Here is a 72089-nt window from a genome sequence, read left to right on the forward strand (position 1 = left end):
ATCAGCTGCCACCTCTCATACTTTTAACGCACAAACTTACCCCTTGGTCATTCCACAAATCTTGTATTTTATTGTTATTGTTCTTTGTATTTATATGCGTGGATGTATGATTATGTTTGTTAGTATGTATTATATAATATCTCTGAGGTCCGCTCCCCATCTTTCTCTATGTCCCTCTTCCCCTAATTTTGTTTTATTGAAAGATATGCTTGAATGGATAATTGAATAATTATGAATAAGGAATTACGATTACTGAACAATGGAACATACATTACTATATGATTATTTGAATTGTATTGGATACTTCAAAATTAATTCTAAGACAAAATAAACGTCCTATTATTATACACATAAAACGCATCCAAGCTTTTGTGTTCTTCTTCTTTTTTTTTTTTTTGCTTCCTCCGTTTCTATCACTATATTCATCGCCAAAATCACACGACTTTAGCAGGTGAGATTGGATCATCTTGAGGTCTGTTCTAATCTTCTGCGCCGAGAGAAATATACGCTGGAAGATCCATTAGTAACGGCATTATGTAGTGATATCATATTGCCAACTACTCAATACCTCGCAGCGTTGTTTTTGTCGTTTGCCAGATTAGATTTAGAGCTGTTGTACACATTAAAACTTACAAAAAACGGTCCACTGAAAATCTATATCAGTAAAGGAATATAGGGGATATTTTTTTAATGCCCCCGAGTTGGCAATGTAGTTCTCATAATACCAAATTTTAAGAAATAAAGCTGACATGCATGAATGTATATATATATATATATATATATATGTATATATATATATATATATATATATATATATATATATATATATATACACTCAGCAAAAATAAGTTCCCCCCTAACATTTTTGGATATATCTCAAAAAGTATTTTACGGATGTTCATAATTCGAACGGGAATGGATAGGGAATTTCATTACTCATAACATGAATGGCATATCATTGCCACCAGATATCATTATTGGTGTAAAAAATCGCATTTTATGTCAAAATGCATGGGAAAAAAAGTTGCACTTTAGGCCATAGAGAGCATATTGTATACATTTCCTATGTAAGTTATCAAATGATCTTTTTAAATTGTGTAATTCTCAGGAATTTCTTCAGGTACAATGTGCTTCCCTATTAAACAGATGTTATGCATACTTTTTGAACAATAGGCCTTCTCAATATGAAAATATTGGTAGAAGCCATGTGATTTGTAATTCCAATTCAGGTTGATCACATTAATGTGCCTGTGGGCATTTTGCATCATGCCCTCAAGTTGTAGATCAGTTTGCTGAGGGAAATGGCATCGAACGTATGGAGTGGCCTGCAAGATCCCCTGACTGTAATCCAGTAGAGAATCTTTGGGATATCATTAAGTGGAAAGCGAGCAAGAAGTTGAAAGATGACACTTCACTGCAAGAATTTCAGCGCATCTTGCAGAGAGCATAGACCAACATTGAGCGGCGCCAAGTACAAACTTTAGTTAACAGTTTGAGGAGGAGATGGCGGCTGGTCATTGCGGGTGGTGGACATATCAATTATCAAATACTTCACTATATGCTCATGAAAAGAAAGAGATGGAGAAATATGCAATAACCCATGCTTAAATGTTCAGAATCATGAGTGATTGTTTGATTATTTGTGTAAAAGTCATTGCAAATCACTAAAGTGCAACTTTTGTTTCCATGCGTTTTGACATAAAATGCATTTTTTCACACCAATAATGATATCTGGTGGCAATGATTTTCCACTCATGTTATGAGTAATAAAATTCTTTATCCATTTCCGTTTGAATTATGAAAATCGGTTGAATACTTTTTGAGATATATCCACAAATGCTAGGGGGGAACTTACTTTTTTTGCTGAGTGTATATATATATATATATATATATATATATATATATATATATATATATCACTAACGTTAAAGTAACCCATCAAAACACTGGTTTCAGAGGGCAGATCAATGGTTCACTGTCACAAAAATGTACAAAATAACTACACATGTATAATCATTTGAAGTTATAAAAAGACGAATGGAAGCTCGTGCTTATAGATCAAGAGAACAGAAAATGGGAAGTGTATACGAATGAAGAAACTCTAGCGCACCAGCATGACTACATAGCAAAATGTTCATGGGACTCCTCCGTGGAGACTTGATATACATAAACATCGCAATGAGACATCCTAATCTTCAAGGCAAAAGCTGTTATGGTATGTCTTGTATTGTTATTTTGCAAATAGAATAATGGCGCCGTCTCTAACAAGACTATAGACATTTATAGCAAAGGTTGCTAGAGCTGACGTAACCAGGGTGGTGACGGGGAGGTACCACTTCCCTTGTGCAACGTTGGGCATCAGTAACTGTTGTAACATTATATATCTATACATACATTTATCTTTCCTGTCGGCCATCTGTCCGTCTATCTATGGCTATACATCTTTATGGCTTATCGTGTCCGATCGGACAGGCAGGCATATACGTTAGCCACAATCTTCTTCCAACTCGGATACATACACACATGACTTCTAAGTAATGTGGACCTCCACCGTCAGCAGGTGAGATACATCACTTGCTTGTCCTCAATTCTGCCAGCAAGTCTGTCGTTACCATTTGTGATCTGCTTGCGTGTGTTTTGAATGAATTTTTCAGCCTCTGGCACCAAGAGAGTTAAAGGGATGGTATAGTATTGGTGGAGATGAGGATTGTGCTTTTAATTTTTGGCGACATATCAAGAAACCACTTGCAAAATAGTACAGAGTATAATATTCTATGAGGAATTCATAGTTTATTTGATGAAAATCGGTTTTGGAATGGCTGAGATATCCAAAAACAAAGTAAAACAAAGCGATCGTAATAGAAGGTGGGCCAGTCATTTCAAAACCCGTTTCATTAAATAAACGTTGAATTCCTCTTGGAATTGCATCCTCTTTCACATTTCATATGCGGTTTCTCAATATCTCATCAAAAAATTTTAAAAAGCTTAAGTTAAAGGACAAGTTCACCTTCATAGACATGTGGGTTGAGTGAATGCAGCAATATTAGTCGAACACATCAGTGAGAGTTTGAGCAAAATCGGACAATCTGTTAAAAAGTTATGAATTTTTGAAGTTTCTGCTCAGTCACGGCTGGATGAAAAGACTACTATAGCTTGTGATGTCACATGAGTACAACGATATAAAGAAAGAATAAAGAAAATTCAACATATTTCCATTTTTCTCGCATAACAAAAGAATACTCGACTTCTCTCTTTCAGAAGGCAGGGGGAATAATAATACCCTTAACATACGTCAGTAGCAAGTCGAAGAAATGTGCATTTTATACAAAAAGTAAAGTTTTGTGAAATTCTCTTTTTATTTTCCTTATATAGTTGTACGCATGTGACATCATACACTGTAGTAGTCTTCTCTTCCAGCAGTGACTGCGCAGATACTTAGAATATTCGTAACTTTTGAACGGATTGTACAATTTTCCTCAAACTTTCACTGATGTGTTCTACTAATATTGCTGCATTCTCTCAATCCTTATGTATATGGAGGTGGACTTGTCCTTTAAGTCTCAACCAAAACTATACAATAACTCTAAGGCGTCGAGGACGCATTATATTTTTGTAAATCCATCAGCCTTTTATCTAATCTTTAATCTCATAATTAAACATTAATTATTTTATTTAATCTCATCATTCGGTTCGGAAATATATACCGGAACGAAAAGCAGTAGAGGGAAGCTTGTCTTAGTTTTTTTTTTTTCTTGTTACATCATTCACTGTTTGTGCTCTACACATGACAATATGTCTGCACTATAAACGTATATTCTGTTCGTGACGGAAATAACTTCTCATCTGCATTGTATAAAGAATCGAGAATAGCATGATATGGGGTTACGAGCCTGGTATATAAGTCATGACTTGATTAGCAGTAATAACTGATTTGAGTTCAAAATAATAATACAAAAAAAAAACATCATTCGGTTTCGGCAGCAAAATGTGACCTGCATGCAAAGTGAAAACCACTGGTCAAGCTGTGAAGAAAGGCAATACTGGATAAGACATGATAATATACATGTATCAAATTTAATGATAAACGAATACCGACGATTATTTTGCCGTTCAAGTTTCGTCCTCTGTGACACCAGTAACAACATGCCGTTTTGTTTTCATCGCTACCAGCGTACGAGAAACCAATGGACGACAACGAATTAAAAATATATATATATATACTCACAACAACAACAAAAGATTTCTCGCTTTTCTTTAATGAAGGATTTCCTACTGCGGCTTTCACGCAGTAATCTCAACCCGCGATGACAAAGCATAGCTCACGCACCCTCTGCTCGTCCCGATCAGGTAAGACACAATCATTATCCCCGAGGACCGAGGGCGAGAATTGACTCGATCGCCTGCTGAAGTCATCACAGGATAATTATAACGCCGACACTCGACGAGCAACGTCCCTGTTACAGCTCATCATTAATATGAATCCAGGGAAAAGGCGAGGGACTTGATGTCGACCTAATTACGTTTCGATACTGCCGAGGATGTGGGTCTTTTCCGCACATCTCTAATTAAAAGCCGGAGGTAATTGTCATTCGGGGAACATAAAGCACAAGGTCTTTGAGATTCATTAGCAATGTGTCCGACCATGTGCATCTCATTTTATCACATGTACACAGCGTGAGATGAATTTGTTTCGCGCGACGTCAATTTTATTGTATGGGCCATTTAAATTTTTCGAACTTGTCTTACAGTTTGGTCAAAGTCATTGTTCCATTCTAAGATAAAAATTCCAAAACTTTGTTCTGTTTCATGGCTGATGAAGTGGGGGTAGGAGTCTTCAAATTCACACCTCTTGAGATTGGTTGAAATATTTAGTTTATGCCCATAATGCATAAATTTACTTTCTTCTTTTTTTGGTGAATAAAGACCCTTCTCTGGAAAGAACTTTTCTTAGGCATGTACTGAAACTTCGGGTTCAAAGGAATAGCCCTACATGTGTGTTACTTAGTAATGAATTATGCAACAGCAGTGCTTCCCTGAATAAACAAAATTAGTATTTCCTTCTCATTGCCACTGTCACGCAAATACTAGTATCCGTTGTAAAGCGGGAAGAGTCTGCACTGCATAAATACACACGTCATATTGTATGTCATGAAATACATAAGATACATATACATACAGTGTATTCATGTATGTATGTATGTATGTATGTGCATGTATGTATGTGCATGTCATGTACAATGCATTTACAGACAAAAAAAATGTACTCCAATACGAGACAATTGGGTATATAAGAATATCAGTGTCACATTCAGTAGCTATTAATGTTTTAGAAGAGAAACACTGTGTGTTACAGACATGTTTCTCTCTCTCTCGCTCTTTTTTTTTTTTGGGGGGGGGGGACTAGTTTCATGGACACAGAAAAATAGATTGGCAAAAAAGCAAGAGATCGTTCATGTATAATGTGCACACGTGGTACATTGATATCATCATCATCATCATCATCATCACCTTCACTCAGAAATTAGAGTTATCTTCTCCTCCTTTCCTTCCCCAATCATCACGATTGTCATCATTATTGTGACTACTGATCCATAAACCCTACAGTGGGCAATACTCATCAACTATCAGATATCTACGTCCACTGTCACAGATGCAAAGAAGGAGAGGGAGGAGGAGGAGAAGAAGAAGAAAGAGTGGAGGAGGAGGAGGAGAAGGAGGAGGAGGAGGAGGAGAAGGGGAGGAGAAGAAGGAGGAGGAGAGGAGGAGGAGGGGAGGAGAAAAGGAGGGGGAGGGGGTGGAGGAGGAGGAGTAGAAGGAGATGGAGGAGGGGAGGAGGAGGAGGTGGAGGAGGGGAAGCACGAGAAGTAGCAGAAGACAAGGAAGGAGAAAAGGAGGAGAAGAAGAAAAGGAGGGGAGGAGGAGGAGGAGGAGGAGAAGAAGGAGGAGGAGAAGGGGAGGAGAAAAGGAGGAGGAGGAGGAGGAGGAGGAGAAGGAGGAGAAGGAGGAGGAGGAGAAGCAGGAGAAATAGCAGAAGAAAAGAGAGGAGAAAAGGAGGAGAAGAAGAAAAGGAGGGGAGGAGGAGGAGGAGGAGAAGGAGGAGGAGGAGGGGAGGAGGAGGAGAAAAGGAGGGGGAGGAGGTGGAGGAGGAGGAGAAAAGGAGAGGGAGGAGGTGGAGGAGGAGGAGGTGGAGGAGGAGGAGGAGGAGAAGGGGAGGAGGAGAAGCAGGAGAAGTAGCAGAAGAAAAGGGAGGAGAAAAGGAGGGGAGGAGGAGAAGGAGGAGGTGGATAGACAATGGAGGAGGAAGAGAAACAGGAGGAGAAGAAAAAGAGAGGAAGGAGAAGAAGAAGAAGAAAAGAGAGGGAAGGAGGAGGAGGAAATATATCAGACTAGAAATGTCGCTTTGGCGACTGGTATGCCTCCGCCATAATGCATGATTTTCCCAATAGGTCTAGATAGTACATGTGGACACTGTGTGATTACATTTTCACAAAATTGGCAAAATATTTGAATGACAAGTTCATCACAAATGTGTTGAATGTTCACCTTCCTTGACGTAGGTTTAATTGGATGAATAGGAGAGCATGTATCTAGGGATTTAAGGACTTTAACTTGACTTTGACCCATTCATACATTTAGGCATTGAGTAATTTTCAAGGTACAGGTGTGGAGAAAAAGTGCAATTTCTGAATTGAATAGTAAATTGTTACCATTTTCATCTGGCCTTGACCCTAAAATTCATAAGATAATTACTTTCAGGTAGAACATGCATAATATGTACTAAGTTTCAAGGTAACTTGAGCCACTTCCGAGATATGGAGGAAAAAGTTAGTTCAGCACTTTCACTTGATCTTTGACCTTTTGACCTTTGAGGCAAAAAGAGAAAAAAAAAAAAAACTTTCCAGAGAATTTCTATTACATGTAGGTTACACACGCATACACCAAGTGTAAAAAAACAAGGAAAAGTAGAAATTACGCGGTGCGTAACATATGTCCCCGCCGGAAGTAGCATTTTGTAACAAAATGTGCAATATAGGTAAAAAATCAAGGTCAAAGGTCAAAGAAGTCAAAGGTCAAAATTCTGTGTAGAAGTTTTGAAGCCCTCACCTAGTGCCATCACATAAAGCAAATGGAATCGAAATTGGGTTAGAAATGGCGAAGGAGTAGCATTTTGTAGCCAATGTACAATATAGGTCAAAAATCAAGGTCAAAGGTCAAAGAAGACAAAGGTCAAAATTCTGTGTAGAAGTTTTGAAGCCCTCACCTAGTGCTATCACATAAAGCAAACGGAATCGAAATCGGGTTAGAAATGGCGCAGGAGTAGCATTCTGTAGCAAAATGCACAATATAGGTCAAAAATCAAGGTCAAAGGTCAAAGAAGTCAAAGGTCAAAATTCTGTGTAGAAGTTTTGAAGCCCTCAACTAGTGCCATCATATAAAGCAAACGGAATCGAAATCGGGTTAAAAATGGCGAAGGAGTAGCATTTTGTAGCAAAATGTACAATATAGGTCAAAAATCAAGGTCAAAGGTCAAAGAAGTCAAAGGTCAAAATTCTGTGTAGAAGTTTTGAAGCCCTCACCTAGTGCCATCACATAAAGCAAACGGAATCGAAATCGGGTTAGAAATGGCGAAGGAGTAGCATTTTGTAGCAAAATGTACAATATAGGTCAAAAAATCAAGGTCAAAGGTCAAAGAAGTCAAAGGTCAAAATTCTGTGTAGAAGTTTTGAAGCCCTCACCTAGTGCCATCACATAAAGCAAACGGAATCGAAATCGGGTTAGAAATGGCGAAGGAGTAGCATTTTGTAGCAAAATGTACAATATAGGTCAAAGGTCAAGGTCAAAGGTCACGACTGAAATTCTGTGTAGAAGTTTCAAAGCTCCCATGTAGTGCTATCATATAAAGCAAACAGAATCAAAATTGGCTCATAAATGACAGAGAAGTAGCAAATTGAAGATTTTGATCACACACGGACGCACACACGGACACACGGACACACACACGTACGGAGCCCGTTTCATAGTCCCCTGCTCGAACTCGTTCGGCGGGGACAACAACCCTGCTGGCATTGCATAAATATGAGGGTAATAGTAAAATTTTGAAGTCTTGCACTTGACCTTTGACCCCTGACCTTTGACCCCATGAACCCTACATTCTCTAGATAATCACTTCCAGTCAGTACGTGTATACTTGTATACTATGTTCCATGAAGATACCTTGAACAATTTTCCAAGGTACGGAGAAAAAAAAGAAGTTTTGATATTTTTACTTGACCTTTTGACCTTTGACCTTTGACCTCATGACCCAAACTTTCACCAGAGAATCTTAATTGGGTAATACATGTATACACTAAGTTTCAAGAAAATCTCTTCAGGCATTCAATAGATATGGTGGAAATAGTGAAATTTTATGTATTTGACCCTGACCTTTTGACCTTTGACCTTTGACCTCATGACCCAAACTTTCACCAGAGAATCTTAATTGGGTAAAACATGTATACACTAAGTTTCAAGAAAATATCTTCAGGCATTCAATAGATATGGTGGAAATAGTGAAATTTTATGTATTTGACCTTGACCTTTTGACCTTTGACCTTGAGCATGTGCACCCAAAAGTTGATAGGCACAACTTCACCCCCTAATACACATACATGCCAAGTTTCATTAGGATACCTCAACAGGTTTCGATAGTTACCTTGTCCACAAAATTCATTACGGACGGACGGAAGGACGGACGGACGGAAGGACGGACGGACGGACGGACGGAAGGACGGACGGACGGACGGACGGACGGACGGACGGACAACCCGAAAACATAATGCCTCCGGCACCACTTCGTGGCGGAGGCATAAAAAGGTAGAAGAAACAGAAAGCTGATGAAGAAGAAAATTTGTGACAAACATTGATTCTTGCAACTGCAATGAGACTTTGAGAATTATATTCACATGTGAAGTTCCACATACCACTATCGTCCATTGTCAACACACTTCCAGTACACCTACAAATGTAAAATCACCAGAATGATGTGAATAAATGGGAATAATCTTCATCTCAACGAATCAAACAAATAAAGGAGACATAAACATACACAATCATCAATCACTTTGATACTAGTATAAGAATTTAATATATTCTATTCAATTTAATGTTTATTTTCCACTTATGAGGTGAAACACCCTCATCAGCAAAAGGCTGGTCATCAGAGGGTTCCAGACTGTCAAGTGAAAAAAATACAAAAACATTATAAATACAGCTCACACAGAGCAGATGAAAAAGAAAACTTGAGATAGAAAAGACAAAGATTACATTTGCTGATTGTACACTGTATCTTCATCAAATTGCACTGTAATTGTTCTCATTCAACATCAGTCCAACCCGACGCAGGACTGTTATCAGGCATTCACATCACGTAAGCTCATCTTGGGGCTCTAGTTTATTTTTTCTCTTCTTTCACTTCAAACTTCTGTAATTTCATGCATAGTAAATATTTCCATAACCTGGGCCCTGTTTCATAAAGCTGTTTGTAAAGTTAGGCATGGCTAAACGAACGACTTAAATATGGCAAGCCAAGTGAGTTTAATAATCATTATTAATTTCAATAGCTACGGTTGAAATTTGGAGATAATGATTGTTTCATGTTAACACACATTTTAGCTGAAAGTGTACTTTTGCCCCAATGTAGATGAAATACTGACATACAGTCGTACTTTGTTAAAATAAGAAAAAAAAATGGGCACACATGTTGGCACTTCATATTCCAGTCGTTCGTAAAGTCATGGCAATGATGCGAAACTTAAAGAACAGTGTTATGAAACAGGGCCCTGGGTCATCACAGGGCAAGCTATAAATAGTATGCAGTGATAAAGGGAAATCACATTTTGATCAAAGAGGAATCTTAGAAATTTCACTGCACAAACTCAAAGAGTCTAAGATGACTTGGGAGTGGAAACAAACTATCATTTATGGGATCGTATAGTTTTGGTTGAGACTTAACTTCAGGTTTTTATCATTTTTTGGTGAGATAATGAGAAACCTGTTATGAAATATGAAAGAGCATGTAATTCCAAAGAGGGATTTAATGTTTATTTGATGAAAATTGGTTTCGAAATGGCCGAGATATCCAAAACAGAGTGATCCTAATAAAGTGTGGGACCCACACTTTATTACGATCGTTTTGTTTTACTTTGTTTTTGGATGTTTCAGCTATTCCAAACCCGATTTTTATCAAATAAACTTTGAATTCCTCTTAAAATGGTATGCTCTGTACTATTTCATAAGTGTTTTCTTGGTATCTCGCAAAAAAGTTAAAGCCCAATTTTCATCTCACCAATACTGTACCATCCCTTTAACCTGTTGAGGACAGGCTGATTTTGGTGCTACACAAATTTCCCATAGACACCTGCCTGAGTATGCTCGGGACTAGTCTTCAGTGAGTTACGTTGACCACCACGCATTCTTGTTTGACTTTTGATTTCTACCCATGTGATGAATGATAGCGGGACAGAAACGCCTTCAAAATCAGATCAGAACGATCAGTAATAGCATCGATACTATGAAGTAATCATGAACAGAATGTGCTTAATGAGTTTTCCCTAGTTTGAAGAAAACGTAATGATCACTTCATAGCAGTTGTTACAGTTTCGGTCTTTGTTATAGTTAACAATCTTTTTTCTTTTTTTTTTTGGTCTACACACTGTAAGTAGTGAGTCAGTCCACTTCGATGAAAAATGAAATTCAAAGACTCTTTCCCCATGTTTCCTCTCTCCAAGTAGATGCAGTTTCCATATCTCATTTCAGTGGGTTTGGTTTAAGTACATTGTATATATATATCTATGACCAAAGTTATGGGGAATATGTAACATCTGAACGTGACATAACATGAGCGGAAATATTATATTCCCCTTAGAGTTTTGACAGTTTATCAAATGACTCACAGTTGTTCAAATGCTTTGTGGTTATAAAGACTAAATGTGACCCGTCTTGTCAAAAGTAACCACAAGTCGGATTCTTCGAATTTTCTGTTGACAAGATACAGTTGTATTTAGTTAGTCCAGTCTCTAAGCTGTAATTCGATGTATAATCCATTCAGACACGATTTACATCCAGAGATATTACAAATCAAATGTAGCGAACATGGAAATTTTGTGACAACAAAATACTGAGAAAACCGCTATTAAAGTTCGCTCTCGGTTTCTTTTTTGTTAAGTCCAGGCAATCATAGATTTCCCCTCCCCCTCCTCCAAGAAGGAGTTCCGTTTTCTTGGGATGTGCGGTTTTTACCGTAAATTCGTGCCAAACTTCAGTGATGTGGTAGCCCCGCTGACGGACCTTCTAAAGAAGGGGGTCAAATTCGACTGGTCAGGAGCCTGTGAGACAGCATTCAACAGACTGAAAGCGGTGCTGATGTCAGATCCAGTGCTGGAGGCGCCAAACTTCGAGACACCTTTTCAGCTCGCCGTGGATGCCAGCTATGTAGGGGTTGGAGCTGTACTCCTACAAAAGGACAAAGCTGGTCTCCTGAAACCTGTCAGCTACTTCTCCAAGAAGTTCAACAGACATCAGCGGAGATACTTCACCATAAAAAAGGTGTGCATGCATGGGTCTGGTGTTAGCAGTTCAACATTTCGAGGTGTACCTGAGCAACTCGCCTGAAGTAACTGTATATACAGACCACAACCCATTGACTTTCCAGGAGAGATTTCGCAGTAAGAACCAGAGACTCTTTGGATGGAGGCTGTTTCTGCAGCCATATGGACTGAAAGTGACTCACATCAAAGGAAAGGACAACGTAATCGCTGATGCGCTTTCCAGAGCATAAATGATATGAACACAAACTTCTGTATGAGCAAAAAAAAAATGAACGTTGATAACTGTGACAAACATTGTGACAATGACCATCAAAATAATTTGATGTTGGATGTCAAATGTTCATACACTGTTCAAACTTCCAAAAGACTGGAATGTGTTGGTGTATGATACACATGTTTGTTCGTTTGTTTGTTTGTTTTGCATACCAGGTGTACAATTTGTGATATACGTCAACATTATTATTATGTGAGGCTATGCATGCAGTCATAGAGATGAACATAATGTATAGTCATGTTGTGTAGACAAATTTTAGATTACAAAGAAGTAAATATTTATGGTTTGTGATTTCACATTGGGTCAAATCTATGTCATGAATATGCATGTTGGTAAAAAGTGGGTGTGGCCTGTTCGGCCCACATTGGAAGCCAAGATGGCTCGAGGTTGGGACCATGCCGAGAGAAGAATAAAGTGTTCATTACTTTAAAGAAGTATAAAATTCAGGACTTTCAGTCCACTAGTTATGTTGAGAGTGGAATAAAACACATTTTAGTAAAAAAAACGACATTTTCAGGCCTTTAAAAGTGGCGATTTTCAGTATCAAAAGTGTTACACGTCGTCTGCTTGTGTACCACACCGGAGATCGCCATTTTGACGACCAAAACCAGGCTTCCCCACGAAGACGTGACGTCTGTGCGGAGAACTGCAAAATGAAGTGCCCGGATGTGCGCTACTGAATTTTCATGCAACGCATATGTGCATGCAATACTACGTGCAAAAGTAGTGATCGTGCAGGCAGTCCTCAACATGGTGTACTGCCAAGCGTTCGGCTGCCAAAATGCCTCCGGAAAAGGCCTACAGAAGTCTTTCCACACTATCCTCAACAAAGAGAAGAAACCTGAGTTATTCAGCAAGTGGGCTGCGGCCATCAAAGTAGAAAAGTTCTTGGATCCTAACTACAAATGTAGCAGAAATGATGTGATCTGCAGCGATCACTTCGTGGAGGGAGATTGGGCAGTCGACATGCGAGCAAAATTGATGGGCTCGAAGGAAAGAATCCGACTGAAAGAGCATGCTGTACCTTCACTTTTCTTGCACACATCAAAATCATCGGCTAGACAATCAAGCGTTACACGCATTTCGACTCTGGAATCGAAAAGAGTGAGTAAATTATAATATTTTGCATGATTTGATAACATTTACTATACCTGTCCTAGTAGTGGCGAAACCACGTTGTGTTGTTTAGATGTATAGTCTTCCATGCGCAGACCCTAATCGATCTACATGTATGTATACGCGTACGTTTGCGATATCGATCGTCATGCACGATTTTGGAAGCAAAACATTGACAGTATCATGGCATGCATCACAGCTCTAGCTCAGTAGTGATTAGTGATGGTGATTTGTTTCGGTGTCAAAATGTGTGACATGTTGTTGCCCCACCAGGATTTCCCTCATTCCATAATAGTGTAAACCAAAAACCCTTGTGGATTGTGTGGTTACTGAGTACTGTGTGAGGAGTGATTGTATCCAGTGCACAGGCTGTAATATGTGTCTTTATAACACCGCTCAGAAGCCTCGGATGAGACTTTTTCATGCCATGTTGATCACCCCAGTAGGGTTTGGATCTGTCCCTCTGTGATGACCTGAACATTACTGCAAGTAGTGACAATACTGTTAGCGATCCCAGTGTTGGAAACTTCTTCAACCCACTGACATTTTTGGATGATGGTATAAAAGTTGGAAATCTTCTAAATCTTGAATCTGGGGTAAACCTAACACCATTCCTTTCCTCCAGCCCAAAATGTGTGTACCGCAGCCAGCAAGTTACAATTCTAAAGAGAGGCCCAAAATCAGAGAAAATTCAAACCTAAACAAGCCCCTGCTGTTAAGATTGTTCTTTCATCAGAAGTAGTTCAGCAACGAGTTTCCCAAATTAAGATTTCTAAATCTTTGGGCACCTGGATTATAAGCAAGAGAGATACATTTAACAATACCGCCAAAGTACATCAAAGTAAGAGCAAGGTTGTTTCGTCTCCTCATTCTTTAACAGTAGCCATCATGAATTGCTGAAGCGTTAGAGGAAAAGTCGCAGTCTTTGAAACTTTCATCCATACTGAAATACCAGACATCACACTTGGTACGGAGTCTTGGCTTGAACAGGACATACTAGTCCGTGAGCCAGAGGGGGCCACTGTGCATCCCTCCCCCCCCCCCCCCCACCCTCTGCTGTTGGTACCATTTTGTTTGTTAGGACCTCTAGTGTACCTGCTAGGTACAAGAATCATATCATATCGATCGGCACATTTCACATCCTTTGTGCTTACTTCAAAATGATGGGTAAGAAGACGGAAGGATCTGGACTGCAAGATATCCTGATTGAATCCGGTATGATGTATTCTGGTTCATTGAAAGGAGTAATGACAGGGAAGAACTATGAAAGGAGTTTGCAGTGTCACAAGACAATGTTGGAGTGCTTGGAAAGGCTCCTTCTGGAAGAGTTCCTATCAGCTGCTGGAAAAGACTCACGGCTCTCAGACATCCCAGAGACATCAAAGAGGAAATTTCAAGCACTCTTACAATCATAAACAAGTGTGAAGCTTGGGGAAGTCCTGGGGGATGCACATCTCACCACATTGCTAGCATCTTCAAATGCAAATCCACGCGCTGCATCATGCACCAATACATCACAGAAACAAACGAATTCAAAAGTTCCATCACAGGCCAACACTACCCCATCACCACCCACATTCACTGCAAATCGGAATGGACAATCTATCTAGTAGCCTGCAAAAAAATGCCAAAAACAATACGTTGGTAAAACCGAAACCTCACTCTACACAAGATTCTCTAACACCTGGTCAGAAATAAAAAACTTCCACACTCCCCAATGAAAAAACACTCACATACACTGTGCACTACAACCTGCCAGACCACACCATTAATGATCTCACTATTAGTGGCATCGAAGTCATCCACAACAGACAAAGGCCCACGATTCTCAAACGTGAATCATTTTGGATGAAAAAACTCAAAACCCTCCAACCCAATGGCCTCAATGTAGAGGAATAGCCACCCTACAAAGCCCTGTTAAGGGAGTAAGCGGAGTATTCTCATTCCCCCCTCTTCCCCATTCCCCTCTCTTCCCCCCCCCCCCCCCCCCCCATCCTCTACACGTGCCCACGACCGTGCGCACTTGTCCGGAGCACCCACAGCTCGTCCCCTTCTAAACATGGCCAGCATCCCTCTGTGTCCGCCTAGCCTCCCACCCGCCTTGCTCCACTCACTTGCCACCAGTTGACCATTGGCCTGTCTTTCCTCCCCCGCGCTCGGTTAGGCCAAAAAAAAAAAATTGTTGCATTGGCGTAACCCGCCCGACCCTAAAAATTCCACCGACCGTATGTTTTTTTTTTTTTTTATTGGGTTGGCTATCGATATCAAGTATCTTGTTGATTGCGATCGCGATCGCAAAAACCCGGAAAAACCCAGAAGTGTTTCATACAGAACCCGCGGCAGCTGCACGCCGCGCTATGTTGTACGCAAAAGCTATTTATAAAGCTAGCTCAACACTACGTGTGTGAGTGTGTACGAAACGAATGTACACTACTGTTTATTAAATACATGTCTGTATGTGTGTACGAGGCATGCCGGCAGAGGCGATCGTGAGGGAGCCGGAGCTAGCTAGCTAGCTAGAGCTGCATACATGTCCGCCTTGCTCGATCAGCCCAGCATGGCCGCGTATTCCGTAAAGTTTACCGGCATGTTGGGGCCCAAGAAAATCTTCAGTGTACTACGAAAATGTGACACCGATGACAGGATTGGCGATGTTATTCAGAGAATAGCCGACTTAGATTGTGACACTGATGCAGCTCCAGTAATACTTTCCTCCGTCCAAGCTTCAAGCAGTGATGGGGGAGGGTCCTGGGGGGCGTTTCATCAACGAGTTCGTCGGAGGTTTTCACCGACAAATTTGCTATCAGCCAATCAGACGCAAAGATTTACACTGACAACTGTTAAAAGCTAATGAAATCCTTGTGTCTGATTGGCTGATAGCAAATTTGTCGGTGAAAATTCCGACGAACTCGTTGATGAAACGCCCCCCAGGTCGGACGTTTTGCCGGGGGAAAGGGTATTAATTCTGGGGGGCATTTCATCAACGAGTTCGTCGGAGGTTTTCACCGACAAATTTGCTATCAGCCAATCAGACACAAGGATTTACACTGACAACTGTTAAAAGCTAATGAAATCCTTGCGTCTGATTGGCTGATAGCAAATTTGTCGGTGAAAACTCCGACGAACTCGTTGATGAAACGCCCCCCTGAACGACTTCGGGTATCACTTCGTCGTGGGGTACTTCATGCCCTGCGATTCGGCGTCTGCGTCTGAGGTGCCTAAGAGTAAGAAAGCCTTTGAAATCCTAATTTTTGTGCAGATTTGCAGCCGCTTGCAATCAAGTGCTACTGTCTGAAATATTGGAAAACACAACCGCATTTCTAATAAACGATTCTGAAATGATAAACCCTAGGAATTCTTTTATTGTATTACCTGTTGAATGGTTATGCATGTGTGTAGGTCTGTCTGTGTGTTTGTATATGAAAGAGTAAATACATGTATGTACTCTGCATGTTTGTGTGAATGCGTGTGTAAGAGAGAGTATGGTGTGTCATGGGTGTATGCAAGGGGGGGTCGGGAGGGTCGTACGACCCCCCCCCCCCCACCAAATTTTCAAAAGGTCCACTTTTTGTAAAAGACATTTTTGTTTTTTGAGGGCTTTTTACTCTATATAGGCCTACAACAGGGAAAAAAAGTGACCGGTGTTCCAGCAAATTGTCAAAAACCTCATAAATTTCGTAACTTTAGTTTTAATATGCCATAATTTACCTTATTTCTAAGCTGCACTGCCATGCCGAAAAAGTCACTTTTGTATGCACCAAATGGCCCCATTTTAAGATACAAAATTCAAAAACTCCCTACCGTGGGAGGGGGGACACCCCCCTCCCACACCCTCCCCCCGCTCGGTCGCTCCGCTCCCTCGCAAAGGCAAAGGTCCAAAAATTTTGATTACGACCCCCCCAGAAAAAATCCTGGATACACCCCTGTGTGTGTGTGTGTGTGTGTGTGTGTGTGTGTGTGTGTGTGTGTGTGTGTGTTGTGCATGTGTAGGCCTACTTGTCCTGTGATGCCCCCAGTATTTGATTGGCCTTTTCAATATTTGAAAACTTGCAAATATCATTTTCAAACTGAAAAAAAAAGAAGAAACAATCCAGACCTATTAAATCATATATGATTGATTCACAGAAAGAATGATTTAATACATTTTATATAGAGTCTAGTACAATAGTCATCCTTGCCTACAATAAAAGTCGAATCTGTTAAGGACTGCAGAAATAGCTTAGATTTAAAGATAATTTGTCTTTAAAACAAAATATAAGAAGAGAAGAACTTGATATAAAGACCTTTGACTTGGGTGATTATTGGACTTTATGCTAATTTTTTTGTTTTTTTTTTTGGGGGGGGGAGGGGTGGTCGCCGACAAAAAGGGGGTACTCAAACTGGGGGCGATTGGGGCGGGATGTATTTAAAAAAAAAAAAAAAAAATCCCTACCTACCTACCCTATTTTTCAATGACCCGTTACTCCAATGCAACAATTTTTTTTTTTTTTTTGGCCTTAGATAAACCCTGGTTTACATGAAAGCTCAAGCATCTGTGTAGTAGGAAAGAGGAAGCTTACATCAAAGCCAAGCAGTCTAAGAAACAACAAGATTGGTAGAATTTCACACAGATACGGAAGATGGTCAACAAATCAGTTTGATCTGCACACATGCAATACATTCAGGAATTGACTGCTACAACACGCATTTCCCATAGACACTGGCCCGAGTATACTCGGGACTCGTCCTCAACGGGTTAAGAGACAATGTGATGTCTGCCAGTGATAACAGCAGCGAATGGTCTCAAGACACAGAGGAAGATGCTGGATGTACAGCAGCATATTGGGCTGTATGTGTACCTTGTCAACAGACTGTATCGAGAGTTACTGCTGTCAGTGAGAACAAATAATCTACAAGGATATATTGAGATCCTGCCAAATGTGATTGATGTCTTTTTCGCATTGAATCGTACCAATTACATGCGCGGTTGGGAACCCCCTTCCTCGACAGACTTAGAAATATGGATCCTGAAAAGCGTGAGATTCTTGAGGCTGGAGCAATGTCAATCCCGCGTATGCAGAAATCCTTTTCAAGGATACCTGCTGCCTAGACACTGGAGCAAACTGTAAACCGCGATGCAGCTTCTCCCACAAGGGGAATTCCATCGTTTACTAATTCCCACAGAGCTTTCAGGAGACGGGCTATCACTCTTACTTAACGAAGTATGGCTGTCGTGGAGCTGCGAGAAATGGTTAATGTTCAAGCCGGAGAGGCATCCATCAATCAACTCAGGAAAAAAGAAGAATTGTACGGGACGATGCCCACATTGCAGCAATCTTAAACAGGAGAAAACGCAGAAAGAGCACGCCATCTTCGACGCTGCAATGAGGGACATCAGAGACGTTCACTGGCGGCACCCGTCTTTCTCAGGCAAGCGGGTGCTAGTCGTCGTGGAGCCCAGTGGAGCAGAGCAGCAGTCTTACGGAGCGGACTACGACCATGTGAAAGCCACCGTCGGGGAATCAGCCAGGACACTGCGAGGGAGCACCATCGATGAGGAATAAACCTTCATCCACCAGGACACGGACAGACGCATCGGATGCATCATCTTCATGAAGTGCGACACCTGCGACCACTGCACAGAGCAACCGCCTTCTCTGAACGCCAACGACCTACCCATCTTCAGGGGATTTCCTTCGCCATCGCCGTCTCCAGCAACATCAGGACACTTCGTCACCTTCGCGGAAGCTCTTCAAGTACCCAGGGTACCATCATGCCAGCACATGCCCCTGTTCCAGGAGAAGGGGCTTGGTCGGTGCATCTGGGACGGATTATTACTCAATGAGGAAAAGTGTGCTTCGATGATAATCGCGCCAATGTGGAAAAGATGTCAACTTAATAACATCCAAATCAAGATTAATGATTCTCCTGTGAATCAAACTGAAACATGCAAGTATTTAGGTGTGACCCTGAACGAAACGTTAACGTGGAACAATCACACAGTGTATGTCCGAGGTATATTATCCTCTGCTATTTACTGCCTGAAAAGAATAAGACCATTTATCTCACAAGACACTGCCTTGTTATTATACAAAGGCTTAATTTAGCCGCACCTGGATTACTGCTCCATTATTTGGATGAACGCAGGAAAGACTTAAACTAAAATAACTGTACTACAGAAAAGAGCCCTTCGTACTGTCTTACTGGTAGACAATCATTTCAGGAGTAAATCCCTTTACAACCTCACTGAAGTTGAACCAGTTGAAATGCGCAGGAAGAAAGAAGTTGCCCTATCTATTTTTAAGCTCCTGCATGATATGTTGCTATTGTTTCTATGTGATAAAATAACAGTGAAACAGAATGCAGTCATTACTTAAGAAATTCACGCAATATCCTCAAACTGAAAAACCTAGGACAAATTTTGCGAAACATGGATGTATTTATACTAGCATAAGTATTTTCAATGATCTCCCCGAAAATATTAGAATATTAGACGGTCTGACTTCCTTTAGAAATCCTCTTGATTCAGTCATAGATTTTCATACATGTACTCAGAGTATCTGTTTCCTGTCTTGCATTGCATGCAGATTTCAGTTTTACTGGAAAGACATCAGCAACATATGATGTGCAAAAAAGAATGGATTTCTGCAACTGAGGCTATCTACTCTGGAGATGAGATGACAGAGCAGCAATCACTTCAGTGCTGCCGACGGAAGCAACAAAAGACAAACTGCGAAATTGCATCATATCTGAGGTCAAAAGAGATACAGATGAACTTTGTAGGCTAAGCTCAAACTCTGCTTTCAGGATGTCAAAAGTTGATGCTCTGCAAAGGTTTAGTTTGCGAGATCAGCAAATCGAGTTGGAAGAAAAAGCGGCACTCTTCAAAATCTGTGCTGGAGGCTGCATCTGTGAGTGGCCGAATGGAAAAGAATGTGACCAAGACAAAGGACGGCATACTTCCAAACATGATGTTGGCTGCTGGGATTGTTCTCAACAGTCAAAAATCAACGAATGAACACTCACCAGACCATTAACAGTTTGCTTCTCAAAAGCTCAGGTGCCAGGAAAAATGTAATATCCAGGCTCAAGTAAAGAGGCCTCACATTGTCGTATCCAACAACTTTGGAAAGGCAATCTCAGTGTGGGGAAGACTTTGACAGCAGTGTCAAAGGTTGGGCAAAGGCAGTGCAAGACAGCAACATGATAGAGAGAAGATTCATAGAGGAAGGAGATTTGGAAGGCATGAGCTCATACAATGCTGCAAGGACTGACAAGAGTTATCAGCTGGCATTGGATAATGTCAATGTGATTGTACATGCCCGGCGGCCAACAAAGACAAACTTTGGACGCGTTTACCATTTTTCGTTGGGCGTGCAGTCTCGAGATCATCGGTCTAATATGCTATTGTTTCAGGGAGACAAAATTGCTTTATTAGCTACAATAACATTATCTCAGTATTTATACTACCTGATTCATTTAGGATTCTCTGTCTCCTATATGCTTTTCCTTTGATTTGGTTGCCTAGGAAGAAGCAAAATCAAGCAAAATCCAGCTTGACTTTTCAATCCCAACCTGCTTCAGAAGATTCTCATCAACCACAACTGAAAGTAATAATTAGATTTGACCTATCTGGTTCCTCTACTAACAGGTTTCCATTCTGGTTTTTGATGAAATCTGTAAATATTTGGGAAATTGCTTATTCCAAGCATTTATACCAAGTGACAAATTTAAACGAAACATCTTCATGCATTGTCACTAATTCTCAAAACAATAATGAAGATAGGATTTCATATTCTAAAAACAATGAACAATATTACTGGTTTGAATTGCAATCTCATTTCCGACTTGTTTCCTGTCTTGCATTGGATGCAGATTTCGATGTGTACTGGAAAGACATCAGCAACATATGATGTGCCAAAAGAATGGATTTCTGCGACTGAGGCCATCTACTCTGGAGATGACAGTGCAGTAATCACTTCAGTGCTGCAGATGGAAGCGACCAAAGAGAAACTGCAAAATTGTGTCACATATGAGGTCAACAGAGAGACAGGTGAACTTTGTAGGCTAAGCTCAAACTCTGCTGTCAGGATGTCAAAAGTTGATGCTCTGCAACAGTTTAGTTTTGCATTAACAGCAGACTGAAGTGGAAGAAAAAACACCACTGGTCAATTCAGTACTAGAGGCTGCATCTGTGAGTGACCATATGGTAAGGAATGTGCATGACAGTGCAGCAATCACTTCATTGCTGTAGATGGAAACAACAAAAGAGAAACGGTAAAACTGCATCATATCTGAGGTCAAAAGAGAGACAGGTGAACTTTGTAGGCCAAGCTCCAACTCTGCTTTCAGAATTTCAAAAGTTGATGCTCTGCAAAGGTTTAGTTTGCGAGATCAGCAAACCGAGTTGGAAGAAAAAGCGGCACTCTTCAAATCTGTGCTGGAGGCTGCATCTGTGAGTGGCCGAATGGAAAAGAATGTGACCAAGACAAAGGACGGTATACTTCCAAACATGATTGGGATTGTTCTCAACAGTAAAAAATCAATGAATGAACACTCACCAGACCATCATAATTTGCTACTCAAAAGCAAAAGGAAAAATGTCATACCCAGGCTTAAGTCAAGAGGCCTCACATTGTCTTATCCAACAACTTTGGAAAGGCAATCTCAGTGTGGGGAAGACTTAGACAGCAGTGTCAAAGGTTGGGCAAAGGCAGTGCACGACAGCAACATGATAGAGAGAAGATTCATAGAGGGAGAAGATTTGGAAGGCATGAGCTCATACAATGCTGCAAGGAGTGACAAGAGTTATCAGCTGGCAATGGATAATGTCAATGTGATTGTACATGCCCGGCGACCAACAAAGACAAACTTTGGACGCGGTTACCATTTTTCCTTGGGCGTGCAGTCTCGAGATCATCCGTCTAACATGCTATTGTTTCAGGGAGACAAAATTGCTTTACTTGCTACGACGACATTATCTCAGTATTTACACTACCTGATTCATTTAGGATTCTCTGTCTCCTATATGCTTTTCCTTTGATTTGGTTGCCTAGGAAGAAGCAAAATCAAGCAAAATCCAGCTTGACTTTTCAATCCCAACCTGCTTCAGAAGATTCTCATCAACCACAACTGAAAGTAATTATTAGATTTGACCTATCTGGTTCTTCTACTAACAGGTTGCCATTTTGTTTCTTATAATAATGAAATCTGTGAATATTGGGGAAATTGCTTTTTCCAAGATTTTATACCAAGTGACAAATTTAAACAAAACATCTTCATGCATTGCCACTAATTCTCAAAACAATGATGAAGATAGGATTTTATATTATAAAAACTGGTTTAAAATTATAATCAGATTCTGATTTTTCTGTCCTGCATTGTGTGCAGATTTCGATGTTTACTGGAAAGACATCAGCATCAAATGATGTGCCAAAAGAATGGATTTCTGCAACTGAGGCTATCTAGTCTGGAGATGACAGAGCAGCAATCACTTCAGTGCTGCAGATGTAAGCAACGAAAGAGAAACTGTGAAATTGCATCATATCTGAGATCAAAAGAGAGACAGATGAACTTTGTAGGCTAAGCTCAAGCTCTGCTGTCAGGATGTCAAAAGTTGATGCTCTGCAAAGGTTTAGTTTGCGAGATCAGCCAACCGAGTTGGAAGAAAAAGCGGCACTCTCCAAAATCTGTGCTGGAGGCTGCATCTGTGAGTGGCCGAATGGAAAAGAATGTGACCAAGACAAAGGAAAGTGTACTTCCAAACATGGTGCTGGCTGCTGGAAATGTTCTCAACAGTAAAAAATCAACAATTGAACACTCATCAGACCCTCAATAGTTTTCTACTCAAAAGCTCAGGTGCAAGGAAAAGCGTAATATCCAGGCTCAAGTCAAGAGGCCTCACATTGTCGTATCCAACAACTTTGGAAAGGCAATCTCAGTGTGGGGAAGACTTTGACAGCAGTGTCAAAGGTTGGGCAAAAGAAGTGCACGACAGCGACATGATAGAGAGAAGATTCATAGAGGAAGGAGATTTGGATGGCGTGAGATCGAACAATGCTACAAGGACTGACAAGAGTTATCAGCTGGCATTGGATAATGTCAATGTGATTGTTCATGCCCAGCGGCCAACAAAGACAAACTTTGGACGCGTTACCATTTTTCGTTGGGCGTGCAGTCTCGAGATCATCGGTCTAATATGCATATTGTTTCAGGGAGACAAAATTGCTTTACTAGCTACGATGACATAATCTCAGTATTTATACTACCTGATTCATTTAGGACTCTATGTCTCCTATATGCTTTTCCTTTGATTTGGTTGCCTGGGAAGAAGCAAAATCAAGCAAAATCAAGCTTGACTTTTCAATCCCAACCTGTTTCAGAAGATTCTCATCAACCACAACTGAAAGTAATAATTAGATTTGACCTATCTGGTTCTTCTACTAACAGGTTGCCATTTTGGTTTTTGATGAAATCTGTGAATATTTGGGAAATTGCTTATTCCAAGCATTTATACCAAGTGACAAATTTAAACAAAACATCTTCATGTATTGTCACTAATTCTCAAAACAATAACGAAGATAGGATTTCATATTATAAAAACAATGAACAATATTACTGGTTTAGAATTGCGATCTGATTTCCGATTTGTTTCCTATCTTGCATAGGATGCAGATTATGATGCTTACTGGAAAGACATCAGCAACAAAAGATGTGCCAAAAGAATGGATTTCTGTGACTGAAGCTATCTACTCTGGAGATGACAGTGCAGCAATCACTTCAGTGCTGCAGATGGAAGCAACGAAAGAGAAACTGCGAAATTGCATCATATCTGAGATCAGAAGCGAGACAGATTAACTTTCTAGGCCAAGCTCGAACTCGAAATTTCAAAAGGTGATGCTCTGCAAGTTGATACTCTTCAAGTCAGTACTAGAGGCTGCATCTGTGAGTGACCATATGGTAAGGAATGTGCATGACAGTGCAGCAATCACTTCAGTGTTGCAGCTGGAAGCAACGAAAGAGAAACTGCAAAATTGAATCATATCTGAGGTCAAAAGAGAGACAGATGTACTTTGTAGGCTAAGCTTAAACTCTGCTTTCAGAATTTCTAAAGTTGATGCTCTGCAAAGGTTTAGTTTGCGAGATCAGCAAACCGAGTTGGAAGAAAAAGCGGCACTCTTCAAATCTGTGCTGGAGGCTGCATCTGTGAGTGGCCGAATGGAAAAGAATGTGAACAAGACAAAGGACGGTATACTTCCAAACATGATTGGGATTGTTCTCAACAGTAAAAAATCAATGAATGAACACTCACCAGACCATCAATAGTTTGCTACTCAAAAGCAAAAGGAAAAATGTCATACTCAGGCTTAAGTCAAGAGGCCTCACTTTGTTGTATCCAACAACTTTGAAAAGGCAGTCTCAGTGTGGGGAAGACTTTGACAGCAGTGTCAAAGGTTGGGCAAAAGAAGTGCACGACAGCGACATGATAGAGAGAAGATTCATAGAGGAAGGAGATTTGGATGGCCTGAGCTCATACAATGCTACAAGGACTGACAAGAGGTATCAGCTGGCATTGGATAATGTCAATGTGATTGTACATGCCAGGCGGCCAACAAAGACAAACTTTGGACGCGGTTACCATTTTTCGTTGGGCATGCAGTCTCGAGATCATCGGTCTAATATGCTATCGTTTCAGGGAGACAAAATTGCTTTATTAGCTACAACGACATTATCTCAGTATTTATACTACCTGATTCATTTAGGATTCTCTGTCTCCTGTCAATCAATACTAACCGATTACGGGATTATATCCGTCCGATCAGCCAAAAGAGCACACGCTGTCTATTGCTTGCTTCAACTACGCTGACGTTGTCTATCAAATAGAAACAATAACGCTCAAGAGTTTATGATCAATCATGCTCTGTAACTTGCATCCAGGCAATGAAAGACTTTGGTGAGATAATATGTCATCACCAGCCAATCAGCTTCGGGTAGTTGGTAGGGGCAGAGCTTGTGAAAATGCCACGCAAAGCCCTTGCTCAAACTGTGCGCAAAAAATTAACCAACTGAAAGAAGCAAATGCCTACAAATTATCTAATATTTCTCACTTTTATGGGAAGCGTGACACCTTGAAATTTGAACAAGTGGTAGATATATCCCTCTGGTTTCTGATTAACCAAAAATCAAAATTTTAATTTCTTTTTTTATCGGTACCTCAACTAAAATCTGATTTTTCTTGGTTATGATGTCAGACACTTGTGGCTGCTTTTGACATGACGGGTCACAAATAGGCTTCAGAGGGCGTGGTATCTGGCCCTCAGGACTGTACCATTTATCTAATTGAAGAGAAATTTACTGTGATTATTTTTGGTGTGCTTGAAAAATGGGACATAAAGGGAATTTTCTTCCTCAAAGATTGTCTCATCACAAATGAGGAACTAGTGGTAAAAAACATGCATTTTTGAGCCAATTTGGATTTGAATTTTGACATGATTTTGGTTACAGAATGGATAAACATATAAATAATCCATACAAAATACGTTGTAGAAGGAGTTAGATTTGGAATGTTGGACAAAATCATTTTTCCCCCCTTCAAAACTGCTCTAAACTACCATTTATCAGGCAATAAGGTATTCCCCTGAGGCTTAAAACAACATTTTACTCATGTGTTTATATAATTACATATATGTCAGGAAAATCTTCTGCTATATTTCACCTTAAATATCAAATTGTAGTGTGGCATTTTGTTTGGTTGTTTTAGGGTTTTTTTTTTTTTTTTTAGGTTTGGTGATGCATGGTTACATTCATGAGCTCTGTTCAACTTGGTCATAGGATTTGGAGTAGTAACAGTGATTGCGGAAATATCACTTTCATATTGGTGGGTGCTACTTGTTTTTCTGACAAAGTACTTGCATTTTCACGTCACATATTGTAGGGTTCAAATTTAGCACATGAACTGTGCCTTTTCAAACACAACATCCAACACCCATTACAGGAATCACATTGTCAGATGTTTCCTTTTTCTTACGGTACCAAAGTATAACAAACTTTTTTCCATGGTTCTGGACTTCATGAATATTTGCAATGTACATATTTGACCTTTATACATTTTGACCTCTGATCTAAGACATATATCACAATAATGATGAAGTAGTGAATCTTTTTGTTGTAGTTGGTGCTGAAAGGAATTGAGATTGAATTCATGAGAACCTTTTTTTTTTCTTCCTTTTTGCAATATTTCAAAGTTGTCCCATTGCATGCCGTTAGAGGTATTCCAGGTTCTTTTGTTAAAATTGACTCATATTTCTATCATGTGCCAGAAACAGGTGAATTTCTCAGCAATATACCACAGATTTTTTAGAATCTCATATTCATTGCTATCCCTAGCTATTATCACTATAAAATCTCAGTAATTCATCTTTGCATGGTCATATGCACAAAATACTAAGTTTCCATGAGGGCCTCGAGTTGTAACCAAAACAGAAATCACATGAAATAACGTACAAAACAGATGGACCGTCACACAAACAAGTGGCTAAAATTCCTGCCTCAAGCACCAATGCATGACTTTATGCAACAGAACTTGGTGTCACTGATATTAAACACCTGGTGAAGTGGTTGCCACTATTCCAAGATGAGTTGAATGTCTCCAGATCATCCTGGGTGGGAGGTTGGTCCTGTGTTACCTGACTCCACACACCACCGGATGGATGTTGCTGGCATCACGCACAGAATGCCCACAGCTGGGACAGGCAAAGGACGGATCTGCCTGGTAATTACTCTGTAAAAACAAAAACAAACAACAAATTCTTGTTAAATTACAGATCAGCAATTGGAATCTTAACAAATTTCATTTGTAGAGGAAGACAAACTGAAGAAAGTTCACCCATCAACCTTCTCCCCTCTGCTTCTTATTCTCTTGGTTTCAAAAATGAAAAATTTCGTAAACTCCTAATCCCATTTTCACATCCTTCCTTAACATTTAACATGTCAAGTTTCTGTATCTCTATACCATGCAACCTGAATATAGATGCAATTAAATGCAGGTAGCCCTACCTCAAGGATCCTTTAAACCCTCTTCCAGTTTCTACACAACATTTGCCTGCTTTTAGCACTTACCAAGAAATAACAAACTTGATCAAAAGTTGTACATGACTGAAGCAACTGGTTTTTCAACATCTGGTCAGCGGTTTGAGGGAGTTAGTTACAATTATACATGGCAAAGCATAAAAACATGGATGTGGTATAGGAGAAGTAGAAAAGATGATGACGCAGAAGGAGAGGAGGAAGGATGGAAAATGAGGAGAAGGATGAGAAAGACAAGAAGAAAAAAAGAAGGAAGAAGGAAGAGGAGGAGGAGGAGAAGAGGAAATTGAAATGTACAAGGAAAAGAGAAAAAAAGATGAAGCAGAAAAATGTGGCAAGTATTTCACCGTCACACACAACTCACATGTAAACAATAATAACAGAAGATATGCTGGCAACCAATCTCTTGTGGACAAGTGGGCCAGTCTCCACACACAGCACACTCCGTATACTGGGACCTGGATCTCTCCCTGCCCTCGGGCCTAACCATCCCGCTGCCTAGCAACCGACGTCGCAGGAAGTTGCGGATGCGGTGGACGTTGATGAGCGGGAGGAGGAAGAAGAGGAACTCGGCAAAGCCATGCCACAGGAGTTCACGGGTCATGAACTCAAATGTCACCTGCCAAATTGAAAAGATCAGATCATATCAAATTCAACCTACTATCAAGCATATTGATATACCAGCGGTCCGTTTCATGAAAGTCTTAAGAGAGACTTTTTGCTCTATGACATACTCTTAAGACTTTGTAAAATGTATTTGAAAGTCTCATATACATGCCCCTACATATGAGCAACTTTGGCCATTCAGAGATTAATGTAAAGACTTTTATGTGATGACCAAAATAGTTGAATTGAAAATAATAAGAACTAAGGTAAAGTTTATGTTGCTCATGTTCATGAATGCAGATTTCTACAGAAACTTGTATTACTAAAACTCTTGCTCCTACTATTCTACTGTAATTATAGCATTCTAGCAAACATATATCTGTAACACTACAATACGCTCTCAATGTCTTCATTGACAAAATAATGCCTTTGATCATTGAGCTGAACTACTTTTGTTTGAAATAGCACACATTTACAAACAAATTTTACATTGTGTGTTTGATAATTGGCCATCATTACATTTCTCAATTCTCTTTCACTGTTTTTCTCTGTTAAAAAGTAACCAATCACAAACAACAACACTGTCTGCTGCACATGACAACATCAACATTGATATCATATACCTTCACAGCAGGTAACAAAAAGGCAGTTCTTAGCATTGGGAACACAATTCAGAAATTTCACATCGACATCTTACTGTTGTAATGCAATTTACTGACATTAAAAGAAAAAAAAATCAGCCTTAACAGAATAAAAAGTTAAGAATCACCTGAATTTACTGAACCCATCAATGCACATCTATGAAAAATTAAAAATGCAATGAATTGTTACTACAGTCAAACTGATTTCTGGGCTCTGCAAACGATGCTTTATTTCCTTTACCTGTCTCACTGACTGAGGGTGTGCAAATCTTGGAATGATGCCCAATACCCTCTCAAGGAGTGTTGGGTAGAAACCTTGCTGGAGAAACACAAGAAAGTTGACCAGAGAAGCCACTTTTACCAGTCTCTCCAGCCAATGCACAAGCTTCCAGATCTACACAGTGAAAGCAGAAAACACACAGATAAAGGTGTCAAGTAGAAAACAAAGAAAGAAATACACAAACAAACAAGCAAATAATTTTGATGGAAGACATCAAGTGCATTATGTAAAGTATTTTCAAGGGATGTAAGTAACCACTTGGGACTAAATTTGTATTCTGATTGCCATGCTCAGGTAGATAGATGGTGCTCCTTAGCATCGTTTGGTGGTTCATCCATGGAAAGGAAAACCCTAGGTCCACAGGAGTGTGCTAACATAATCCTCATGCACAAGACTTTCTCTGCCTGTACTTCCCACTTTTCTAGTCTCCTATTTCAAGAGTGCATACAAACAGTCCTAAAGGTATGATATGCAAGAACAGAAGTGTTTTCAAAACTATTGTCATATGATAATTACCATCTTGTTATCATCATCATCATTTTAATTTTCATTATTATCATTATAATTATCATCATCATCATGACAAGTATTATCATCATCATTATTTCTATATTGTCACATATAAATTCTTAGAATAAATAAGATGCAGTTTGATATTCAGGGAAGTTTGGAAAAAGTGTCACAAGATACCTTCACATCTTACAGGATTACATTTCAATGTATTGAGAGAAGTGCTTGGAAGAGATCTTTTTGGGAATATATATATTCCAATGATTCATATCAAACTTATAAGAAATGCAACATCATTCATCTTTCTAAAGTCTAAGGATGAACCTACAAATCAGTAGTGATAGTCACCACGCCACCCAATTTCATCACATTTGCATTTGATATAATGATGTGAGCATTCATTTTTGGGCAAATTTGAATGATCATTGAGATTAATTCAAAAAGCTATTGTACTTCATTCAATCTAATTTCATCAGCATTTCAATTCGTGATTTTGTCACATAAACATGTAAATAGTGCGTTCAAATTAAAAATGCGCATGAAATGCATTCAAATTCACAACAGCACAGCCGTGATAAACATTAAGGAATTCAAATGAACAAATAGGCAAACATTTACAGCATCTGGGCAGTGTTTTTCGTCGCTGCTCATGTTCTTTGTATATTCTCCATCTGTTTGAATAATTAATGCTAACGTAATGTGCCAAAGAATGAGACTCTTGTCTTCTACTGCAATTTCTCATTCCCCTGATGAACAATAGTAGAAGCAACAACTCATATGTCTGTGAATGTTCTCAGTCATCCAGGTAAAGTATCACATGAACAATATCGGTAAATCTAGTCAACTGGACTTACTTGTAATTTGGAGTAGCGACGTTTCGCATCCGCTCCGGGACGCTTCATCAGGCCGACTGATCTTTGGCGGCAATTGGTTGTTGACCCGTAACAGGGTTGGGGAATTTCGTAAAGCGCCGAGGAATCTTCCAATTGCCGCCCAAGATCAGTCGGCCTGATGAAGCGTCCCAGAGTGGACGCAAAACGTCGCTACTCCAAATTACAAGTAAGTCCAGTTGTCTAGATTTACCGATATTGTTCATGCAACAACTCATATAACTCCAGTTCCAAACATTCCCTGATTTATACAGACTATGGCAGCGGCTTGAGGACAGTACACGAATGTCTTGAATACAGACCGAGCTAGGTTGGCAGAAGCATTTGATAATCAGCAAGACTACCTGGAACTGGCCGACACTCTTGGAATAAACAGGTCTATGGCTAGATCGATTGCAGCGAAGTCTGTGGACATAGGCAGGGTCGAAAAGTTACCAAGGGGTGGGGCCCCAAAATGTGAAAATGGATGCCAACATGCGCAACCACTTGGAGAACATCATAGACGATAACCCATATTTAACTCTGCAACAAATGAAGGAAAGTCTGGAGCGCAACCTCCCTGACAAGCCTGCAGTCTCAACATCATCTGTAGCCAGAGCATTGGACGGGATGCTGTTAACACTGAATATGGCAGAGGACGTCCCAGATGCTGGGAACGTCCTACGGGTACTCGACCAGTGTCAGGAACATGCTGAATGGTTTCTTGAGGACGGAGTTGTGGGAAACTGTATCTTCATCAACGAAACGGGTTACAATATCTGGACAAGGCGTACACAAGAGAGGGGTCTGCAGTATGTTGCGGCTAGAAGGGCGATGCATGGACAGCGAGGTCGAATTTGCAACATGACCTTAACGGTGTCCACTGTCGTCGGTCTTATCCACCACAGAATTGCATTTCAAACCGTGACAAGGGAGAGCTTCAAGGATTTCCTTGCTGAAACCATCACCGAATGCAACCAATTGTTCCCTGCTGAGGATCCAATCTACCTGATCTATGATGACGCCAGACCCCGTGTCCGTACCCAGCTGCCCTACGGAGTAAACCCTTCAATACAGCTGACGCTACTCTCTCCCTTCTCCCCCTTTCTAAACATGACAGAAATGGCACACTCAGCCTTCAAAGGCCGCTGTCAAGAGAACCTTGGCACAGCCAGCGTGGCAGCTCCGTTTCGGAGACAGGCAAGCAGCTCACGACGCAGGGGTCAACCTGCAGCAATGGCACTGTGACATCCTGAGAGATGCTGCTCTCCAGAACCTTGACGCCTTTACACCTGAGAAGTGCACTCAATGGTACAACCACTCTCAGGCCTACATGCCAAGGTGCCTGGCATGTCAACAGATCAACGGCTGAAGAGACTGAGAGACTGTACATCAAAATTATGAATAATTATGTAAAAGAAAGAATATCCCAATGCAAAGTATCTCACACACATTTCAAATCTCAAATGTGACTGAAAACAAAATCTGTAATACGACTATATCACACTTGACATATCGATGTTCTCAAGTGATCTCTCATTATAATATGTTGGCAAAGTCACAGTTTAACCATTCTGTAAATGTTACATCCATTTAGATGGGGGAAATATAGAGAAACTAGTTGAAGAAAACACCCTCCCCCCCCCCAAAAAAAAAAAAAAAAAGATGTTGAAATTGAAATAATAACACTGAACGTTGATGAAGTTGCCATTCAGCAATGTAAGAATATTCATAAGAATTCCATAGAATTACAGGACTTGGACATGCTAATTGGATTTGAATGTTCAAAGGTCAGAGTTGTGTGCCTATAAATGAGATTGGAATTGGTATTTGGGACAAAATTGAACGGCTATTCAGCTGTCGCGAAATTGAATGCGAACTTTGCTTCCTTAAATTGAATAAAATAAAATCTAAAAGGAATGACATGACACAAATTTGAATGATCAAAAAACGAAAATGAAGCATGAGGGCACAGCGCTAACAAAAATCGCTTGAATTTGAACTCCCTCTCATTTATTCGAATGCGAATCTGATGAAATTGGGCGGGGAAACCTATATCAAGCTCTATGCTGAATGACATTACAACATCATGGCAACCTGCACTGCACACCTACCACCTGAACCCTTTCGCTGCTCCCTGTCATCTGGGAGATGTCCATGCTCCGCTCCTGGAACCACTTACAGCCTATGAGGAGCAGCGCAAAGAGGATCTTCTGCTTCCTACCCAGCACCTCTGACCTTTGACCCGTGGGCAGAGTGTGGGTGTACAGCATGTTGAGCATATGCTGACCAAGAGTGGCTCCAGTCCCACGCACAGAAAACTGGGTAAGGAAAAGAGAAGGAGTAATATAAGGGCACCATACATAATGCAAATCTTTGGTCTACAATTCATTACAAACCTCACATCAGTATCTGAAGGGTATGTGACATCTTGTTTATCAGACTGAACAACAGTAGTGGCTATCAATATCACACAAGTCACACCCCTTATCAACTTGAAACCAAATGCACCATAAAATTATAGAACACTGAAGTAGATTCATTCATTTTTTTTTTCTATCACAGTGTCAATACCTTTGTACCAGGATTGAAAAAAATGGTGCTTTAAACATTTCTGAAAGAGGAAAGTGTTCATACATATCTTTCTAAATACAAAGAAGAAAGAAATCCAAACATAATATATGATATCTGAACAATTAGGATTTCAGATTACATATGAACTTAACCATAAGCACATACAATGTGATATTTATAAACTTTTTAGCTCTACTAACTGGGTAATCAAACACAAGTTTAGACAAGTGCATTAACACATGAAGATACATTTTACTGTGTTGTTAAAACAATCCAATCTTACTAGTAGACAGTGTAGTAAAACAGTTGTCAGAGGAAGCCAAATATAATTAAACTATCTTTAAATTGCACAACACACAAAAGTACAGAATAGAGACTCACATGCCATATGAGAAGTCGCAGTAAAGCATTTAACTCCGGATCAATCTTTGACAGCACTCCAGGCTAAACAGATTTCAGAGAAAAACAGCATTTTGATCAGTTAAAAGAAAAAAAATGTACATCACAATAATGATGTCAGACTTGGGCAATCTCAAAACCTGTTCTTTAACTTCGGATTATTCAGACAGGCAGGGCAAGGTAGGCCTGCATGTACTTCATGATGTCTGTGTCACACTGGTACATGCACTGGACTAGAAATGCATGCAATCACGCCTTTGTTTCAAGCTGTGGTGAATGGCTATTGACTAACTTTACTTTTGCACCTTTTAAAGCTTATCCAATAGATTGCCATCATTGGTTACTCATTAATGTTGGGTGGACTGAAATCATCACCTATATGTGTGGGGGGGGGGGGGGGTGGTGAAAGGGTGGAGCTCTTCTTGGGATCATATTGGGATGCTAAGGTAGATATGAACTCTGAACCTTGCATAATGTTACAAAAGAAGTCTGAAAAAAACATCAGAAATTTCAGACGATGCTCAGCACAAAATGAGAATGCAGGGAAGCATCAAAATATAGAGATGGAAATGAAGTCATTACCTGAAAGAACTGGAAAGCCTTTGTAAACTGTGTCCTGAGGAGGATATGTATCTCATCGTCAAGCTGATGTGCATCCAGCTGTAGGTCAGAAAAAAAAATGTCAAAGGTCAATTCAAGTCACTTTGAGATCTCATCACGCTATGCCTATAGATCTATACACCGCCTAACTGCGAAGCCCCAACGTGCAGCGTTGCGGCTGTGCCGTTTTCGCATTCAGATCGAGGAGTTGTACAAAATGGTGCCGTTTCGGCGCTATTTTTCCTTAATTTTTCAACAAAAACTACTAGGAATACTTACATGGGTCGATTAAACCTAAATGATTAATTTCGGCGACTGTTTGACGCATTTCATCGCTTATGATGCAGAAAATGTTGTCTTATAACGCGAATATCTTCAGCTCACCGATGCTCACTGAAACTCACAATCACTCGCACAGGCGCACAGCATGCATGCAGTGCAGTGCATTGACAGCATGCGTAATGCGTACTAATGGATATAGCAGCAAGTCTCTCCACTGTTGCACTAGGGCAGGCCACTTATTACTCCTAAAAAATTTAGAAAATTTTGCAGTTTCTAGATAAATGGGTGAGAAAAACCAAGTCGTAAAGGTAATGTATATTTCATTTTTTATTGTCACTGTGTTTATGACAGAAATTTAGCCGTGCTTTATTTGTGAAGTCGCCGTGAATGTGGCAATGGAGTTATTCTTGATTTTTGCTCCCGCTCAGCTGCGAGGTAGCCGCCAGGACCGCGCTGCAAGGCGCGGTCTCCGGGGCTATACACAGCCCTGCTGCTGTACACAAGTGTCTTCGCAGGGCGTCAGGTCAGGCTACTCAAGCTAGTGAGCATGTAGCAATGTCATGACATAAAATGTCAAAACTTTAATTTCATTGTGAAGTTGATGAGCACCTTGTAGCTTGTGCAGTGTGCAAACCCCTATCTATTATTATGAACAAATGATGAAGCAGCCTTTCTCCAGCATGCTGCCCACCAACCAGTACTACAGATTTGGTGGAGGAAAAAAAATGTATTGAACACTCTTGCCAAACCAAATCTAGAACCCTAATTGCAAAAACGATTAACGTTGGTTGATGTGACAAAGATTCTAAATCTAGCAGGCGTTAAATTAAATCATTCTTCAAAAACTGTTAAAGAAGTTAATCAATAATAGTACCAAATCTCTCTTTTTAGTTTTATCTCATTCCATTCTTCAATTCCCCTTCAAAAGAACATTGCAACTTTGAGACATTTGTTAGTCCCAGGAAAAATGTTATGTTCAACTAATAAATAAAATGCAGACGACCAAATATCATACAAAACTGTCAAGCAAATTTCTACAGTTTACAATGCAATGCAAAGCAATGTGCATTCTCATCAATCATTGCATACGAGGTTACTGACACGTACCTGGTTCACGCGCAATACGCTGTGCGACATGGTTGTAAAATCAACTTTTAGTGCTTGTGATTTCACATGCCAATACAAACTAGCGAGTTGTCAAGATATTCAGAAGTTTGCGCTATTCACGACACCTTTCACCACAGCTATCACAGATGAATTTTCAGTCACAAATCAACTTGTCACGGCAGCTTGATATACGGCAGCAGTCCTGAGCGTTCCTGTATGTGTACCTGTGGCTGCCCGGACTCTTCCCAGGGGTTCCCCGGGAGTGACCACCGATTGTCCGTTGCGCGAGTGTTCTACACCCCTTTGCTCCACTCAAGAGTTCAGTGCGTTTAGCTCACATGCCTTCCTCCCGAACCTGTGCGTCACAAGACAAGTTCGACCCTACCAACATTACACGGCCAGAAACAACTCGGCACCGTAGGTAGCAATTGATTCATCTACTACGTGTAGTCAGGAAGGTGGGAAGCCCACCTCCCTGGTGTAGTACAGTACACTGTACACGATTTCCCCTACTTTCAGTACGTGTAATATATATCCAAGGAATTATCACAGAAGGATCTGTGATAACTCCTTGGCATAACATGGTGTGCTAATTAATGCTTCATGTAGAATCACTGTTGTCACATAAAAATCATTTGCTCATGAGAAGTAAGAACACTCGACTTTGAATGTTTTTTTCTTATGAACGAATTATTGTGACTGCGCTAATTTCACGTTCCCCCGTTTTATTTCCCACTGAATGTCTGTCTGTCTTTCAGTTTACACCTTCAAAAACTCTGTGTCAATAAGATTATCACATGCACCACTTTTAACAAAACACAAGAATTCCTTTGTTTGAATTTACAATATTTACAGATTTTATTGTCAACATTATTGTCAAAAAACAAAATATTTTCCAGGTTATTTTCCTGCATGCAAGGCGGATTGCAATGCAGCTTATAATATTGGGTACATGTATGAGAAAAAAAGATTGTGAAATACAGTATTTGCACATTGCATGGTATAACACAGGATACAAACAGTTGGCCAGAACTTCCCTTCCAGTGTACCACACAAATCCATTATATGGATCTCACCTATTACACAAAAACACACAAAACAAGAAGTAATCAAACTGAACATTACACAAAATGTTAACACTGCAATGTCAACAATACATGCCTCCACTTGCAAAGCTGCATTAGATCCACGTAATATGCACTGTACACCATGCTGACATTTTGATCATACATAATCATGATCTGCACTGCCCTCTCGTGAACGTCACTCATTTTGTCACATTACATCAACAACTTAAACATGCACTTTTCGCATAAATTACCTTTACAGAAAACAAAATTTCGCCCCTAATTGAATAAAATTACCTTGTCATGCAGAATCATAATTTATGTATGTTAAACTTGAGTTATCAAAAGACAATTAACATAAAAGATTTGCACTGACCTCTGAATCCTAACTTTCCACTGTTAAAAATAATACAGTTGAACCTCTCGTATCCGGACAAGTCGGGACCAGGGCTCATCCGGATAAGGGATTTGGCCGGATACGGGAGACTCAATGCTTTATACATGTACATATACATACACATGTACTGATGTAGCCCATTGATTGTAGTACCACATGTAGTAATGTGTATACTGCAACCTTTTCATTGTTACACTCAGTAACAGACCCTAAAATAGAGGTTTGTGTTTGCAAGAATGAAATCATTTTCTTTTATAAATTCTTGGGATGATTTACCTAAATAATTATTAAGAAATGTATCAAGTATATGTAATTCATGTGTGTTTGTGTAGGAGTTCTCATGGAGTTGGGAATCCCCCTTTCCTCCCGTAATTATATAAAAAAAAATTTAAAAAAATCACGGCGAGATTGCGTCCGTATAATAGAGAGATCCGGATAAAGGGAGGCCGGATAATAGAGGTTCAACTGTATGTGTGTATCATCGTATCTGTTCACACTTCATCCTTGTACAATTGTGTACATGAATCTGATCCCTTGTTCTGAGGTATCACTACAAGTAACAAATCAGACTGCCACCAAGGTACAGACAAATTGAAAAAACAAACAAACAAATAATATGTTGCCCCTGATGTGGAGGCATAAAAACAAATCGTAAGACATACACTTCAGCTAAAAATCCTTCATGAAGATGCACGCTGGTTGGCTATACACGTTTGGCACCTGTACTCCACTGCCAATACAACACAGACACTCCTGCGATAGTTTCACACTGAAAGAAGGAAGAGATAAAAATCATAATCCTCACATTTTCAAGACTGTTTTCAAGCCATCTATGTGCACATAAGAGAATCAGTTTCTACATACAAACAAAAATGCATTATGACCATGATGAGTTAGCAAGATCTTGTATACCTTGCGAGTTGTCACGACATGTGTATAATAGAATAACTTTCACGGATGACAGAAAAATCAGGACTAAGTGCAAATTAAATATATGAAAGCAAACCATTCCTATTAAAGCAATACAGAATAATCACACACACAAAAAGGTTCTCCTGACATCCTTTCAGAGACCTGCTTTCACACAAAGAACAATTGATCCTTGAGGGTATTGCTTGGAAGATCAACTGTAGTTCTATTTTAGAAAAAGCAATGTAATTATATAAGGCAAGGATGGTTCACACAAGGATTGTTACATAACTCAACTGTCTTAACAGCATTCTAAGCCATAAAGGCAATGTCTGACATATTGTAACAAAGTCTGCTTGGTAAGTCTTGCAGTGAAGAAAAAAAAAATAACACAACTTGAAAAGCACTCTGAGAGCACAGACCTCCGCCAAGCACATATGCTGCTAATGACCCTATTTTCCAGTAATAAAGAATCCTTCAAAAAATAAAAAATATTCTTGCACCCAGATGGTGATTCAGATCAATACCAAAATTTAATCCTCCGTTCCTCATTTTGAGTTGTTTTGCAAACAAACAAACCAATGCCAGCAAAAACAAAACCTCTTTGGCAGAGGTAACAAACATACACCGTATGAACAAAAAGCGGTCTAAAAACATGCATACAATGTACAGCCAGAGAAACAGCTACTTCCTATTCAGCCTGCTATACCTGCCGCATGAAAAAGCCATTAACAGACATATTACTGATCATCAGCAGGTGCATTTCATTGTTCTAACATATATGGAATACAAAAGTTTACTGGACTCGTACATGCCAAGGTTATCACTATGTAGGGTAGTTACTACATGACATTCTTTGCATGGAAAATATATATCTTACAGTGTACTCACACACACACACACACACACACACACACACACACACACACACACGCACACACACACACACTCTCTCTCTCTCTCTCTCTCGCACCCTCTTTATGCATTTGCAAAAATGTATTCCCACAATTACTGCACACAAGTTTGGCAATTATAACGCAATCTATACTGAACAGGATCTACCACTATCTACAACTTAACTTACAGGTATAACCAAAGATTTCACCTGAAATGACACTGTTGCTAGGATCCATTCAGACAAGACTCTGATACAAAAATATATTGTTATTTGCTCAAATGAAAATGTTACAATCCAATTTCAAATATGCAGTAGACTCTACAACAAATATTTTGAGATATTTGCCCAGTTTCACGAAGCACAAGGAGCAAAAACTGGCCATCTACGATAGTTGCAGTTACTATAGATATCAAGACAATCCATCAGCATTGAAATGAACATGCAGTTGTTGCCATGGTAATTGGAAATATCAAACTTATGAGTGTTAATCTTTCTGAGAAATTAGGACCAGAGATCTTGTCACACGACTACAATAAGTCCTTATTGCTACAAAAAGAGAGTGCAAAGAAAGTGTAACACTGCATGCAGAAAACTATAAAAGCATACATCTACTTATTCAGTACTGTATTGTGCTCACCAATTTGGATTAACTATTTCATTATTGCAACATTTGCATTGAAATACATAGGGAACATCTTTACATTTTACATTTGGTCATTTTCATACATGAAGATAGTTGACGGCAGGCAGCTGTATATATGTGAACAAAACTAAATCAAATTTGACTATCACATGCGATTCCTGTCAGGTCAACCTCAATAAAGCGATTCATTCACATGTACCGGTACATGAAAGCATACATCTGCAGATTAATTGTGATATACAAAGCATCATAAACATGAATTTGGTAATTAATTTTTCACATTTTCAAAGAGCCACTATGCATATCAGAACAAATATATAACACTAACTGACATTCAATCAATGTGTCATCATATTTCATTGACGCTAATCTGTTGTCACAGTTCACATTTCCTTTCATCAGGTCACTTTGGCACATTTCAGGTCACTTTCAAACTCTAGCACTTAAGTACTTTTCAGTGTCAGATCTCTTTCTTTTTAGTTTTTCCTTTCTGTTTATTTCATCTCTGCATCGTGTTTATCAAATGAAGATAACTTTGAATGCATGAATTGAGGTCATGAACATTTCAAAGACATTCAACTGACACCATTCTACAATATTAGTTTAAGAAACAAGCAATCTTCTACAAAAATAGACTTGCCATGTAACAGTACATATCACAACAGAAAATAGATCTTTGGGCAAGATGTAATACATGGCATGAGTCTACTCATGCAAATTGATGACCCTTTTAACACTACTCACAGAAAAAAGCAGAAAGCTAGTTAACATGTAACCTTAATGAAAGATGAATTGCAGTTTTCATAATCACCACATTTATTCCCTAAGTATCATTTCTTCCGTAAGTTTGTTACATCAGTAATACATGTACCAGTCACTCCAATGGCACTGAAAATAATGGCTTGACTCAGCTTAAAGGACAAGTTCACCCTCATAAACATAAGGATTGAGAGAATGTAGCAATATTAGGAGAACACGTCATTGAAAGTTTGAGGAAAATCGGACAACCCGTTCAAAATTTATGAATTTTTGAAGTTTTTGTGTAGTAACCGCTGGATGAGAAGACTACTGCAGTGTATGAATAACTTAGATGTCACATGCGTACAACAATATAAGGAAAATACAAAGAGAATTTCACAAAATTCCATCTTTTGAAAAAAGTACATATTCCCTTGACTCGTTACCGACATATGTTAGGGGTAATATTATTCCCCCTGCTTTTAGAAAGAGACAAGTCAAGTGCTCTTTTTGATTATGCGAAAAAAGTGAAAATATGTTGAATTTTCTTAACATTTTCTTTATCCTGTTGTACGCATATGACTCACAAGCTGTAGTAGTCTCCTCATCCAGCGGTTCCAACACAAAAATTTTAAAAATTCATAACTTTTGCATCGATTGTCCAATTTTCCTCAAACTTTCACTGATGTGTTCTACTAATATTGTTGCATTTTCTCAATCCTTATGTTTATGAAGGTGAACTTGTCCTTTAATATCAGCAAATTAAAGGCAAGGTGTCAAAATATTGAATGAACTGATGAAAAAGCTGTAAATTACCCTTTATCCAGATTATAAACATGCAATTTTCTTCCACAAATTATCAATTACTCTCACCGAAATGAATTCTACATTGCAGCTGAATACAGACCAATAAGTACCACATGAGGAATATTAAGGAAAAAGGAAGCAAACTATACTGTTTTACAATCCTAGTTTAAAGGGATAGTATAGTTTTAGTTGAGATGGGGCTTCATATTTTTTTTTTTCTGTGCCATCCCTTTCACAAAATGAGTTGCAACTTGCCCATGCAGGTGATGCATGTGTATGTGCATGTGTGTGGGAATGAGGAGGGGGCTGGGGAAGTTGTGGAAGCTCACACTTACAATCTTGATCCATAAAATGAGGAACAATATCACACCTTTATTGTAATTGATTGACAAGTTGCCCTTCATCAACGTAAATAAGCACTGAATTAATCAGTGTTTACTAGTAGCCATGGATGATAAAAGAAATCATGGGCATACATACTCGGTCAGGATTCGAACCTACGACCTCCCGATCATCAGTCATCAATAAGAGCAATATCACATTTTCAAGAATATGATGCAGGAAAATGCTACTAAAAAGTGTCATGACTAATTTTGCACTGTTTTGTGCGACCATGAAAATGAAATGACGCTTCGACATGCACGTTTATTCCACTCGGCATACATCTGATGCAGTCCTCACAGCATATCTTACAAATGTTTCACTCTTGAAAGTCAATGGCACTTCTGTTATTTCTCGGCTCCCCTTCTGGAGAATGGCACATATAGGCAATAGTCAAAGTCACTTAGGAAATGAAACAGCGCACTGACAGTCGTGCATGCTTTCTTCTCCTGTCTGTGGCAAGAATGAGAGAACCTCTACCGCCACAAGACTCCTAATTGGACATGGGTACGATGCGCTTCTGCCGGACGCACCGCCACACCCAGTCTGACGTCACAAGCTCGGTAGAGGAGCTGCTACCCCCCTCCTGGAATGAGAAGAAATCACAGACATGATGACTTAATTACAAGCTGTTGAATTATCTGTACCGAGTGAATGGCATAACTCTATTTCGGCAATCTTTCATTTCTCAATAGGAATTAGGCAGAAACAACTGACAGTGTAATAAAATACCCTCTTCAAAGAAGATGGGGGGGGGGGGGTAGTCAAAGCAAACCATCAAAAACTCCACATTACTCTCCTATTATTACTTTGAATGATGACTAATAGCAATTAATGTACGGGGTGTTGATGAGATAGACTGATGGTAACCCAACCGATGTACATTGTACATTAGACCTCTTAGGATGCTTAGTCTTCACACTTCACTACCTATTATGGTATACGGTATCACAGTGTTAGCTGAACATTTTCACAATGAAAGACTTATTATCTAGTGATTTTACGGCTTATTACGTACCACAATTCTCTTTTGGATGAATTTTGGTCCCTACTCAATAACACCTACTTGGCTTTTCTAATGCACACCAATCAAGTGGGAGGACAGCTAAGACAAATATAAGATGTGTCACTACCTTTGAGGGCTTGCCATCTGTGACAAGGTGAGTTGCGCTGGACTTGCTTGTCTCATCCACTACATCGCCATCGTAGGCGATGACAAAGCGCTTCAGCTTGACGGACTCCTTGACCTCGTCGGGGATGTAAAAGGTCATCCCGGTGAACACATTCGGTAGACCCTGGAATGGAGAAGAGTTTGATCTGTCAATGCAATGGTTTGCCCCATGGAAAGGAAAGGTGCTTGCTCCATTTTTGGAAATGTTTGATATGATGATTTCCTCCTATAGAGAGCAAACTGTAAAAATCACAGATCCTACATTGAAGACTTACTTGCCATGAAATATAGTAATGCAGGGGGGAGGGTCATGTACTAAGAGGGAGTAACTACCATTAATGAATATAAGTTTTTCCTCATTCTCAAAGATGTCTTCATTCCACTGTGCAATAGCTGGTATAGTTAATGTTATGCATTTGTCCACTCATTCAGTTTTCTTCATCCAAGGTGGCCTTATATGCACTATTCTTCCAATGAGCCCTGCTTTCATTTTCAACAACACATGAACACAGAGGAAAATATACCAATATAACAATCACAAACAAAAGTAGCATGATGCAAGACATATAGGTACATATCTTCTCACCTTGTGTGGTCTGTGCTTTGCTGGTGACTTTGAAGGGGAGTGAGTGTACTTCCCTCGATGTTCTGCACTCGTCTGGTAGCAGTCCTCTCCGTATTTACAGTCTGGCTTCTCCTGTGTGTGCAGAACAATGATACCAGACTTATGATGGGTCTGTCAGTAGGATAATAATTGCCATTTCAACAAATATTTTTTTTAAAAGGACAAAGATATGATAACTGGGCGACTTAGTTCCCTTGTAGGAGAACTATGGGAATGTGAAAAGCTGCACAAGGCTCTAGGACTGCCTAAATATGCATACCAATCGTGAAGTATGGAAGCATTCAAGCACAAAGTCGAGTGTGAAGGGACTTTCACACCCATACAAAACTCCATCTCTTACTTCATGTGTGAGTCTTTTCACAAGTTTAAACAGTAATATCCAACCTCAATTTTTATCAGAACACCCAAGCAATAGTTTTGAATGATTTTGTGAATAGTGATCTCAGACTAGTCTCACACTCTTTATTTTCTCCCACCAACTTTGTCATGAAAAGTAGCAAGGTTTTATGGTTAATTGAACTCAATCAATATATTGACAGTAAGTTTTCATCACCTGCAGAATCCTTGCAGTGTGAAACAGTCACATTTTCCATTCAAGCATCTAAAAACTAATACTTTTGAATCATGATAATTCCACTAAAAATATAATGTGTTCAATGCTACTTTGAGTTTATGTCAAATAAAGAAAAGAGTAAAAGGCCTACTGCCTACATAAGTTGCAGGATCCATGGTGCAGCAATAAATATGTACAATCATGAAGTTGCCCCCTCTTCTGGGGTGGGGGGGGGGGGGAGGGAGGGGCATTGTAATGACTACTACAAGGTGCAGTCAGGGCACCCTCACCTTTTTGGGACTTGCTGTGTTGCTCCTGTTACCATTAGTGTTCTCTGTCTTGATTTTCTTGGTGGGGGTTTCCGCCCTCCTCCCTAACTTGAATCCAGTAATCTCCTCCTCCTCATCATCATCATCATCTTCAGCTCCATCTTCATCTTTTCTCCTCTTGGCGGACACTTTGGAGGAAGAGGATGCCACGCCCATGATTGCACTGACATCTGTGCTCTCTTTGGACTTTTTGAAGAGGGTCTGTCAGAGAGAGTGAGAAGAAAAGAATGAACAATTACAAAAGTTTGGTAAAAGTTTCTTGGCACAGGTTTGGAAAAATCAAGCACAGAATATTACCTAAAGACAGTGAATTAACATCATTGTCTCCTATGATATGAGCCCCCAACAGTAAATGAAGAGTTTTATCGCAAAATGAGATGTCCAGTCCTCATTAGTTGAAACATCTGCAATTAAAGCTGCTAAAACATGGAGAAAATTATCAGAAAAATATAGGATATCTTTAATGATAACTTCAAGAATATTCCTTCTCATGTTACAAGTAAGTGTCCCTGAAAAGGTTTTATTTTGCTCTATCTGACGATGAACTTACTTTAAAATAGTTAAAACTGGCACTAAGTCTATTTTGCGATGACACTTATCAAATGTTCAATGCACATTTCAGCAATTACTGTCAAATGAGATAAAAATTGTAAGACTCATATTTTACTGGCTTTACTTCCCTTCTCCTCATGGTATGGAATAAAACGGGGCATCACTCCCTTACCTTCAGTCTCGGCAGATCTGTGGCAGTCTCAAAGTCCTTGTCGTCACGAAAACGGGTCACCCTGGGAAACCGGATGGAGATGCCACCAGCCGTGTGGGTCTCCGACTGGGTGAACTCGGCTCCGATGATCTCCCACACAGGTGCTTTCTGTTATACAGCATGGATAGAATTAAATTACGTTCGAGCTGGAGTGATTTGCAGACACTTACTTAACGAAGCCAAAACTTTCTTTATCCTCAATCTGTGTATAACTTGTTATTTATTTCAAAAAGAAAGAATTTATCTTGCATATTTTCTTCAGCAATGAGTTTTCTGTATGTTTTCCCCTTATGTGCATATTTTGTCTACTTGTCATCACTCTGGACATTTGGCAAAGATAGCAATAACAACAAGAAAAGTACTCTGAGAGCGCAGAACTTCGCCAAGCAGCTCATTTTCATCTATACATGGATGCCGAAAATCGCCCAATTTCCCAATGACAAAGAAGCCTCGTTTACCTCTCAACACCTTCTTGCTGCGCAGCGTCTGGAACAGAGCGTGCGCTTTATTGCGTGTATGCAAACCTCAAATACGCGCAGCTGGAACTCCAAAGTTCATTGACCCTATTTGCCAAAAGATAAGTAGAAAAGTCCTTCAAAAATTAATAAAAATTCCCCCAATCACTACCAAAATTAGATTACCTGTTCATTGTGTCATCAACTTTTCATACAAATTAATTCACAACTTTTTGAATTATTTTGCACAGAGACAAACAAACAAAACCGTCCAATGCCAATAAAAACATAACCTCCTTGGCAGAAATAATAAAAATGGAAAACAACTACACATGTAATGCAGAGATTGGTACTTTGATAGTCATATCCTACAATTTCTAAAACTACTATAACTAATGGAGGAGAAACAGATTGCTCTCCTTTGATGTCATGCTAAACACTGCCAAAAAGTTATGAGCTTTCAAAAAGTAGCTACAGGAGGTACATAGGTAGCTTGGACAAATGAGCGCACAATCAGGAACTAGCACTCTCACAGCAGAAAAGAGGATTTTTCAAATTCATGAAATTCTTCCGTCGAGATGCTTTCATTGCAACTGATTGACAGATTGCCCTGCATCGACGTATCGACAGGGCAATCTGTCAATCAGTTGCAAAGAAAAGAGGACTGTTAGATATCCAAGGTAGTGCTTTAGAACCCACATATATGTTTGCAAGGATTACAAAAGAGTTTCTACTCCTTCTACGACACCTCCCTGCTTCCAATGACATTTTACTAGCTACTTTCACTTCGGCAACAGCTACTATCGCTACTATAGCTAATAACAATCAAACTGTGGTGAATTATCAATCATCACTACTTGTCATTTGTAAAAGATTTTTTTCTTTCTTTCCAGCTCGCATTCATGACATACCTTGGGGTCCCTGATGACAAAGTCCGGCACCAGTCCTCGATTGACCTCCAGCCAAGAAGGCACCTTGCTGTAGTCCTTGCTGATCTTGACCATGTCCAGCTCCTTGTTGACCTTAAGCATGGTGGCATCGTCCAGGCCGTTGGCACATTTGGTCACAGTGCGGAAAGTGTCCGTGGCGGGGTCATACACACCCATCAGAAAGATTGACATGATACCACCTGCCAGGGGATAGTGAAGAAGAGGAGAGAGGAGGAGGAGGAGGAGGAGGAGGAGGAGGAAACGAGACAGAGGAGGAAGAAGACAAACAATGATTATTGCATGAAGTTATCTATACAGACGTAAGACTTCCCATTTTTTTTAGTGAATACCAGACAGGGTATGCAGTTCAGTCACTGAAATATTTGTCTCATGGCATTACTATAGGAATCAGCTCGACTAGAATCCAATGACCCAATGATTAAACCTAACATGCCTCCCTCAATCACAAGAATACCACACTCATATACAGTGCAACATTATAATGAAGAGATTGGAGATGGAGAAATTACTGATACATCAAGGTAATCTTGAGAGTTCCATTTCTTATATATTCTTTTGTTTCTAACCCTCACATGATGAAATACCTGATACAACAAGGTAATTTCAGTGGTCCTCAGCCTCTTGTTATAAGAAGGGTTCCCAAAAACCTGTGTGTTTACCTTTTGTTCCTGTGCCATAGAAGGCCCCCAGCACCAGCAGGTCAGCAGAATCGGCCATGGCACCCTCCTTCAAGTAGTCCTTCTTGACCTTAAGCCAGTGGCGCTTGCCCGGCTCGTACACGCTCTTGATGTCCTTGAGCACCAGTCCTTCCAGGCCCTCGCGGATGACGTCGGCGATGAGACCCGACAGCTGGCCCGGCTTGGTGACAAACTTGGACTCGGACAGCATGATGCGGTTGGGGATCTCCTTCAGGTTCTCCTCAAGGATCTTCCTGCGCTCCTTGAGGGGCCTGCAAAGACATCAGGGTCCAGGAGATAGAACAAGCTTACATAGGTATTGGTCAGTCGACAATCAGATTGGCCATGAGCTCCACAGATTTTGTACAGTGTTCATACATTTTTGTTCTCTCAGGATGTTATCATCCATCCACAAGTCAGTGCATTTGGTAGAAAATTATCCAAGAATACACAATTTTCTTGATTTCTGTTGATTCCTAGATTAAATACTTTTATATTTCATTATTTTCTCCTTGAACAACCCAAAGTGAACAAGTACAAGTGGTCGAGGACAATCCTACCCTTTAAACATAGGCTAATTCAGATATGTTAAGAAATGAAGTAGCAATATATATCAGTTAAACAGCTGGCATACAATAGAAAATTAAACAGCAAAGAGGACATTTTTCATGTAACAAGTGGGATATTTGTGGCACTTCTTACTTGTCCATCAGGTCTTCCCCATTGAAGTGAAGGCAGTCAAAGACAAAGAGACAGACGTTGGCGTCCTGGAAGGCAGACTTCTTGTGGATTCCCAGAGTTCCAAAGGGGAGGATCTTCCCATGTTTATCTACCATCAAGATCTGGAAGAGTGCAGAAATAAAGAGAAAAATAGACCTTGAGAAAACAACACAATACTGGACTAAATAAGGATCAGTATCCTTCAAGTCATCACTTTCTTGCTGAACGATGGTTCCAAAGTTTATGCATATTGCAACATAGGTCTCCCACAACTATGTTAAGACTCATTTTGAGCTCACATAACTCGACAAAGAGTAATAAACGTGGAAAGTGCAACAACTAAATGGAGGTGCACACTGGTTTTGATTTTCATTATTTATCGTAATTATACTCTGTATCTATTTTTTTTTTCTTTTTGGTATGTTTGTACTTGTATTTTGGTATTTTTGTATTATTCTGGTATAGATATTAATTTTCCGGTAAACTGTGCGCTTAGAAACATCGGTATTAAGCGCCTTATAAATGTATTGTATCATTATTATTATTATTATTAACTAACCCAGGTAAAAGAACCCAAAACAAAACCAATAAAATATAAACAATTGACCTTGCCTAAGTCAAACTCGCACAAGCAGAGAAATGGGCAAGATCAAAGAACACTTCTACCCTTGATGGATATAAACATGAGTTGATTTTATTATGTAAGTCGAAATTAAAGTTGAAGGATTTTCTCCCATCCCATGACGAGGTTGATTGTGCAACAGAAAATCAAATAGGTATGCTGCTTTTACTTCAACCACACTCTCCAGACTGACTAAACTCTTTACAAAAGTATATATAAGGCTCTTGGAAATAACTCTCACCTCGCTGTCTAGGATGAGGCTGTTGCCATGGGGACAGGCCTTGGGGATCCAGTCCTTGATGTGGACCACTTTGTGGGGGAGGACCGGCTTCAGGCTGCGGCTGAAGTACTGGAAGGTGTCCCCCTGCTTGTGGATCTGCACCCGCTCGCCATCGTACTTGATCTCGGCGTACATCCCATTGGGACACTTTCGTATCCCCATCTCGACTGACTTGCATGCCTCTGCCTGTAAAGGGAAAGTGGTGCAGGAAGGTACAAGAATGGATGACTAACACCTCATTTCATCTGTAATAGCTGTCACCACAATCACACTAGCCTGATACCTTTAGTGATGGCAAAATTTTCAAGTCGGCACCACAAATCACAATCATTCTCTCTGACAGTAATTTGAGCCTTTCAGTTGTGATCTAGCTTTTCATGAAATTACTTTTCCCCCGTATCGTAACCATACATATGTTAGTCACTGAGCTACAATGTACACCCTGTAGGTACAGCTGCAGTAATGCGACAGGGCTGTAACGTCCTATAATGTGGTATTTAACTAAACTGAACAAAGCCACCAATAAACATTTTTAACTGCTAAAGGGCAGAATCAAAATCACAGAAATCTAACCATGCCATCCTCAGCAAAGTGCACATAAGGCACCCGAGTAAGACGATGCTGCATGTAATAATCTATGAGACATAGAGACTTGAAGGAGCCTCTTTCAGTAGATAACCACTACCATAAATGCACAGTCTACTGGTCCTGAATATATTCACCTGCTATTAAATTAAATGCAAGTTAGAGGGATGACCTTGGGTCTTCCTACCGGTGACATGACATTTACTCCTGCGACAATTGCTCCTGTCTTATTTTCTCCAAGGACTTAGGGTGAGGGTTACAGTTGTGATAAGGTTTTAGGTGTAATTTGATAAAAAGATTAGTATTAGGGTTACAGTGATGTTTGTGTGTATAATTCATGCTTGGCTTAGCGTGGAGATATTTCATGGGAGCAACTGTCGCAGGAGCAAATGTCATGGAACCCTTCTTACCAGCATGGGCAGGACAGGAGTCATGAGCGAGGCCCTGATGCTCAGTTTCTTGGTCATCCCTGGGACACCGTTGCTGGCCTTGCGGTTCTGCAAGACGCGAGTGACCACGTCAAGGAGGTCCCTGGACGCCTGGAAGGCCTCATAGGCATTCGGGTCTAGAGCATCCAGACTACATTGAGGAACAGAACATTGGTGTTTTGTGTCATAGCAAAGGTCAATAGTGAATACCAGTTCTCATCACAGTCTATAGTTTTCACATTCAGTCCCTTTCTCCAAATATAGACATAATGTACATCTGCAATCAAGTCTGAAAAGTGATTTAAAAGGATGTAGTCCAAGGATGCATTGTTTGGATACATCACAACTGTTTAGGCAAACTTTTAAAACTGAACTGCTATAGGAAACTGAAGTGTCATACAGGGACTTGACCCATAAACTGATGCCAAAATGAAGGGGTGGGGACCTAATTCTTAAACATTCAGATAAAAGAATTCCATAGACATGCCAACTGACTTACAACACATATAAACACCCAAAGACAAAACCAAGCATACACACATGAAGACAAAGCATCCACATATTGAGCTTAAAAAAAAAAAAAAAAATCTGCAAAGGATGGTGTTACATCAACCACAATGAGGAATAAAGGATTTTATAGCTGATGACATCAGCAATGTGTAAATCAAAGTCAGAATATTGTGTCTTTCAAACGTATATTAGGGTCTAAGTATTTTGCCAGAGTGCAAACTGGGAGTATGTCTTATAATGCAGGAAGCTTGCCACTTACATGTGTTTGGCCCCTGAATTGATGCGAAGGTCATGCTTAATGAGGCGGATGACCATCTTGAGGTCATTGGCAGTGCACCTGGCCGTGATCTTGGCCAGTTCTCGCTGCTGCTCCAGCTCCCTTGTGACTGTGGTCATGCTGTCCAGGAATTCATCAATCTGGGTGCAGCGAAAAAAAGCTGAAAGTTACATCTGAATGGTCTAAGTTGATATGGAAACTGTTACTGAACTCTACTGAATAAGATCTTATGGCATACATTAAGAAAAACTAACAATTCTAAAATCAACTTCAAAAGGCATCAGTCTGACTGCCTGGAAGTTCATCAAGGTTTAGTTTTTGACTCTTGATCAATCATTATGAGTATGTGACAGGATGAGGGGTGATTCACTCAAAAAAACTTTGCACAAATATACCTTGTGCTTTCTCTGCCACTCTCCCTGCAGTTCTGTTATTTGCCTCAAACAACACTGATAATGCATACTGCAGATATCTTGCACAAATATATATTTCCTTAGCCTCAGACAAGCACTAGACCTGATTGACTATTGATTTTTCATTTCAGTTAATGCCAATAGATATGAATGCAGACCAATTCAAATACATATCACTTTGTTAAGCATGTCTCAGCAAAAGCAAAAGGAAGCAAAAGGAAACAAAATGAAACAATAACACTTACATCATAGATGGTTAACGAACTCTTCTTCTGAGGAGGCTGGTGCTTGCTAAGTTCAAAGAACTTCCTCACAGTCTCTGAGACATCGCCTTGCTCAAGGTCTGTCACCATTTCGTCAAGATCGGTGCCGAAAATCTGAGAAAAGCCAAAGCATTACACAACATCAACACAATAATTATGGACAAGAAGACTGTATAATCCTCTTTTTATACACTCCTCTCCCCCCCCCCCCATGAATTCCCCCTTTAGTGATTTTTAACACTGTAAAACGAGAAATGTTCGCGTGCATTTTAATTTCGCGAATTTCGCAAGCGCCAAGATTCGTGAAATTAAAATGCACGCGAAATTTCTTATCTACACTATATGCATTGAACGCAAGAGGCAATTCGCGAAAATTTCTTGCCACGAAAAAGGCCGTCGGCTCCAATTCGCGAAAATTTCGTGCCGCGAATGTATCATGTTTTACAGTATGCATACTGCACCCTCTAGTAATTGCTTACAAAGCTTACAGAGCATTTTCTCAGAAACTGTGTAGACTGTTTCAAGCTTTGTAAGTGATTTCAACACAGATGGGCAATTACTCTGAAATGGTATATTGTTTTAAAAACAATGTGATAGATGGGCAATACAATCATTAACAACACAAACTTCCTATGCACTGCGCTAGCAACACACTCCTGAGGGAAACCTACCTGACTGAAGAGTTTAACAAGCTGCTTGCTGTTGATGTTGTAGACGCGCTTCACCACGCCTGGTAGTAAGAGCTTTAAGACTAAATAGGTGTCTCCTTCGAAGCCGTCTGAATGAGCATTGCCAAAGTGAGAGTGGAGGTTACATAATTTCCGGTGATGGATATATTCAATTTCCTAGTTGAAGGCAATTCTTGATATCAACATAGATTGATGGGCCAATCTGAAATGATCAGCTAAGTGCCTGAGAATACAGTGCACTTCCGTTATAACGAACATGGTTATAACGAAATTTCGTTATAACGAAGTAAATCTTCTGGTCCCAAAATTATCACCATTAAAGTCTATGGTAAAGAATTCGCTTATAACGAACACGGTTATAGCGAAATTTCCGTTATAACGAAGTCTTTTCCGAGCGCCACAGACAAAGAAAAACAAAAGAAATGTGCTCCATTACAACGAAATGCGAATTGCTTTCGAAAATACATAGCGGAACAAGCATTTATAGCGTCTCTGCATGGGTGAACGCTTCACACCACTCTGTGTTCGCTCTTAATTTGTGTCACGCACAGTTTCTGAGGGAAACTTGCGTTTATTATTGTGATACAGTTATCCCATCATACTTCACATAGCTTTCCAGTGTATGATGAGTATTCAGCAAACAGAGTATGATATATATACGTGATTTCCTTGTTTTCGTTATATATTGTATTTGTTCGGTTATAACGAAATTTCGTTATAACGAAAGAAAACTGTCGGTCCCGAGCATTTCGTTATAACGGGAGTGCACTGTATCACATCACTTTATTCACTAGCAGGTCAAATATGTATTTCTATGCAGGGATGGCAGCAAATATTCATTGACAACCTAGTCAGAGTGATCGTAGAGCGATGACATCTTAGATAGGATGGACCGCACTCAGCAGGCTTTGAAAAAACGGAGCACAATTGTGCAAAACTTATGACAGGTCTCGAACCCAAATAGTTTGGTTGAAAATGAACTCTTAAAAGCAGATGCACAATTTTAGCTCAAACTGCACATAGGTGTATCAATTGAAAGTAGAAATATTCCTTAAATTTCCTTTCATGTTTAGTTCTTGTTTCCAAGAGTCTACAGATAAAATCATTTTGTGATCAACGTTCATGTTATGATCACATTTAATACGTCTTGCAGGCGTCTTGGAATATTGTCTTATGGGCACTTATTCAAGATGTGGAGGACTACCCTCTGAAATGACAATCGATGTAATGTCAACAGGGGAATCTACATGCAGTGTAAAAAATAATCTGAGATTTAAATGTCAGTGAAGTAGATGGCAGGATGATATTGGAAGGAGAAGAGGCAAGATACTCACCACCACTGCTGCCATCCTTGAGGAACTTTGCAACCACACCCGTCTTGGCGTGGTGGCCTGCCACATCCGCAACACGAGCACATAATTTGCGGTACTCCCGAAATGAGTTGTCGCTATGCTTGGGGTCACTGCCATCTCCTTTGTACTTCTCTTTCTTGGGAGCGGGCTTGGATGATGGGGAGGAGGATGCAGAGGAGGATGCGGCAGAGGTGTGATGTGATGCAGATGGCTGACTGGTGCCTTTAAGGGGTCAAACAGAATGCTTGGTAATCATAAATCAAAACTGCTCTACAATACACTTTGGGATACAAATGTAACTTCATTCGTTTTAATCTTAAAGGCTATAGTATATATATTCAAACAGAAGTCAGAAATGATTATTGATTCAAAAGAGAAAGCCTCATCAGAGACACCATGTTCATGTTACAGTAAGTAAAAACTCTTTACAGAGAGACTAAATTCTCCTCTTTATCTGTGCTGAGAGGGTTTTACCACAGTGGTGAGGGCGGGAATACAGTAATGGGAGGACTGCATGCCAGGAAGGCATTACATACACAGTCACCTTACTTAGCTCTCTGGCACTACATATGTTTCATTACCATCATCATTATTGTCATCATCATCATCCTTTCATCAGTGTTGAAGAGAAGAACATTGAGCAATTACAGTGATTAACAACTGGCCATACAATACATTTTGCAAAGCAATTTTGCCCTTTCACTAGTGTCATGATTCAAAGAACTTACCAGCCTGTGGTTTCTTTGACGGGGAGACGACCTGCCCAGACGGTGTAAGCTTCCCTTGTACAGCGGCCTTCTTCTTGGCTGGAGTTTTGCTGGGAGATTTGCTCTTTGAGAGAAGCTCTGAACCAGAGACAAACAAGAAACTTATTGGTTTACACAAACCATACTTCAGAAATGCAGCTTAAAGGATACTGTCGTGTCTAGCTTCTGCAACTCATTGATTGTGATTCTGACACTTCCTAGTAAAATTTTATGCCAATCAAATTCTTGTGAAATATTGAAAAGAAGACATGTAAACGGCCTTCATTCTTGCATATTTTCACAAATATCTCACTGAAATCATGTTCAAATACCTGGCAACGGAAGTCAAATGTTTACTATGCCGACTCAAGGAGCCCTCGAATTTAATCTAAGATGACATTGCAGAATGTACATGATTAGGTCATGAGGAAATATAAAAGCATGTGTTTCTTCCTTTTTCCAAATTAACACTGAATTTTTCAAGTACCAATAATGCCCTCACCTGAATGCAGAAGTGTATGCATTAATCTCTTTCACACTCACCTTCAATGTGTTTCCTAATGATATTCTTCTCCTCATCCTCCATGTTGCTGAATCCATCCAGGTCACTCGGATCTTCAATCTTCTTTGTGGTGGCTCTTGCGCGTGCAAACGACTCAAACATGCAGTGGATGTGGAAGTAGTTTTTCATCATTCCACCATCATCGCTGAAGGGATTGGCTGTGAGTTTTGCAATCCGCGGCTCCTTCTTTGCAATTCCCTGCTTGCAGCGCTTGCATTTTGAAGTCCCCAAGCGTGCATAATCAACCATGAAGGCTTTGTCTTCCATTGTGGGATCAAAACTGACTTGTGTTGTTGAAAAGAAGTGCGGTAGTGTTCCGGACAGGAAATGTGGGCACGAAGCTTGTCTCAGACCAAATGTATTACACTGAAACTGGTGCCGTACAGACTGATATTGATGCTTTGTAAATAAACTCAGCCGGTGATGAGAATGATACTGCTGATAAATTTGTCCTGGAACAATTGATTTATCACTGACCACTCTGTTTCTTGCTTTTAGTAGCAGTCTGAGTGCATATGCTTCCCTTCTGACAAGAGTGGTCCACTGAAGCATATGAAAAGGAGCACGGATTCTTGCATTCATACAGAAGCCTTCAGAGCAGAGAGCAAGTCCTCCTGTAAACAGAGAAACACAATTACAGAGGAAAGCTATGATTAGAAGGTTATGAAACATTCTAGGGTCCACAATATTCTGAAGTTATCAAAGTTTACCTCTATTAGAGTGAAGAATTGAATGTGATATTTGATCCAAGCAGATAGGTTCTTTAAGGGTTTTATTAATAATAGGGTTAGTAGTGGTACAACTTGCTTACAAGTGTTCTTTGGATCATTGTGGATTGACCACATCAAACAAACTATACAATAAGATATTGTGTAAAGACAGTTTAGTAAAGTAAGCTATCCAAAATTCAACTGCTGATGTTTGACTACTCATAAGTGAATTTATCCTTTTTGCATACACTCATACAGTCAAATTTTGGTACGGAAACCGACACATACAGCGTATGCTACCCTCTGCAAGACCCTCTGCATAGGCCCTAACCTCTACTCTAACGTCAATTGCCGTATAATTGCCACTTGCGTGTATTCCTATGCGCTCCTGGGTTGGCGAACTGAATTAGTTCGCCGCCCATAGCGCGCCACGTATTACCAGCGTGTGTGTTATACACACACTTCAATATAGGATGTAATGTGCATCATCGTGTTTGAAAAACTTTGTTTAATCTGCCACCTGGAATCCATTCGAAATCAAAAACATTCTCGCATCAAAAACGGTTTTGTGACCTGTTACTGTATTGAAAATACAGGCTAAATCGTGATATCGGTCCCATCTTGTTCTGCGTGTGCGTCTTCACTGTGTGCAAAGTCTACGGAGGTTGAAAGCAGTCACCGGCTATGACGAACTGAATGGTGGTGAATGGAGTGGTGCATGGTGGACCGTTTCGTGATAATGCCGAAATACATTTGGATTACAATTATTTGTGTTCTGTTTATGGAGGGAAAAGGTGAAATACATAGTAGGAATGTCTTTTGAGAGAGATGAAAATCCGTCGCCCCAGCTATTCTCAGATCGCGGCGTGCCTTACATGCGATGTGAATGTCTGGCGACTTTACGTCTTTAGGTAGAAGCAACATGATGGTAGTTAGAAGACAGAAGGAAGGGTCACCTTTTATTCAAGCATAATTACTGCACCACGACATTGCACAGATAAACATTAAAACAATATCGACCCGTACTCGCATAGACTTCTACTCCATCTTCCAGAAAGCAATATATCAAGGACTAGACTCTACTCAACTATTAGCACAAAGCTCCCTACACTTGCAATCAGCAGACAGCATTTTCATTCCTCTATAGACAATTAAAGTAAACTAGATCTACTGCTGCACTAACACAGTTAAAACTTACAAAACTGGAGGGACAATCTTACAGCACCAAAATCAATGCATGGGACCTAGAGAATCGAGAGCATTGTGCCGTGATTTCGCGTGTGCTCGCTGATCTGAGAAAAGGGCAGTCCACGTCCGCTCGTGTGCATTCAGCGTACACAGAGAAATCGATGTCCTCTGCTCAGCTTAGGACAAGAAGTAAACGACGTGAAAATCAACTCTTATTTCCAAGCTATCACACACCATTCAAGCATCCACATACACAAGACAAGTAATAACGCAGTTAAAACTCACCTAAAAGCGGGTATTCACAGCCTTAGAGAGCATGATAGTGAATCCTGAGGTCAATCCGGAGAGCGACAGCATCAGAATTTCTGTCACGGGTTTCACCAACACACGTTATTTATGAGGCAGGTACACGCAATAGTATAGTATGCATGATGCACACAGCGTAAAAAGCTAAGCACGGCAATGTACGTAATGTGCTATTTGTGTAGTAGCGTGCAGCGAGGGCCACTGCATGTTCTGTCTTGCCTAGCTCCATCACATTTCGTCAATGCTCATCATCAAGAGTATAGAAGCGAGCATAGCGCTAGCTTCTATACTCTTTGCTCATCATGCATGCTCGTCGAATCAGTCGTACATTGTTTGCCCCTGTTTCATTGTACGTACATGTACGAGTTGTTCCCGCGACGGTAGAAGAGATCGAGAATTCACATAATTACAGAATTTGTACATTGCCTGAAAAAAAAAAAAAAAAAAAAAACAGGCTAATGGACTGGATCTGATCAAAATGTGTTTAATTCAAACTGATAGCTGAATGAGATGATTGATTATTTTACTTTTTTTATTGAGGGAAGGATGATTTAAATGAAAAAAATGCAATGTTTATAAGTACCGGTGTTAGTAACGAAGTATAATGTATCTGCCCATGAAACTTCCAACATATCAAAGCAACTTGTGGAAGAGCGAAAAAAAATATAAACCCTATTCCTAAATTATTTATGGCAATATGCTTCCAGTTCATTTCTTTATCATTCATATCAATTGATTCTTTTTTTTTATCCACATACATCATAACCCTCCGAGTATAATGGGCAGATATTTCGTTTGAAACAAAGGAAATGTTTCTAGGTAACAAGATTTATTATAGTTCAAGACAAATTTACTTACAATGCCTTAGAAATTAGGGAAACGCGTGTGGCGGGAATGGACGGATGAGGGAAATGTATAACCTTATTCAGACAAAAGATCAAAACTTTTTTCAGACTAAAAATGTACACTAAAAAATCAATTGTTTAACTTTACAAGAATTTCAGTTTTAATTTTTACATGGAATATATATTGTGTATTCTTATCGTTAATTACAACGTTAGTTTTTAAATTGTTGCAGAAAATAAGCTAAAACATGATTATGGGCATTTATTTTGAGCATGCAAACATGAATAATCTCTTTGGAAAAGGATGTGTAAATCCTGAAGAACAAATTTTAGATGTTTTGTTATGAGAAAATGGCAAAATTAACCACATGCAGTATTTTGATACACCATAACTTTGCTTAGGAGGTTACATGATGCAGTTATGATAGCATGACAAGCCAAATAAACATACACTGGCATGTTTTCGCTCTCCAGTTGTAAAAGTTTCTATCTTGATCATGAAAATAATTCAATTGCTAGTAATCACTGAATGAATGGCGATATTATATTTTGGATTAAAAGAAATAATCCTTTAGTGATTGGTTGAAAGAGCTTCACGTGAATTTGTATTTCAGAATGTTGGCCAGCTTGACATAGATATTGTAGACCACATTCGGAAAATGGCGTCACTGCTTACAATTTCCAAATATACTCAGCAGTGCAGTTTTTGTGAAATCGATGTCACGAAGCAATTAAATTGTGAAATCGATGTCATGAAGCATTTGTGACATCTCGAGGCAATTCTTACATCGATCGCTTTACTTACAGTCACTCTATGAAGCAATTGTGACATCACAAAGCAATTCTTACATCGATCGCTTTGCAGTCACTGTAGGAAGCAATTGTGACATCACAATGCAATTCTAATATCGCGCGCTGCTTCGTATGTCACTCTCTGAAATGTAACAATTTCTAACAGAGCAATTGTGACGTCATAAGGCAATTCTGATATCGCGCGCTGCTCCGTATGTGACTGTGAAAGTAACAAATTTTATAACGGAGCAATTGTGACATCACAAAGCATTTTTTATATCGCGCGCTGCTTCGTAATATGTCACTCTTTGAAATGTAACAATATTTCCAACAGAGCAATTGTGACATCACAAAGCAATTCTTACATCCATCGCTTTACAGTCACTCTAGGAAGCAATTGTGACATCACAAAGCAATTCTGATATCGCGCGCTTCTTTGTATGTCACTCTCTGAAAGTTTGAAAGTTTGAAAGTTTGAAAGTTTGAAAGTTTGAAAGTTTGAAAGTTTGAAAGTTTGAAAGTTTGAAAGTTTGAAAGTTTATTTACTCACAACCCAAACTCTGGGTATCGGAGTCCAATGAAAAACATATAGCACATCATAATATCAATAAATAATAATTGCAAATAACTCGGTGTCTCTGAAATGTAACATTCTAACAAAGCAATTGTGACATCACAAGGCATTTCTGATGTCGCGCGCTGCTTCGTATGTCACTCTGAAATGTAACAATATTTCCAACAGAGCAATTGTGACATCACAAAGCAATTTGACGTCACAAGTCAATTTTGACATCTCTTTTTTTTCCCTTGTCAGCTGATTAGGCACCACAATTGGTTAACATAACGTGACATAATCTTATGGCAATTTAGCATAATATTAATTAGGCCACTTCAAGCACAATCCCAATTTTTTCCCGCTGGTCACACTGCTTAATAGCGCGCAGATATTTCATGGGGGCGATTATCGCAGGAGCAAATGTCGTGGAACCTTCGTGACTACCGACCAACTTTATATTGCCCCACATCATTGACCCTTTCTTTTGTCTAAATTGTTAATCCCACATATGAAAAAAAATAATGAACTCTGCTTAGTTTCGAGTTTTTGGTTAAAATAAACTATGGGTCTCGGTGTCTCCAGAAGTAGACCTACTATCACTTCGGGGTTGCCCCCCCCCCCCCCCCCCATACTTAGTCATCTCTGCCCATAAACCAGAAAATCTCAAGGCAAAGTACATTTTGTGTACTGCCTCTAATGACTACTATACCTACCATTACTACTTTCCTACTACTACTACTACTACTACTACTACTACTACTACTACTACTACTACTACTACTACTACTTCTACAACTATAAGTAATCCTTGAAGTGCCGTATACTAATCTCTATCTACGACACAGCTACAGGTAACCATGAGAGTACTGTTCAGTAGAAGGTACTCTGGTAATTTTTTATGAATAGCGCCATCTACTGCGCGTATTCTGACGTAAAACGTGAACTTGGCACCGTCCATCACTCATGGGGGGGGGGGGGGGGGGACTCTAACGTTGTAACAAGTTAAAGTAGGAAACTTAAGGGCCCTATTTCATTCTGATACTGGGATGAGACTAGCTAAAGGAAGTACAGATACCCAACATCACCAAAAATTCAGGCCATCTTGAAGAGAGGGTGTATAGAAAAGTGTAATAATTATAAGATTCCACTTGATATCACATCTGTTTTATTTTACAGTCTCTTGTCGAAAACACGTGTTGACAAACTAACAAGTTCACTGGTAATGATGTACATTCACAAAAGACAGTACAGCCGTAGTTCGGAACTGGGATTACCTGTAGCCTACTTACCGCCTTTCAGGCTGTAATCTTTTATCATCCGGGATTGGTAATCCCACGTAAACCATCAAGAGGATTGCAGTGACAATAGGCCTAAGCTAATACCTTTTCAGAACGAAGGGTCTTGATTGTGATTTACAACGCTCTTTCATGGTGCCAACAACGTGCAGAGCTTTTTAATTCACCCATTACGCTGTAACTAATATTTTTTAAACTCTTTTGATTACTCAAGCGCGTCATCAGCTGCAAATCTCTCCCCACTCACTGTTGATAACAACGGAACAAACCCCTCCCTCCCCTCCTACTCGTTTAGTGGTCCAGTCTAATGACAGAACTGTACTGAAGAGTACAAAGCTACTTAAATTGTCTCACGACATAGAAGTTTCAAAAGACCATAAGACGATAAGGATTAACATTTTTTTAAATCTCAAGCATAATAAACGGTCATGAGACGATCGACGTATCTCGGCAAGATAAAGGAATGGTATAGTACTAGTTGAGGTGAGGATTAAACCTTCAACTTTTTGCAAGGTAGGCCTACTTACAAACAACTTTACGAAATGTTAAAGAGCATACAATTCTGAGAGGAATCCAAAGTTCATTGGATGAAAATGTGGTTTCGAATGGCTGAGATATATATTTAAAAAAGTAAAATTCGGCGATTTTAATAAAAGGCACGGCCCACCTTTTATAGGTTTTCCCGGTCAATTTCATACTTTTGTCACTCAAATTCATTAATGTGCATTCAAATTCACGCAGCGCACGCCCGTGAAAATATTGGGGCATTCAAATTCAGAATCCGAGCGATCAATTTCATTTATGAGCGTTCTATTTCGTTTTCGTGAAATCAAATTCACGATTGGGCGTTCAATTTCAAAATGCGAGCACCGACTTTCCTACTCGTGCGTACAAATTCATACGATAGTCACGTGATAGTCTCAATGAGCTTGTTTGGAGCGTTCAAATTCATTTTTAGGCGATCAAGTTCCTACTTCGTGCAATCAATTTAACGAGGAAAATGGAGGCGATTTTTAAGAAAAAAAAAAGGGCCAACACAACCAATGAATGCTTGCATATAGTGTAATTAGGATTGTTTACATGTTCTACATTGTTCTCTGTTCATGTATTCTTTGTTTTTCATCTCAATAAATTTCAAATTGCAATGTCCAATCAGCACTGCATCCAAACAACACAACGACTAGTAATCATATTTCTTGATGATACTGCATGCTGACAACGCCCCAACACCAACCATATAATGACAATTCATCAATTTAAGACAAACTGACACACAATGATCTCACATAGTCCCGCAAAATTAAATCAATAAGACAGCAATACACAACAGACAACACGTAAAAATGCTATGTATCAGTTTCAATATCGTCGAAATTGTTTTCTTTTTCTCGAAAGTGTCACTCAACCCTCCGCATTATGCTCGTCTGTAGGCCTATACAGTGCCTAATTTTTGTTTGTTTTTTAATTTTCTATCAAAGAAGATGACTTGATAACCCATATTCAGCTGCAAAAGCTGGTCTTCCATATGGGGTCCAGTTAGATGTTTTGCTCTTTGCGATGAATAAATGAAGTGGGATCTTTTACGTGCATGAGTTGTGACTCTTTTACACGTGGGACCTCCATTTTATGTCCAATCCCAGGTAAATGTGCCTGTATATTCCTATTTGCTAAGCGCGAGTTCAAAATTGTCAATGAACAGGTGGACCTCTACTGCAAAATAAATAATCATCATAAATCCCAATATATTCAAAGCCAAGTGAGAATCACATGCATACACAGCCCCAAAGTAACTAAATTCAGGACTTCTTTTAAATTGAATGCAGTTATTTGGAACATGGTTGCCTATTCACGAATTTGAATGACCGACGAGATTCCGTCGCCAGCTTAACATGAATTTGAATGCTCTTTGATGAAATGCGTGCTCCTCTCTTAAATTTGAATGCTCCGATAGTGAATTTGAATGTTCCGTTAGTGAATTTGAATGCTCCGTTAGTGAATTTGAATGCTCCGAGAGTGAATTTGAATGCTCGGATAGTGAATTCGAATGACCGGATTTTGAATTTGATTGCTGATTCAGTGCTGCGAGCGTGGAATGCGTGAAATCGAATGCTCGGAATAGGAACTTGAATGACAAAAGTATGAAATTGACCGGGAAAACCTATATTATGATTTACTTTGTTTGGATATCTCAGCCAATTCAAAACTAATTTATATCAAGTAAACTTTGAATTCCTCTTAGAATCATGTGCTCTTTCATATTTCACAAACGAATTTTCATTTTTTTTAATAAAAAATGTTGGAAACCGGTAGACCCTTCTCAACCAAAACTGTACCATCCCCGCAGTAGACCCCACTAATGTCAGAAGGAGATTGTACGCGGAAGAACTTATTAGGGCAATTACTCCCCCCCCCCCCCCCCCCCCCCAACCACCATCACCATCACAAGACAATTCTACCCCGCCTAAATACTGGTTAGTGATAAGATTAGGAGAATAAAGATGAGGGTTATGGTCATTGAAAGGGTCTGGGGGTAATTGTCCAGGGGATAATTGCCCTTGAACCCCAGTGAGAAGGCGACAGGCAGATTCTATCCATCGACCGCAGTAGATGTCATTATGCAGATCTATAAACCACGGAGGTTGTAACACTGTCTTCTTTTCCAGGGTTACCAAGGCAACAATCAATGACATTATCCAGGGCGTCGTGACCGTTTTGACTAGTAACTTATCAAACTTGCTGAGCAGAATACAACGCTCGGCACCTTGAGTAGGTACTACATGTACTTTCTTTCGGTTTCTCTCTCCCTCTCTCTCTCCTTACGATGACCTGAAAAGCGGATAAAGCATGAAAGAAACAAAAATGAGATGTTTGGATGATTCCCCCTCGCTCAGTCCATACCTTCCGAGAAATCCATTCTCACATATTATTACTTCAATTTTACGTTTAGGTATAGGTTAAAGGGATTTGTTATAGTTTTGGTTGAGATGGGGGATTCAGATTTTAACTTTTTGAGTGATAGTCACAAACCACTCGTAAGATACTAAAACGCATTTAGTTCTAAAAGGAATTCAAAGTTAATTTGATGAAAATTGATTTTGAAAGGGCTGAAATATAAAAAAAAGTAAAGCAAAGTGGTCCTAATAAAAGTTTGGCGTCACGTTTTACTGGGACCTCTGTATGTTTGGAAATCTCAGCCATTTCAGAACCAATTTTCATCAAATTTATTGAATTGTATGCTCGTTCATATTTTGTTCGAGGTTTCTAATTATCTCTCCAAAAAGTTGGAAACCTGAAGCCGCATTTCAATCAAAACTTTTCCATCCCGTTAAGATAGGCACGTAGGTATATTATATATAACATTGTGTTTTGGTGAAACCACGAAATTTTTCTTGAGGAAACAAACATAAGAAATAATAAAGTTTTCCTGATAAGAGTCAACCTGAGTCATTTCTGGAAATGATCCCCAAATTGTCCATTCCTCTGTCCAAATATGGGCATAAAGGTCCACTCTCAGCCCTCCGCCGGTCAAGCGATGCTGTCATGGCCTTCTACCCCTACAAGGCTAGAACAAGGTGGTGACACGTGACAGATTATGTGGGTGGTTTGGAATTTGGACCAAGTGAAAGGTTTCATGTTTCTCTCCTCGCTTCATACTGACATTATCCCCTCCCCCACCCCCCCCCCCAAAAAAAAAAAAAAACCCTGCAAGTTGCAAAAGAGTATTGTCTGTTGAAACAATGCAGGCATCTTATCTTCTGCTTAGGGGGGGGGGGGTTGGTCAGGGAAGTTGAATGAGACCCTCTGTCCATTCCCTATCATATGTTTTGGTACTGCAGGCACGTCGGTTCAATTCCACTTGATAATCAGGACCTGCTACAATGTAAATACAGAACAAATTTACACCCCGTAAACAAAACATCAACAACGCTAGCAACACCAACTATATATATATACATCAACATCAACATCAACACCAACATCCCCAACAGACTCCCGTCTCTATTCGTTGATGTTGTTTCATGATTGTGGTTGCCTCACCTCGCACTTTCGGAAAATACGGGAAATGAGGAGTTTCGAGTCCTTTAATCACAGGAACTCCGTGATGAAGTTCGTGGAGTACAACACGATTGGTAATGACGATGCACTTAGTTGAATTCATCATCTGTTCCCAACTGTCCACCTGTCTATTAGGTACGATGTCTTGAAGTTGGGTAAAATACTTGTAATGCGCGACTGACGTATCTCATATCATGCAGTAGGCCCTAAACAAATCCGCTGCACATATACAATTTTAGCTGTCGTGAGTATTTCAACAAAAAAAAAATCCATTTAAAAAACTATCAATTTCATAAGAAAGAGCAAAAAAACAAAAACAAAAACAAAAACATGAGAACAGCGCAAAAAAAGATAAATAAGGTAGTTCTGACATTCTGAAATTTCAAAACTTTTCGAAAAGCACTACTCTTTTTGACCAGTGGTAGTGAATATTCAAATCAGCAAGTTGATGACGTCATGCTGTCACAATACATTATTTCTTATCTATTACTAGATGACGAAAATCTCGTATATCAGCTGCACGAATAAAACACTTGCTTTGAAACCCCAATATAAAAGAAGAACAAGTAACTCTGATATATCTTGGTATGGGAACGTGTGTTTACTTGAATCAGCTAGAATATGTGTGTGTTTTTTTTTTTTGATTTTCATATAACATACATGAAAAATTGTGAGGGCATGCATCATCAACTCGCTCAATTATTCAGAAGAACTGGGTAAGAAATATTTTCCGAAAAGAAGAATGTCCAATTTCAAAATGTCATATCTTCCTTATGTATCTTATCCGATTTTTGTCATCTTTAATTGGAACATTCTGCAGCCTTTTTTTCCTCTTTCTTTTAGAGCTTATTTATTTAAAGGGTGAATTTCCTCTTTAAAGGGATCGTATAGTTTTTTGTTGACACGTAATTTTAGGTTTCTAACATTTTTTTTGTGAGATAATGAGAAACCTCTTATGAAATACGAAAGAGCATGTAATTCTATTAGGAATTCAACGTTTATTTGATGAAAATTGGTTTTGAAATGGCTGAGATATCCAACAATGAGCAATTCTAATAAAGTGTAGGACCCACACTTTATTACCATCACTTTGTTTTATTTTGTTTTCGGATGTTTCAGTCATTCCAAACCCGATTTTCATCTAATAAACTTCGAATTCCTCTTAAAATGGTATGCTCTATATCATAAGTGTTATCTTGGTATCTCACAAACAAGTTAAAAGCCAGGTTCTCATCTACACCAATACTGTGTCATCCCTTTAAAGGAATAAACTATTAATAGTGATATCAAAGATCGAAACTGCATTTTATCGTTGATACCTAGCTCTTGTCTTTCGCTGAATCTTCCAATTACGCTAACGCAAAACCACATTGCCCACCTCCAAACAAGAGATTATAGGGGGGATAATCAGAGAACATGTCTTTGGGATAAAAGCGAACTAAACTGTATATTGGACTTCCCGTAATCTCATGGTACATTCGAGGTGCCCACTTTACACGAAGGAATAAATTATCGATGTGGTACTTCATTCTACATCTCGACAAACTGATATATGGCATTGCTTCCACGTCTTAAAAACCAACCCAAATTCTAGTGCTTGAGACATACACATCTCTTAGATATGTCACAGAGACAGTGATACTTGAATAATTACATGAGTCCAACTTTGATCGAAAGATCGGTCTATATCTTGTCGTCGGAGATAGCTGTCTTGAAGCAATCTTAGAATTATTATTGTATAGCAGCACTGCTGTCTTTGAGTACAAAGCGTTAACTGATATCTTCATGCCAAAAATAATGTGATCGCAAGGAGTTGCTGTGACGGAAGAAAAAGTAGCTGAGCGATCATTCATGAGACAAAACGTTATCATATTGGATCCCTATTCCACAATACAATACACCGTGCTGGGAAGAATAGATAAAAGCAACAACGTGATGACATCTAAAATTACAAGCATTTCATAACGGGATAATGAACTCAGAAACGAAATCTGTATGCCCTCCCGCAGTGTATTCAAAAACTCCATACTTCTTGACTGTATTAGGAGCTATAGTGGTATTTGTTCCAAGTTTATCGAGTCACTGCTGGCAACCATGCAGGGATAGCCTGGTGGTAGTGTCGCTGCCCGGAAAGCAGTAGATGACAGGTTCGAGTCCCGCGTGGTTCTTTTTTCCCCCGACATGTTTGTTAAATCATAGATCAGCAGTTGCGATCTTACAATTTTCATTTGTAGAGTGAGAAAAATTGAAGAAAATTCACACCTCAGGTCTCTCCCCCCCCCCCCAATTTATAATGAGATTGATGACCAATGAAAATATTGGCTTGTCTGATTTCTAAAGTATTACAACTTCACAAGTCATGATAGTCAATAGTCCTTGTAGTATTTTGTCGAACTTTGTGCGAAGATGGCAGTGGAATTAGAATATCATCAGATTTTAACATAAAGTAAAACCATTGGACTTACTGGTATGTGACAATTTTTCAATACAAATAACCAAATTATATAGATCTCGTTTTTTTCAATTGCTTTGAATGAAAAGGCAACGGATATACTGTAATCATCGACCGCATATGAGATGAAGTGCAGTAAAGTCAATGATTACCTGTCCCTTTCGTTTTGTAAATGTAGGCTACTATATGATTTGTCATAGAGTAAAGATTTTGTCATTTCTGTGTTTATACGTTATTGATTTTAATACATGCATAAGAAACCACAGCATTGGAACACAATAAGGTTTACCCCCGAGTTGAACTTCAGATAATACGTGTCTTTATTATTGAAACTCTTTTAGTATTTTCTGACGGTGACTTCATCATAGGCCTAATATCGGTCAGTGACCAATTGATATTTTGGCGGGATGTCTGAATGTGATGAGATGTTTGGGTCTGGTTCTCAGTTGGGGACGGAAGCAGTGGAACTTGTTGAACAATAAACTGAGTGTTTAGTGGAAACATGATACAGTATATAGGGTTGGTTAAATGCTATGAAGTTGGTGCAGTTTGCCTTTGGGAACAGTGATTTCAAAAATGTTAAAAATATCCCATTTGATGCATATGTGCAGGTCTGTTGTATCACAAAACATCCTACCATATAAAAATTTTCACAATAAAGCCATTAGATATAGGGAAATATAAACATTTTTCTTCAACAATAAACCATAACTGTAGACGGTTTAGTCTCGAAGCATTCTTATTATAACTATTGTTCACATTTTGTGCATTTAACAATACTTAACATCGATTATACGGATTCAAATTTTACAATGGTTGTTTCTATCCCTAACTCACATTTTAGAACTATTTAAAGCACTAATGATGGGTTTTCGTTTCATCTGCAAATGCTTAATTATGCCTTTAAAGCACACAAAGGGTTAAACATTGGGTGTGGATGAAAGTGTGGTGGTCAGAATGTTACACACATCTGTGGTGTTATTTTAAATGTTGTAATTCACGTTAAGTCTTCATTAATTATTAAGCCATATTGAGGAATAAGTCATAAGACAAAGTTTGTCGTGTCCTAGTTTTGTTTGACATCTAGCACCGGTGGAAAGAGGTGCTGGCACATACACAACATCACACCTCCTGTATACTGTTGCGTTGGGGGGGGGGGGGGGGGGGGGTGATTCGGTGATATAAATGTCACCTCGGGTCATCTGAGGAACAAAATAATCATTGTATCCATGTCATCCTAAACAAGCTGCTTATGTCGCGTGATTTCTCTGGCATCGTGTAATTATGCTAAGAACATCATATGCTTTACACAAAGTCATAAATGTGCTGAATAAAAGAAACAGTAAAGCATATACATGTATATTCAAATATCACCGCGGGGACTATACTGGGAAGCAGTGACAAACGAAGGTGCATAGTTTGATCATCATATAATTTATATGATAAAAATTCTTCTTTTTGCAAATGATGGAAACACAGCACTTGTATTCGCTCCCATCAGAAGGATCATATTTCGCAACCGGAGATGTCGATACCAGTACATTATTTCTGCAGTTCTAGCACACCTCACCGTTATTTGCTATGTCACCTTCATCCACTAAAAATAGACACTCTATAGTGTGCAGATTCACCACATAAACAGAAATGAGAATAAAAAGGTGCATGATGTGGGGGACAAATTGTTTTTTATTTTCATAACATCATAATCTATAATGCCTGCGAACGCTTGAAACAACTTGCACGTATGTTTTTTTGGTTTTTTTTTTTTGTCAGTTTGAATCTTTTGCGGAGCCCTCTGGGTTTTGAGTTCAATTTTTTTTTTTTTTTTTTTTTTTTTTTTGGTAACCAGGGTTTCGAACGTTTGTACATGGAGCTTCAAGATATCTCTGGACAGGGAGGTGGGAAAACCCTCCCTGCTTGAATCATCCTTGTCTTTGATGAGAACGACCCAGGAAAATTTGAACAGAGTATATGGCGATCTTCTAATGGAGCCCGGCGATGGAGATATTTACAACCTCAACTAAAGGAGAAGTCCAGACGATTTTCATAATTTCACATCATGTAGCACACAAACCGACAGCTCCATGTATCACTGAATTTTGTGGAATTTATTGTGGTCATTTAGCAAAGAACCAAGTACATATATACTTTGAAAACACCCAAACAAATTACACTTAAAGGGACATGGGAGGCTCTCATGATTATTTCACGGATGTAGCAATGTCATTCCATGCATTACAATTCAATTCATTTATCTTATTCTCAATTTTTCTTCCAACAAAATATAACACAGACTAAATCAGGTATTATATCATAAAGATACATTAAAATGTGCAAAATGATAATTAATCAATAGAGATGCATACATACATTGCAATATACACATTGCAATATCGCTTGCTCAACAAGTTCACCTGTGTAGAGTTTATGTATACTTTCTTCTTTTGTTTTGCTTCCTTGAGCCCCCACTCATGCATTCGCTGTCATGGTCATGTAATTATCCTTGCTCGCTGTGATAAATGTTCCAAACATTCATATTCCTCATCCTGATCACTATAAATCCTGAATCTCTGTACCCATTTTTCATTCAAATGTAAAAGTTTGAAAAGCATCCGGAGGTCTCCTTTAAAAAGGGGGTGGGGAGGGGCAAAGCCATGAATCTATACTAGCAACGATTATGCTCTCTTTCCCGTACAATCCAATGTGTTATGCTTGGTCACCGCCCAGCCATTCTCATATTATACTGTATATTTCTTTTCCTCCGTTATGATTTGACCATCCTCTTGCAAACTTGTACAACTTATCCATTCAGCCAAAACTGATTTCGTATTCTTGTTTATCTATTTATTCCATTCTCAGCAAGTAAAATAGGCAATTTTTATGTCTTGCAAGGTTTATACCTCCACTTTAAGATTTGTCTTAAAATTTTCAAGGCCATTTTCTTACTATACATTTTTGAGTACATGTACCCTCATTATTATCACTTCCGACCTTTCCACATAGGCATCTGGATACATGTGTTTTGTCTACCCTCATTATTACCATTTTTCTGAAAATCCCTCCAAGGACATTTTCTTACCAGAAGTTTTCGGATGGAGGGGGGGTCGCTTCCACGTGACTTGGTATACTTAGTACGCACCATGAGCGCCAAAACAAAACAAAAAACAAAGGAACAAACATGTCAAACTTGTTTACTCTTCTATAGGCGTAGGCGATCGCTGAAAGGGGTATTCTTGATCAGTTATACAAGTTTGTCTGAAAAAAAAAAGAGAAAGTAAAATGTTCTCAGCAGAACAGTTAGGTTTCATCACAATCCAATTAAAAGCATAAGGAAGTTATATGTAATTTCAAAGATTTGTCAATCTTTTGCAAAACTGTACACGGACATACGAAATTACGCAATGAAAAAAAAAACCAATATTATCAAGTAATAAAATACGGCATCTTATTTGCATAATTTTTCCAACTAAAAGTATAATTTTCCAATAAAGATTGAAAAATCGAACTAAAATTATAAAGAAGTTATATGTAATTTCAAAGATTTGCTAATTTTTGCAAAACAGTACGCGAACATGCGAAGTTACGCAATGAATAAGTAATGGAATACGACTTCTTATTTGCATAATATTTGTCCACAGCTGCGTGCAGTCACCAGCTGTCCGAAGTACCTCCTCAATCATCTCTTCCGTTTCTCTTGTGCAGGGTGTAAGCATCTCTATCTTTCTCTCTTTCCTTTCTTCTTTTAATTTTGTTTTTGCCCCGTTTCTTTCAATCGTATCTCCCTCAGTTTAGTCATGTCATGTTTTGTCTTAATTATTTTTGTGTTATGTACTTGTAATTATATCTGTAATTATTTTTGAAGAAATTCTTGAGTGGTCCATAATGCAATGCAATCTACAAGTACTGCTTATTAGTGGACCTCTCAGTTTTCTTCCCCCCCCCCCTTCTAAGCATAACTTTGTATTGCAAGTATGCATGCATATCTTTATTAGTTTGTTGACTATCGTTTATTTTTCGTACTTTGTAGTGTGTATATGCTTATTCAATTCATTTGAATTTCAATTCAATTCACTTATTTTTCATTCCCATTTTTCTTCCAACGAAACATAATGCAAAGTAAATCAAAATGATGTCTAGTATTGCTAATAAGCATGTTCTGATCCGCGCGAAATTAAACCGCCATGGAAAAGGAGAAAATATATAGTTTCGGCTATGAGCCAGAAACTTAATGTCAAAAAATGATTAAGAAAAAGAAAACTCCTCCGGACAGACGGATTTCTTTGTCTACAGTGTGTAGCAACGAGTCAAAAAAAAATGTAGCTCCATCTGGAGTAATGACCTCAAAACCTTCTTCTGACAGCTGTACAATTATGCCATGGAGGGTGATCATCTATATAGGCGCCTATACCCTCAAACATGTTTCACCTGTATAGTGTCACTTGACTTGCAGGGATCCGCGAGGCTGCGTTCACATAGAAGTATACTATTCGGGTATTCGGTGCTCGTTTTTCGAGGGCACGCGAATAGCTTGAATCGAACGATAGGATTTCCTCACACCGGGGCACTATTCGAAAGTACCGAATAGCATAGAATAGTATAGCAAAGTGGGAATCGAGCTTGTTCGATTTTCTTGCAGCTTATACCGTCTCTCGTTTATGAAATAATGACACTTTTGGTCTGGATTTGCCCTTTAGCAAAAATAAGCATGTAGACTGACATTCTGATGCAGCTTAGAAATTGTTAATAAGATTTGCTGGGATGTAGGATGAAGAAATCCTCACTGCATGGAATGGTGAGTTGACGGTGCGGGTGATGGTGTATTCAGTGCTCGAATACCAAATAGCGAATAGCGAATAGCGAATACCGAATACTTCTATGTGAACGCAGCCTAATGGAAACGGTTCTCCACCCCCTGCTGTATTGCTATGCGAATGAAAAAGAAAATAACAGTTACTGAATACAGGGTAGCTGCTTGCACGGTAAAGAACCAGTCATTATTTCAGAATTACAATGCACAGTCCGTTATTCATTCTCACTGAGAGAACAATTACAATTTGTGTGTCAGTCGGTCATTAAAGAGCCCCAACATAACCTAGGCGTTTTCACATCAGCCCGATGTTTCGAAATAGCGCGCTATTTTCTGACTTAGAAAGCGAAATAGCGCGCTATTTGATAATGTGAACACAAGTTAACGCGCTAATTGTATCGCTCTGATCGAGAAAATTTCTCGAGTCCAACTCGGGAAATTTCTGAAATAGCGGGATAGTAGCGCGCTATTTGATTTGAATATGAAAACGACTCGAAAAAAATTAGCGCGATGCATCCCATTATGCCTAGCGTGTGTGACCCGATCGATCGAGGCAAACTGCACACAAATCACGAGGAATTTTTGAGAGGGCACGCACATTCTTTATGCTGTTTGCACATACTCATGCAGCTGTCGAATTAGCTCGACAAAAATTCGGGCTTATTCTCTTCGGGCTGATGTGGATAAGAAATGAAACAGCGCGCTAACTCGCAATCGCGAAAAATTTCTCGAGCTTGGATTTTTATCGGGCTGATGTGAAAACGCCTTATGTGAATCCGACTTCAAACACTGTATTATTAATTATGGCAGCCATAACTTGGAGCTTCCAAAGAAGAACAAAAGCCCTTTCATGGGTTACGCAATGAGTCAGGTGCGTTGCTATGTCAGTGCATAAATTATCTTTTCATACGCATACTTGAAGACCCCTTCCCCCCAGTTAGAAATTATCACGGGAAAAAAACAAAACAGTACCTATACCAGGGAGGTGGAGCTTCAGGTCCACGTCCCTGCCCAATCAGGAAGGTGAGGGTGACCTTTCCTCCCAAACCAAAGTGATCTACACGCCGCCCTGGCCCCGCCCATCGCAAATCTTGCCACGACCTACGTAAAGATTATGGAGTCAAAGCAGGGAGGTGCACCTCCCCACCTCCCTGGTCAAAGAATGTTTTGAGAAAAAAAAAACACAAAACAAACGTCATTTGGTCTGGATCAGGGAGGTGGGATGCCTCCCTGTCTGGATGCTGTTGTTATTATTATTCATATCTATTTCAGCCATAACGAGGGGGGGGGGGGGGCTTCATCGGTATGCATAATAATACTGCCTTACTGTAGTTGGTCTATACACTGACTGTTTAGCAATGCACC

General features: G+C 39.5%; 2 protein-coding genes across 2 annotated transcripts; both read right to left on the reverse strand.

Annotated features, from left to right (window-relative positions):
- Positions 1–26143: 26143 nt before the first annotated feature.
- LOC139745473 (peroxisome biogenesis factor 2-like) lies at positions 26144–35093 on the reverse strand. The gene is made up of 7 exons (XM_071655864.1): positions 34908–35093; positions 33501–33578; positions 32901–32963; positions 32060–32266; positions 28528–28680; positions 27404–27658; positions 26144–26734 (listed from the first exon to the last, which is right to left on the reverse strand). The coding sequence occupies exons 1-7, from the start codon at positions 34935–34937 to the stop codon at positions 26636–26638; spliced, it is 885 nt and encodes a 294-aa protein (XP_071511965.1). The 5' UTR covers positions 34938–35093; the 3' UTR covers positions 26144–26635.
- A 5942-nt stretch (positions 35094–41035) lies between these two features.
- On the reverse strand, positions 41036–54124 carry LOC139745474 (DNA ligase 3-like). Its single transcript, XM_071655865.1, has 16 exons — positions 53699–54124; positions 53138–53254; positions 52392–52631; positions 51040–51146; positions 50351–50482; positions 49675–49832; positions 48888–49056; positions 47854–48078; positions 46973–47112; positions 46253–46542; positions 45555–45772; positions 44150–44296; positions 43387–43626; positions 42505–42615; positions 41881–42042; positions 41036–41333 (listed from the first exon to the last, which is right to left on the reverse strand). The coding sequence occupies exons 1-16, from the start codon at positions 53982–53984 to the stop codon at positions 41241–41243; spliced, it is 2835 nt and encodes a 944-aa protein (XP_071511966.1). The 5' UTR covers positions 53985–54124; the 3' UTR covers positions 41036–41240.
- Between the last annotated feature and the right edge of the window lie 17965 nt (positions 54125–72089).

The sequence above is a fragment of the Diadema antillarum genome, unplaced genomic scaffold, assembly GCF_040938485.1.
Source record: "Diadema antillarum isolate AM-2024a unplaced genomic scaffold, OU_Dant_1.0 seq00001269_RagTag, whole genome shotgun sequence".
In the NCBI taxonomy this organism is placed as follows: domain Eukaryota; kingdom Metazoa; phylum Echinodermata; class Echinoidea; order Diadematoida; family Diadematidae; genus Diadema; species Diadema antillarum.

Coding starts and splice junctions, on each gene's coding strand:
- LOC139745473 (XM_071655864.1), bottom strand. CDS start 34,937: ATGTCGCACAGCGTATTGCGCGTGAACCAG. Junction 32,267..32,900: donor TGCGACTTCTCATATGGCAT/GTGAGTCTCTAT, acceptor TTCCTTACCCAG/TTTTCTGTGCGTGGGACTGG. Junction 26,735..27,403: donor TCTGTTATTATTGTTTACAT/GTGAGTTGTGTG, acceptor TTGTTTTTACAG/AGTAATTACCAGGCAGATCC.
- LOC139745474 (XM_071655865.1), bottom strand. CDS start 53,984: ATGGAAGACAAAGCCTTCATGGTTGATTATGCACGCTTGGGGACTTCA. Junction 43,627..44,149: donor CAGATCTGCCGAGACTGAAG/GTAAGGGAGTGA, acceptor TCTCTCTGACAG/ACCCTCTTCAAAAAGTCCAA. Junction 42,616..43,386: donor ACACAGCAAGTCCCAAAAAG/GTGAGGGTGCCC, acceptor CTGCACACACAG/GAGAAGCCAGACTGTAAATA.